The following is a 65459-nucleotide window of genomic DNA, read 5'->3' as shown; positions in this document are numbered from 1 at the left end:
GTGAGGTGTTCCGCCTGCAGACCAACACCCAGGAGGGTTACCCCAGCCCCCCACAGGCCCCACCGCCCAGAAGATCGCCAACACAGCCTGCACACCCGTGCTCCTTGGGCATGTGTGGGCCTGTGCTGGGGCTTGAACTCAGGGCGCTGGGCGCTGTCCCTGAGCCTTTTATGCTCAAGGCTAGGAGCTCCACCGCTTGAGCCACAGAGCCACCTCTACCTTTGGTGGTTGGTTCACTGGAGGGGAAGAGTCTCATGGGCTTCCCTCCGGGGCTGGATTCGAACTACAACCCTCCGATCTCAGCTTCCTGGGTGGCTGGGATGGCAGGGCGCGATTTCCAGCGTCTTCCTACACCACGCATTTTTCACATAGCGCTAGACCAATCAGGACTGCGAGGAGAGCAGCGATCTGAGGTCAGCTGGCAGCTCCCCATCTGGTCTGGACCAGGCAGCCTCTCTCCTCGGGAGGTCACATGACTCCAGGAGAGGTACACACCCCCGTCTCTGAAGCCGACGGAGACAAATGGACAAGTAGACAGGCCTGGGTGGACGACCACCCCCACACAGATATTTCCAGGATCTGTGGCGGGGGGCGGGGAGCCGAGGCACGCGGGCCGGGTGGATGCTATTTCTAGTCCCTGCTGTGAGGTGAGAACATCTCACTCACCCGGGAGAAACCCATCTTCCTCCACCAGTGTTTCTCCTTTCTCCAGCCCACCCCCAGGAAAAGGGTAAAGGTCAGTGTCTGAAGCCATCACTGACTACTGGGTATGGTGGTCAAGGGTTAGGAGAGAGGGAGCGAGTGGAAAGCGGACCGGGCCAGAGAGCGGGCCTGCGCCGGGCTGCATTCACCACCACCGACCACTGGGAGCAGACAATCACACAGATGGCCTCCCTCACAATCCACACAGATGGCCTCCCTCACAATCCACACAGATGGCCTCCTCACAATCCACACAGATAGATCACCCCTCACAATCCACACAGATAGATCACCCCCCTCACAATCCACACAGATGATAGCCTTCCTCACAATCCACACAGATAGATCACCCCCCTCACAATCCACACAGATAGATCGCCTCCCTCACAATCCACACAGATAGATCACCTCCCTCACAATCCACACAGATGATAGCCTCCCTCACAATCCACACAGATAGATCACCTCCCTCACAATCCACAAGATAGATCACCTCCCTCACAATCCACACAGATAGATCACCTCCCTCACAATCCACACAGATAGATCACCCCCCTCACAATCCACACAGATGATAGCCTTCCTCACAATCCACACAGATAGATCACCTCCCTCACAATCCACACAGATAGATCACCTCCCTCACAATCCACACAGATAGATCACCTCCCTCACAATCCACACAGATGATAGCCTCCCTCACAATCCACACAGATGATAGCCTCCCTCACAATCCACACAGATAGATCACCCCCCTCACAATCCACACAGATAGATCACCTCCCTCACAATCCACACAGATGATAGCCTCCCTCACAATCCACAAAGATAGATCACCCCCTCACAATCCACACAGATAGATCACCTCGCTACAATCCACACAGATAGATCACCTCCCTCACAATCCACACAGATCACCCCCCTCACAATCCACACAGATAGATCACCCCCCTCACAATCCACACAGATAGATCACCCCCCTCACAATCCACACAGATAGATCACCTCCCTCACAATCACACAGATCACCCCCCTCACAATCCACACAGATAGATCACCTCCCTCACAATCCACACAGATAGATCACCTCCCTCACAATCCACACAGATCACCCCCCCTCACAATCCACACAGATAGATCACCTCCCTCACAATCCACACAGATGATAGCCTCCCTCACAATCCACACAGATGATAGCCTCCCTCACAATCCACACAGATAGATCGCCCCCCTCACAATCCACACAGATAGATCACCTCCCTCACAATCCACACAGATAGATCACCTCCCTCACAATCCACACAGATAGATTGCCTCCCTCACAATCCACACAGATAGATCACCTCCCTCACAATCCACACAGATGATAGCCTCCCTCACAATCCACACAGATAGATCACCTCCCTCACAATCCACACAGATAGATCACCTCCGTCACAATCCACACAGATAGATCACCTCCCTCACAATCCACACAGATAGATCACCTCCCTCACAATCCACACAGATAGATCGCCTCCCTCACAATCCACACAGATAGATCACCTCCCTCACAATCCACACAGATGATAGCCTCCCTCACAATCCACACAGATAGATCACCTCCCTCACAATCCACACAGATGGCCCCCCTCACAATCCACACAGATAGATCACCTCCCTCACAATCCACACAGATGATAGATAGCCTTCCTCACAATCCACATAGATGATAGCCTCCATCACAATCCACACAGATAGATCGCATCCTCACAATCCACACAGATAGATCACCCCCCTCACAATCCACACAGATAGATCACCTCCCTCACAATCCACACAGATGATAGCCTCCCTCACAATCCACACAGATGATAGCCTCCCTCACAACCACACAGATAGATCGCCCCCCCTCACAATCCACACAGATAGATCACCTCCCTCACAATCCACACAGATAGATCACCTCCCTCACAATCCACACAGATAGATTGCCTCCCTCACAATCCACACAGATAGATCACCTCCCTCACAATCCACACAGATGATAGCCTCCCTCACAATCCACACAGATAGATCACTCCCTCACAATCCACACAGATAGATCACCTCCGTCACAATCCACACAGATAGATCACCTCCCTCACAATCCACACAGATAGATCACCTCCCTCACAATCCACACAGATAGATCGCCTCCCTCACAATCCACACAGATAGATCACCTCCCTCACAATTCACACAGATGATAGCCTCCCTCACAATCCACACAGATAGATCACCTCCCTCACAATCCACACAGATGGCCCCCCTCACAATCCACACAGATAGATCACCTCCCTCACAATCCACACAGATGATAGATAGCCTTCCTCACAATCCACATAGATGATAGCCTCCCTCACAATCCACACAGATAGATCGCATCCCTCACAATCCACACAGATAGATCGCCCTCCCTCACAATCCACACAGATAGATCACCTCCCTCACAATCCACACAGATGATAGCCTCCCTCACAATCCACAAAGATAGATCACCCCCTCACAATCCACACAGATAGATCACCTCCCTCACAATCCACACAGATAGATCACCTCCCTCACAATCCACACAGATAGATCACGCCCCTCACAATCCACACAGATAGATCACCCCCCTCACAATCCACACAGATGATAGCCTCCCTCACAATCCACACAGATGATAGCCTCCCTCACAATCCACACAGATAGATCACCCCCCTCACAATCCACACAGATAGATCACCTCCCTCACAATCCACACAGATGATAGCCTCCCTCACAATCCACACAGATGATAGCCTCCCTCACAATCCACACAGATAGATCGCCCCCCTCACAATCCACACAGATAGATCACCTCCCTCACAATCCACACAGATAGATCACCTCCCTCACAATCCACACAGATAGATCGCCTCCCTCACAATCCACACAGATAGATCACCCCCCTCACAATCCACACAGATGGCCCCCCTCACAATCCACACAGATGATAGCCTTCCTCACAATCCACACAGATAGATCACCTCCCTCACAATCCACACAGATAGATCACCTCCCTCACAATCCACACACATAGATCGCCTCCCTCACAATCCACACAGATAGATCACCCCCTCACAATCCACACAGATAGATCACCCCCCTCACAATCCACACAGATGATAGCCTCCCTCACAATCCACACAGATGATGGCCTCCCTCACAATCCACACAGATAGATCACCCCCCTCACAATCCACACAGATAGATCACCCCCCTCACAATCCACACAGATGATAGCCTTCCTCACAATCCACACAGATAGATCACCCCCCTCACAATCCACACAGATAGATCACCTCCCTCACAATCCACACAGATAGATCACCTCCCTCACAATCCAGATAGATCACCTCCCTCACAATCCAGATAGATCACCCCCTCACAATCCACACAGATAGATCACCCCCCTCACAATCCACACAGATAGATCACCCCCCCTCACAATCCACACAGATAGATCACCCCCCTCACAATCCACACAGATGATAGCCTTCCTCACAATCCACACAGATAGATCACCCCCCTCACAATCCACACAGATAGATCACCCCCCTCACAATCCACACAGATAGATCACCCCCTCACAATCCACACAGATGATAGCCTTCCTCACAATCCACACAGATAGATCACCCCCCTCACAATCCACACAGATAGATCACCTCCCTCACAATCCACACAGATAGATCACCTCCCTCACAATCCAGATAGATCACCTCCCTCACAATCCAGATAGATCACCCCCTCACAATCCACACAGATAGATCACCCCCCCCCTCACAATCCACACAGATAGATCACCCCCCTCACAATCCACACAGATAGATCGCCTTCCTCACAATCCACACAGATAGATCGCCTCCCTCACAATCCACACAGATAGATTGCCCCCTCACAATCCACACAGATGATAGCCTTCCTCGCAATCCACACAGATAGATCACCTCCCTCACAATCCACAGATAGATCGCCTCCCTCACAATCCACACAGATAGATCGCCTCCCTCACAATCCACACAGATAGATCGCCTCCCTCACAATCCACACAGATAGATCACCCCCCTCACAATCCACACAGATAGATCGCCTCCCTCACAATCCACACAGATAGATCACCCCCTCACAATCCACACAGATCACCCCCCTCACAATCCACACAGATCACCTCCCTCACAATCCACACAGAGAGATCACCTCCCTCACAATCCACACAGATAGATCACCTCCCTCACAATCCACACAGATAGATCACCCCCCTCACAATCCACACAGATGATAGCCTTCCTCACAATCCACACAGATAGATCACCTCCCTCACAATCCACACAGATAGATCACCTCCCTCACAATCCACACAGATAGATCACCTCCCTCACAATCCACACAGATAGATCACCTCCCTCACAATCCACACAGATAGATCACCTCCCTCACAATCCACACAGATAGATCACCGCCTCACAATCCACACAGATAGATCACCTCCCTCACAATCCACACAGATGATAGCCTCCCTCACAATCACATAGATGATAGCCTCCCTCACAATCCACACAGATAGATCGCATCCCTCACAATCCACACAGATAGATCACCTCCCTCACAATCCACACAGATGATAGCCTCCCTCACAATCCACACAGATAGATCGCCCCCCTCACAATCCACACAGATAGATCACCTCCCTCACAATCCACACAGATAGATCACCTCCCTCACAATCCACACAGATAGATCACCTCCCTCACAATCCACACAGATAGATTGCCCCCCTCACAATCCACACAGATGATAGCCTTCTTCACAATCCACACAGATAGATCACCTCCCTCACAATCCACACAGATAGATCGCCTCCCTCACAATCCACACAGATAGATCACCCCCCTCACAATCCACACAGATAGATCACCCCCCTCACAATCCACACAGATGATAGCCTCCCTCACAATCCACACAGATAGATCACCCCCTCACAATCCACACAGATGATCGCCCCCCTCACAATCCACACAGATAGATCACCTCTCTCACAATCCACACAGATAGATCACCCCCCTCACAATCCACACAGATAATTCACCTCCCTCACAATCCACACAGATAGATTGCCCCCCTCACAATCCACACAGATGATAGCCTTCCTCACAATCCACACAGATAGATCACCTCCCTCACAATCCACACAGACAGATCACCTCCCTCACAATCCACACAGATAGATCGCCTCCCTCACAATCACACAGATAGATCACCCCCCTCACAATCCACACAGACAGATCACCCCCCTCACAATCCACACAGATAGATCGCCCCCCTCACAATCCACACAGATGATAGCCTCCCTCACAATCCACACAGATGATGGCCTCCCTCACAATCCACACAGATAGATCACCCCCCCTCACAATCCACACAGATAGATCACCCCCCTCACAATTCACACAGATGATAGCCCCCCTCACAATCCACACAGATAGATCACCTCCCTCACAATCCACACAGATAGATCGCCTCCCTCACAATCCACACAGATGATAGCCCCCCTCACAATCCACACAGATGATAGCCTCCCTCACAATCCACACAGACGGCCTCCCTCACAATCCACACAGACGGCCTCCCTCACAATCCACACAGATGATAGCCTCCCTCACAATCCACACAGATAGATCACCTCCCTCACAATCCACACAGATAGATCACCCCCCTCACAATCCACACAGATAGATCACCCCCTCACAATCCACACAGATGATAGCCTTCCTCACAATCAACACAGATAGATCACCCCCCTCACAATCCACACAGATAGATCTCCTCCCTCACAATCCACACAGATAGATCACCTCCCTCACAATCCAGATAGATCACCTCCCTCACAATCCAGATAGATCACCCCCTCACAATCCACACAGATAGATCACCCCCCTCACAATCCACACAGATAGATCACCTCCCTCACAATCCACACAGATAGATCGCCTTCCTCACAATCCACACAGATCGCCTTCCTCACAATCCACACAGATCGCCTTCCTCACAATCCACACAGATCACCTCCCTCACAATCCACACAGATAGATCACCTCCCTCACAATCCACACAGATAGATCACCTCCCTCACAATCCACACAGATAGATCACCTCCCTCACAATCCACACAGATAGATCACCTCCCTCACAATCCACACAGATAGATCGCCTCCCTCACAATCCACACAGATAGATCACCCCCCTCACAATCCACACAGATAGATCACCCCCCTCACAATCCACACAGATAGATCACCCCCCTCACAATCCACAGAGATAGATCGCCTCCCTCACAATCCACACAGATAGATCACCCCCCTCACAATCCACACAGATCACCCCCCTCACAATCCACACAGATAGATCGCCTCCCTCACAATCCACACAGATAGATCACCTCCCTCACAATCCACACAGATAGATCACCCCCCTCACAATCCACACAGATGGCCTCCCTCACAATCCACACAGATAGATCACCCCCCTCACAATCCACACAGATAGATCACCCCCTCACAATCCACACAGATCGCCTTCCTCGCTCCTGGTGACCGTCACCGGGGACAATGGCGGCTCAGAGGTTTAAGCGAAGGATCAACTTTGAGTCTAAGAAAAACAACACAAAGGAACCCGGGCTGTTTGCTGTCAACTCTACCTCCGGGCGGAGCTCCCACCATTTTCTTTAAGTTTACCCTTGTGTGTGTGTGTGTGTGTGTGTGTGTGTGTGAAATCACCACCCACTGACATTTTAGGGGTCCTGACACACAATCCGGACTCAGCAAAGGTGTGTGAGGATGAGCTGGGGTCACACTTTTCCCAAGCTCCAAGGAAGTGTCTGGAGTTGGGACTTTTTCACTTTGCCTTCTACAGCCCCAGACACCCCAGGTTCCAATCAAGCCTTCGCTTCCCTTTGGGGGCTCAGGAGACTTGGGGAGGCGGGTTTGTCACCCCCCCATGACAGGCTTCCTGAAGGTAAGAAAAGCTTGCCTTCTTCAGGACAATCTTGGGGTTCAAACGACACCCCGGGTTCCTGAGGGTCCCAGAGAGCTGCGTGACCTCAGTGACCTCCAGCTGCCCCGATCTCCCTCCTTTTGGGGTCCCCCAGGTCTGCCTCCTCTTGCTACTCTCACAGCTCTTTCTCTCGTCTGTTCACGGGGTGTTGCTCCTTGGCGCTGTATAGACCCCCGGCATTCTGGCTCTTTCCCCCTGACCCCCTGAGAAGCAGGGTGCTCTGCCCCCCCGCCCCCCCCCCCCGAAACTTAGGCTCCATCCTCATGCACCAACAAGTCACCTGGAGCCGGTAACTGCATGTGCTCTGCAGGTGTGAACACTGTAGGTACTCACACACACACAAGTGTGAGCAGCCACCTGGTACAGGGTAAGAGATGTCCCTGGAGGCTGGGCCACCGTCCTCCCATCTGTGAGCAAGGTGACCTCACGGCTATGAGCCACGGAACGGAGCCCCCCAGTCTGCCGGTCTCCTCAGAAGGACTCAGGGCTCATACCGTATCAGTGATTGATGATTACTACTGTATCTATCAATTCAGTACAGGCTTTGGGCACACCTACTAGGAGAGAGCACTTTCCCAGACACTAGCGAAACACGAGTAGGGTCGTGGCGCCTCTAATGGCCAACGGGCCAAAGGCTTCGCGGGAGCCATTACTGCCCCGAGGTCGGGATTCAACCCTGACCTCCGAGTTCCTTCCTGTGTTCCTGTACTTGCTTTGCTGGGCTCCAAAGAGCCACATTTATTTCTGACAGTGAACTGCAGACGGTGATAGGATTGGTGCTTGTTATCAAAGGCATCCTTTAATTATTTTCCCCTGCCAATCGCCAGCATTTTAACCAGCGGTGTCGCTAATGAGAGTTACAACCCAATACTCCTTAGAACAAAGAAATGCACATGAGTTGTGTTGCTGATGTCTTCTCTTATTAGAGATCTAGAATGGGAGTGACTCAGTTATAAATAGAAACTACAGACATTTAGCCAAGTGTGCATTGTTTCTAGTCTTTTTTTCTTTTTTTTCTTATTCCAGCTAGGCATGATCTTTTCTTTTCTTTTTGTGCCGATCCTGGGGCTTGAACTCAGGTTTCAGGTACTACTATCCTTGAGCTTCTTTTGCTCAAGGCTAGCACTCTACCACTTAAGTCACGACATCACTTCCAGGTTTTTTTTTTTTTTCCTGAATAGTTTATTGAAGACTTTGCTGCCCAGGCTGGCTTTGAACTGTCATCCTCAGATCCGAGTAGCTAGGATTACAGGCATGAGCTTCTGGTAACTGGCATAATCTTAAGAGTCTCTTACAGCTTATTATAGGAAATTAAAAGTTTGGTTTTTTTTTTTGGCCAGTCCTGGGCCTTGGACTCAGGGCCTGAGCACTGTCCCTGGCTTCTTTTTGCTCAGGCTAGCACAGCACTCTGCCACCTGAGCCACAGCGCCACTTCTGGCCATTTTCTGTATATGTGGTGCTGGGGAATCGAACCCAGGGCTTCATGAGGAAATTAAAAGTTATAAGAAGCAGGGTACCAGTGTCTCCCACTTGCAATCCTAGCTACGCAGGAGGCTGAGCTCTGAGGACCACAGATGAAGGAAACCTGACTTTTTCTGACAGAAAAGTCTATGAGACTCTTACCTCTGAGTAACCAGAAAACATGTCAGAAGTAGAGATGTGGCTCAAGAGGTAGAGTGCAAGCCTTGAGCAGAAAAGCTAAAGAGCACCCAGGCTTGAGTTCAAGCCCCCGGTACCGCTACACAAAGAAGTTACAAGAATTCCTGGAAGAATTTAGAACTCGACAACCATTGTCCTAATGAGCTTTAGAAAGCAATAGCCTGTTTTTCTTAAGTCCAAGAAAATAGCTACAATATTGCCCAGAGAGAAGGAGAGCTAAAACATCCACTTAGTGGTAAGAATATGCCTATTTTTACGCTGTGTACTGCATTCTCTCTCTTCTTGTGGTACTGAGGTGTGAACCTGTGCCCTCAAACTTTAGCAGGCTTGTTATCACCTGAGCCATGCCTCCAGATCTATTATGCTTTATTTGCAAATAAGGCCTCACATTTTCACCAGAGGCTCGCCTTTGACCATATCCTGCAATGCACACCTTGATGAAGCTGGGATTACAGAAGTGCACCACCACGCCGGCCTCTTACCACAGTCCTCCTCCCCCCACTCCCAAGTATCTGGGATTACAGGCATGCCCCATCATGCCTGGCCAAGTACTAGGGTTTTGTACTCCTCCCTCTCACTGGTTATGTGTGCGGAGGTTCATGCTCTCCCCTAACCACCTCACAGAAAAACCAAGAACGCGCTGAATAATTAGTCAACACTTGCATCCCTTCAGGGAGGCATGGGTTGAGTCTGAAACGCACCTTGAAAAGCGTGTAAAGTTCTCCAGCTCATCAATGGTAAAGGACGTTTCCGTCACAATGGTCCGTACCTACGGAAGGGAGAAGAACAGTGAAACGGGGCCAGTGCGCAGCCTCAGGAGCCCGAAGGCCTCGTTTCCTCCTGGAGGCCCCCTCGGGTCTGCTGAGCAGGTTGTGTGCAAGCAGAACGGGATCAGGGCTGGGAAGGGCGCAGGCCCGGAGCTGATCAGAGGAGGGACTTACCACATTGCGCTTGGTGGTGTCCTCCAGGGTCTGGATCACTTTCAGCCTCTGCTTGAACCTCATCTGCTCGATCAAATCGGCCCGGATGGTTCCAATTTCTGAAAGGAGCCATGTTGGTACTTGTGAGAGAAAAGAAACACCTGCAACCGTGGTTGGCGCCGTGATTGGCGGAGACGTTCTTGACACTCAAGATACAGCGTCGCACGACCGCATTCTCCGCTGCTGTCTGAACGTCACCCAGGGACTCCAGATAAATAACCTGGAAGTCACCACGCATCTCGGCGGCCCGGTGGAATTTCAAAGTCAAATTTGGCTTCTTCCAGCTAATAGTTTATCAGAAAGAAGGAGGTTTAAATTAAACTGTGACAAGATGATGAAAAGGATGAATGTAAATTGGGTGTTGGAGTCTCATGCCAGGAAGCTGAGATCTGCCTATAATCCCAGCTACCTAGGAGGTAAAGAAGAAACAGACAGACATGAGGGTGAACATATATAACCCCCGCATTGGGAAGGTGTAAATCGGTCGACCGCAGTCCACTGATTTTCCTGTCAGGAAAATAACTAAGAGGTTACCAGCCACTCCTGTCCCTACTCAACCCTTCTCAGGCTAAACCCATGGGAACAGGTCCCCCGACCACAAAGACACGCCCGAGGCCATCGCCTCTTGCTGGAAGACGAAACCCTCTTGGGATGGGGCTGGGGGCGGGGACATCCTGGTCTGGACAGGACACTTGCAGGCTGAGACCTTGTGGTTCCCCTGGGGCGTAATTCTGTCACCGGGCGCTTTCCAGACTCACAGGGCGCGAGGTTTCACCCGGGTGGGCATCGATCGCCGAGTGGGGTCCTCATCTCTACGTACACTGTGGGCCCATCCTCCATCCACACACGGGAGGCCCGGGCCCCGGGCCCAGGACAGGAATTCCTGCTCTCCACCCCCTCCATTCCCGCGGTGACTGGGACCGCGCCTCGGCCGGGGCCTCTGCGCTCTCCCGTCTCAGCGGCCTTGGAGGACGGTGAACCGCAACCTCGCTGCGCATTTGCAACCACGTGGGGAACTCGAAACAAACCCTTAGGCTTGGGCTTCCTGCCAGACATCCGGGTTTAATTGATCTGGAATGGAGCCTGGGAATTCATATGTATTTTTTTTAATGTTGGCTTAAATTTCTTTTTTTAAAGGTCAGGCAGGCAGGACGGAGACAGCAAAGCCGATGGCAGCGGAGGAGAGCCTCCCGGGCTGACTCCGGAGCAGCGAGCGGGACTGCGACTCTCAGAAACCAGGCCTCCTCGCCGGTGTGGGCGCTCAAGCCCGCGAGCTGCTCAGCAGCTGAGGTCTGAGGGTCACGGTTCCAAGCCGGCTGGGGCCGCAAAGTCTGTGCGACTCTTGTCTCCGATCAACTACTCAGAAAAAAGCCGGGAGGGGCCACTGTGGATCAAGTGGTAGAGCCTTGAACAGAAAGCAGCTCGGGGACAGCCCCTAGGCCCCGGGTTCAAGCCCCAGGACCGGCAAAGAAATCAAAATAAAACAAAATAAACAGAAATACATAAACCAGGCATCCTGCTCAGGGACCAGGCAAGGTAGCGCTACAGCACGAGGCTGCCTTCCCAGAGGGAGAGGAAGGAACTGCGGCTGTCTCCTGACACAGGGGGCTGGACAGCCGCAGGCCCACCACGAGGCCCAGCCGGACAGGAAGCAAAGGGATGCCAGCCTCCGCCTTGTCTCTGCAGCACAGATGGCGACGTTCCAGCCCCAGCGCCAGGCTCCCCGACCTGCTGCCAAGCACAGAGCGGAGGCAGCGCGGCCCAAGCTGTATGGCTTTGGTTCCGAATTCCCTCACCAGGGAAGTCTCAAGAGATGTCTTTAGGAAAGAATCCACAGACCTCATGAAGGACTGCCTACGGCCTTATGGGTTTAGTCGTTGCTGTTCCTGAAGGAAAATGAAACCATTCACCATTTCTGATAAGAGGGCTAGGCAAAAGTTTTTCAAATGCATAGTGATATTGACCCGTGCTGAAGACAGTGAGGTGAAACTGATGTTTGTTTGTGTCTGGCTTTTGAGACCCAGTCTTGCTTTGCAGTTCAGATGGGTTTGGGGGGGCGGGGGGGGAGGGGGGGCGAGGGGGGGAGGGGGAGGTCACAGCCCAGGCTGGCCCATCAAATCTCCCAATTCTTCTGCTTCTCCTTCCCGAGTTCTGGGATTACAAATGCTGTGGCAATATATACCCAGCAGAACAGTGGCGCTCGCTCAACCCTCTGATGGTGGAAATGTAAATCTGGACAGTCTTTACAGAAACCAGACGGTGTGAGGACCACCAGCTCTGACATCATTTATATGCCTGAGCTATTGCTACAAATTCACTTCTGAAATCCCAGGAAAACAGTTGGGATGTGCTGTTTGTGTATAAGGATATCCTAGAGCTATATAATAATAGAAATTTGAAAGAAACAAAATTAAGTGGCCAAATAAAATGGCATCAGTTAAATGGGTGTTGCTGCTAACTCATTAAAAAAGCATGCTACAAAAAATATTTACTAAGGTCGTGCCTTTCGAATATTTAACGTATTAGAGAATTCTTGTGGTGTGTTTTCGAAGAAATACATGGTACAAAGAGCAGTATTTGGTGGGCTCTTATGTTTATAAGTGCATCCTGTAAAAGTAATATATAATTGATGGAAATGTAGTGAAATATTCATAGGATGCCATTTATTTTTTCTGTCAGACTTATCTACAATTTCTACAATCCTTATGTATCACTTATATGACTCCTAAATGGAATGGAACTAAACATGGTGTCTCAATGAAAATTAAAAATGTAATTACTACTCTTTCTTCCACAAAGAGTTAAAGGCACACATGTATGACTGTGTGTGTGTGTGTGTGTGTGTGTGTGTGTGTGAGAGACAGCCCTGGGACTTGAACTTAGGGCCTCGTGCCTTCAGTTGGCTTTTCACTCATGCCTGGTGCTCCACCAGCTTAAGCCATACCGGTACTTCTAGCTTTATGCTGGTTCATTAGAGATAAGAATCCCATAGTTGTTTCTGTGCAGGCTGGTTTCAAAGCTTTCTTCTCAACTCTCAGCCCCTTGAAGAGCTAGGATTACAGGTGTGAGACACGGGTACCTGGTGCCGTTTTAGCTTTTGACTGGGGGCTACTTTCTGCCTTGCCCTCCACCTCGCTATCGTTGCTTCAGCATGCTGCCGGAACCCCTAGAACCCCAAAATGCTCGGAGAAAGCGTGGCGGGCTCAGTAGGCATCCAGTGTCATTTCTATACGTCTATGGAGCTAAGTATTGAGAACTACGAGAGGAGACAGGTGCCCGACGTTCATGACTGTAATTGTAGTTTTAAGGAGGCCAAGATTGGGAGGACTGCAATTCAAAGCCAGTCCCGGCATAGATGTTTGCAAGCTCTCAACTTGGAGCTGGGCACAGCCATGACCGTCAGTTCTCACAGGGTGCAAGTCAGCAGGTAAAGCGACGGCTTGGTATTTTTATCCCCTGTCAAACAGAGTCCTCCATGCAACGGTGCTAGGAGGTGGGCCTCGGGAGTGGAAGGGAGGTCCGGAGGGCTCTGACTTCGGATTCTTTCTTCGGATGTGTAAGCACTTGGGCTTTCTCCTCCCAATGGTAAAACACAGGCCTTCAAGGCGCCATCTTGGAAGCAGAAAGACAGGGGGCCTCCCTCTGTGCATGCCCCGAGTTTCCCCACCATTGCATAAGAATGGCGCACGGCGGCTCAGACAGGCTGGCAATGTTCCCACAGGTGGGGCCGCCAGTGAAGCTGAACTCTCGGCCACCTCCGGGGCGGGAGGGGGGCGGAGAGGGAAGACCCACCTCGTAGGACGTGCCGATGAGCCTGAAGATGTCCACGGCGGGGTAGGGGCTCCACGTCGTCGCTGAGCAGGGAATGCAGGTGCGGGATGGGCGGCAGCGTGCTGTCCTTGTTGGTCACGCTGTCCAAATACCTGGGGGAAGACGAACCGGGGGGGGGGGGGGGTCACTGGAGATGGACCATTCCCGCTGTGCACTCTACACTCGAGAATGAAGGACCTCCAGGGGCTCGGCGCTTACCTGCCCAGCACCGTCATGGCCTCGCCATCATCCTTGCAGCCCAGTAGTTTGTCCACGTTGGCGTCCAGCACGGCCAGGGCCAGCTGGAAGATGACCTTGATTCCTTCATAGAAGAAACAATCCACCACCACCACGGCGCTCTCGAAGGGCATCACGCTAAGGAAGAGGGTGAGGAACCAGGACAGCGAGATGGTGGAGATGACGCCCAGGTCCTGCATGCAGTCGTACAGCTGCGGCACGTAGTCTCGGGCCAGCTCCTCGAAGACGCCCTGGTCCACCAGTGCACCTGCGCGGGCCACACGCAACCACAGCGGCTTAGCCCCCGCCCTCGGGACGGAGGGGCGGGCCGGGGGGAGGCTGGCCTGCTCTAGAACCTTCTCCCTGCTGAGACACAGTCACCACCCCACATACCCACGACTCTGGTGTTGTAGTAATCGGGCAGCATGCGCTCGCACAAAGCCACCAGCAGCCAGAAGGCCTCCTCCTCTTTGGCATAAAGCAGCAGCACAGAAGTGACGATATTCATGGCCTAGGGGACCGAGAGAGAATGCCGTCGAGTTGAAATACAGACCGGCTTCGACCTCAGGGATCACTCAGGGGTTCTGATCTGTGCTGGCAACTTCGTAGGCCACGTGGCTCTCTCTGTGCTGGGTGCTGACGGCGGCTTTGAAGCCCCCTGTTGTGGGTGGATGACTGCGGAGATGCCTTCTGGGCAGCCGCTCAGCCCCAACATGCACAGGTAGAGTCCTTGCTTCCAAAGCCCCAGCCAGTGGGCTCACACCTCTCCCTCATCTTAATCCTTAACTCAGTGAGGTAAAGATTTCCCGTTTAACCTTCCAGAAATGTTTTCTATAACCAAGTACACGGGGCTCCAGGCTCTCCGCAGAGAACAAAGACAGCTTTCACTGTTGAGGCGGCCCCCCGGGTATCCCAGTCTGGGTAATGGTGACCCTAGTGAGTAACGGCGATTTAGACTCTAAAGCAGCCTTACTTTATTAAAAGATATTATTGGGTAACTCAGAACTACTACTTTAAGAGGCCTCTTAATTAAAATAGGAGGATCAAAAAGTAAATATGAATTCTGTTCTACTACAAGTAGCTCCGTATTTCTCCTGACCTTCTAGAAAGCAATAATGGTCCCGTCAGATTTCTGCCATATAAGTTATTAAAGAAAAGAAAATGAGACCAAACAAGGTACCTTGTTCTAATAGAGCCTTTCTTAAAAGTCTTAATCCCTAAGGAAAATCATTATTATTAAAATTCCAATTGAGAATGAACCTGCTGCCTCTAGTTTGTGATTATGGTCACAGTCAGGTCCTTGGGCATTCAGTCAAGACAGGGGTTTCAAGGCTCCCCTGTGTGACAAGCCTAGACTAGGTGTCAGGGGGCAGGGCCACCCAGGCGACAAGCCTCACGGGGCTTAATGCTGGCACCCAACAGAAAAAAAAAGAGGGAAGGGTTAATTAACTGATCTGGGGGGCATGATTAGATTCAATACTATCAAAAAGATAAAACGATAGGGTACCGGGAGGAGTGTGTGTTCGTGTGTGTACCGTGCACGTGTGGGAGTGTGTGTGCACATGTGGAAGTGCGGCTGTGCGTGCGTGTTGTATTATGTGTGTGCGTGTGTTCGTGTGCATGTGTGCGTGTGTGTTGAGGTAGGACTTCAGCTTCCGTTGGAAGGTCAAGGAAGGCCTCTCAGAGGTCACACTGCCTTGCGGTTTTCCAAACTGTCCAATGCAAGAACTGATTTGTAGGTAGTTGTAGAAGTTCTCCACCCAGGGAGATTTTGCCTCTCTGGGGTCATCAAGGTCTAGAGAGGATTGCAAGCCACACAGGCTATCGAAGGGTTATCCTGAGGTTATCTGGAGCGTGGGGGCAGGGCTAGCACCATAGGCCCTCAAAGCACAGGCCAGGCCCCTTGAGAACCTCGCCCACAATGCCGATGCCACCGTCTAATGAGACAGAAGAAGCTTTCATTCTCTTCGGGCATAAACTCCACGTGACGCTTACCTGACAGTACCCGATGTTGGGGTTGCGGAACGCGTACGCCGTGAGAACTCTCCTCAGAGCGGCGATCCCCATTTCATTCTGGAAAGCGGGGTGCTCGGGAAGGGAGCGGTGTAAGTCCCTCTCGATCTCCTCGGTGGCAAGATTGTATTTCCCCATGGACTTTTCCACGAGGTCCTCGTAGTAGCCGGGATGGGTGGCCTTTTCATTAATGGCACCTGGGAGAGACACAACAGATTCAACATTCAAACGTTTTCACGTAGAATGTAACTATGAATAACTCCTCCTCGGAGTCAGGAAGATGAAACGAACTTTCGCATTTGCTGCCAGGGATGGGAATCTGGTTGTCGAGGTGACCAGCACATCCAACACAAGGACCACAAGGGAAGACTGTAGACTAATGATCGGCCTGGGCTTGATTTGTAATTACGGATAATTTGACTCAGATTTGGGCTCCTAAATGAGGACGCTTGGATGGTTGACTGGGGAAAATGAAAAGCAAGATGAGTAAGTGACTAGAAATTAAATCAGGTCCACACGAAATAGGTAAAAAGTTTGTTTGTTTTTTCAGATTTGTCCCTCTCCCCCTTCATAATTATGGGCAACTTTCCCATTCATATATACTTTTAGAGAAGAGCCGCCAAGGTTTTAAGGATTTCTGCTAATCCTAGCAGTTATTTTTTTCAATGTTAATATCATTTTTAAATTTTATTTAAAAATGATACTCGTGTTAGACTATTATTTTGGATCCAAATGAAAGTATCCACTTAAGCTTATTTAGAATGTTTACATTTTAGACTTCTAGTCAGGGAGTTCAGGTGATTTGTATGTTGAAGTCAAGCCAGTGAAATCCAGAGGAATGCTCTGCTTTAGAAGATAAAAGGCCCTTGGTGTACACTGGCTGTTCTGGAATGGCCAGAAGTAGTGGCAGGTGAAATGTTAAGACGGAGAATTCCAGAAATAAGTAATTCACATGTTTTAAGTAACTATTACAGTATATTGCTAATAGTGTTTTATTGTGAGTTGTTTGTTAACATCTTATGGTACCTACTTTATCATAGTATTTACGTATGTTTAAGCAAAACTTTCTGGGTACCAGTAGCTCATGCCTGTAATCCTAGCTACTCTGGCTGAGATCTGAGGGTCATGGTTTGGAGCCAGCTCAGGGAAGGAGAGTCTGTAAGACTATATAGTCTCCAATTAACCAACAACAAGCCGGAAGTGGAACTGTGGCTTCAGTGGTAGAGCTCTAGCCTTGAGCTGAAGAGCTACATGACAGTGCCCTGAGTTCAAGACCCAATACCACCCAATATGTGAAGGGTTCGGTACCATCTGTGTTTTCAGGCACCTGAAGTGTGGGAATGGATCCTCCAAGGTAAGGAGGAACTGCTGTCTAAGTGTTCAAGGTGTAACACAGGCAGCCGCCTCCGCAGCTCCAGAGTTGACCAAAGACCTCAAACCCAAAAGGAACCATCAAGGGCAAGGTTCTGCGTGAGTCCTCCATGTCCTTGCATCTCCCCGGTCTGATGGAGGCTCCGACAATGGGCCCCGGGCCACGCTCAATGAGGGCGGCATAGCCAGGGAAAATAAGCTTCCCCGCACATAAAGCCCTGCGCGGTCTCACTCCAGACTCTGACCCCACACAGCCTCACTGGAGACTTCCGCACTCGGGTCCCGAAGCGGAAGCTCTGACTGCTGGGAAGAGCCCGGATGCACGGTGGCGGCGGTGGTGGAGGGAGGGAGGGAGGCAGATGGTGGCCCCGTGGCCCCCGGGGGCTGGACAGACCTGACAGCAACAGCCACAGCTCTCCGCGCATGCTCTCCGGGATGCCCTTCAGCACCAGCTCCCGGGTTTTCTCCGTGCGGTACATGCAGATCCCCTGCCCGTACTCCGCAAAGTGAATCTTCCAGGCCTGCTCCTTCAGAAACTCTTTGGCCTGCAAGACAGTGAAACACCACTCTGTCCACAAGTCCCGGCAGGATGGAGAGCGCGGCGGCGGAAGGCGAGGACCGTCTCCCTGGGGGAGGAGGGAGGGCGAGGCTCCAGGCAGAGCTCGTGCGAGCACGGGATTCAGATTTCACACGCTTGCCTGGGTCATGTGAGATGCTTACTGGAGATGAGGCAGTCAAAGGCCAAGTGGATTTGTGGTTTATGTCCACAGCCCTAGACGAGAGTGAAATAATGCTTTTGAAGCACGGGCTGAGAACTCTTGTCCTTACCTGTTGATTGATTTCCCAAGTAGTTAAAATCCCCCCAAAGACAAAAAAAAAAAAAAGGTCACCTACACCCCCTTGTAATGCCTGTCGCTTTCCATCAAGTAACTCTAAAACACCTATGGCCTATGGAGATAAAAATTACTTCCCCAAGCTGGGGCTGGCGGCTCACGCCTGTAATCCTAGCTACTCAGCAGGCTGAGATCCGAGGATTGCGGTTCAAAGCCGGCCCACGCTGAACAGTGTGGGAGGTCCTCATCTCCAGCTGACCACCAGAAAACCAGAAGCAGCCGCTGTGGCTCAAAGTGATAAGAGTACTACCCTGGAGCAAAAGAGCCCAGGGACAGCGCCCGGTCCCTGAGTTCAAGCCACATGACTGACAAAGAAAAAAAAAAAGAATTACTTCCCCTTTTCTTAAGGAAATACATCTCCACCAGGAAAAGTTTCGTAACCATTCATGGGTTTATGACTATTTAAACACTGTCATAGCGGGGCCCTGGAGACTCATGTCTACCTGTGATCCTAGCTACTCAGGGAGCTGAGATCTGAGGATCGCGAGCTGAGGTTTGAGGATCACGGCTAGAGAAGTCCATGGGGCTCTTATCTCTATTTAACCAGTAAAATAAAAATAAATTAAAAAAAAATCCAGAAGTGGAGATACGGCTCCAAGGGTAGAATGTCAGCCTGGGGCAGAAAAAAGTAAAATAAATCAACAGAGGAGCGAATATCTTGCCCTCACGGGCGTTGGTTCTGACACAGGGAAGGCCGGGGGGTGGGGGGGGGTGGGGGTGGGGGTGGGGGGAGCCAGCGGCGCGCACCAGCTTGGGGTTGAACTCCTCGGGGGACCGGCGCCGGTACATGGTCATCAGCGTCTGCGTGGCGGTGGGCACGCTGTTGCCGTTGAGGTTGAAGGGGCGCTCGCCGTCGGTGTCGGAGCTGCTGCTTCTCTGGGGGCTGCAGGACACGAGGCTGCTCGGCCGCGAGTACACCTGCGGGCACAGAAGAGGGGGGGCCGGCTGGAAGAATCGGGGCGCTAGGGCTCGGGCCGTCCGGAGCGACGCCCCGTGGCTCCCGCTATGGGGGTAACCGGGAGAAGCCAGCGATCACTGTCAGAGACGATTCGGCAGTGGCACGGGCCGCACGCCGTGGCGCTGATGGTCAGACTGGATCTGCTTTGTGTTTGAGACGCCACACAGTGGATGGCCGCCCGTCTCTCTGATTGACGTACAGGCGACGCTGCCACTGCTGAATCGGGACCTCTGGGGACCGTCCGGCTGCTCTGGTTTCTGCTGCCTCCCCGAGCAGGCGGACGGACAGTCGCCCTGGCTCACTACCCCTACGCAGGCTTTAACTGGGGTGACCTGCCCTGCCGGGTCGGCAAGCCGTGTCCCTTCTCGGTGCTCCCAGGATCGATGCCCGCATCGATTGGGTTTCAACCCAGACCTAATGTGAATTTCACCACTGAGAAAACTCAACATCGCGGTGCCGGATTTGAGATTAGAGACTCGCCGGTGTGGCTGTAGGGACGGGAGTCATCTGCTAGAGAGTCAGGACAAGTCATTTAACGATCCCTTCCACTCTGAGACGGAGGCTCGGGTCACAGGGAGGATCCTGACCGTGCCTTTGGCTCTCTGGTTTCAAATGCACGCTCCCCGGGATTTAAACGGGATTGTGTGGGCACACCGCTCCGGGTCTCAGGGAAATGAATGGCGTATGCTCACTCAGCTGCAAAACTGGACAACCAACCCAAAGGACGAAGGGAGAGAGGAAGTCTCTCAGGAAGAGACTAAGACACCGTCGCCACCGCCTGTCCGGCGTCTTCGGCGCACCTCGTCATCGGAACTGTAGTAGCTCCCCACAAACTCTCTGTCTAAGTAAATCCTGGACGTGGTCTGCTGCAGGAAATCCGAGATCCTCTGCACTAAGAAGTCCCTGTCCTTCAAGTTGGCGAAGAGGAAGGTCATCCTGTTCCGGGTGCTGATGGACAGAGGGCTCGGGAGGACACTGGAGCTGTCGGCCTTTTCCACGATCGTCACCTGAGACGCGCGAGAGAAACAGAGCGCGCGTGTCAGGAAGGGCCAACGCGCGGCAACCGTGCGCTCTTCCCTCCGAGGGACGGCCCGTGTTTGACTCAGCCAGAAAGAGACTCCTCGACTCGGTTCCCGTACAATAAGACAGCTCACAACAAACCAAGCAGGACTGTGGGCCAGAAATTACAATTACCTGGTGGGTTTTTTTTGTTTCCCTAATCAGTGGTTCTACACGGTGGTGGCTTTGCCCCCAGTTTCAGTCCTGCAGGAATTCTGCAACATCTGGATGTGTTTGGGGCTGTCACTATTACAGTCAGGGTGACATCCATGGAGTAGCACAGGCCAGGAGGCTAGATGTCCTACAGGGTGCTGGGCAGTCCCCGGACAACAGCCCTGGCCCCAAATGTGGATAGCGCCCAGACCCGGAAATCACGATAGGCGTTCTTTGATTTTCCTTAACGTTTCATGGCGCCATAGAAGACTCTGAGCTGCTACCTCACCCAGAAACACAGAAAAACATTCACAGTGCTGGTTCCTTTAACTAAGCTTACTGTTGGCGTGGTTTTCAAAATCCCACCCATCTGTCCATTGCTTCACTTACACGCCAGGGGTTTTCATCCAGAGTTTTCAGAGTTTTCCTGAGCAGACATGATGTGAGCTGCACGCCTAACTGCAACCCTATCTGTCCTAGCAGACTCTGTGCGCGTGCGTGCGTGTGTGTGTCAATGTGTGTGTGTGTGTGTACCAGTGCACCAACTGACGTCTATTACAGTGGGAGAAAAGAAGCAAAGTAGCATCTGTTCTGAACTGGAGACAGATAGGGATGCTTTATAAATAGGATTTTCATCCACGGAAGCAGCAAGGACCAACGCATTAGAACCATTTTCTCGCTTCCTCAAAGCAAGCCTTACACAGAACCCCCCGCTGTCTCCTTGGTTGTCGCTCAGAGCCGGCACTCTACCACGGAAGCCACACTTCCAGTCCAGTTATTTTTTTCCCTTTTGGTTAATTAGAGTTGGAATCATGTAGATTTTTTTTTTCTGCCAGGCTGGCCCTGAACCGTGATCTTCGGACCTCAGCCTCCCGACTAGCGAATACAGGCGTGAGCCACCAGCACCCCGTTTAACAGGCTACATTCTAAACGAGATGGCCACATACTGGCCTTCTCCCCATTTATCCTGAGAGACGACGGGCGGGTCCCAGCCCTACTAGGAGAACACGGCGAGCAGAAAGACGACCTGGGAATAGGAATCTGCTGGCCCTCCACCCCCCCCCCCCGCGGGCTCCCTGACGTGGACGCAGAGGCCCCCCCCCCTTCTACAGGCAGCCGAGCAGGGGTCCCTCCTGCGTGGCTTGTCGTGGCCTTTCCTCTTAGGTGGCGGGACACACAGTTCTCTCTCCAAAGCGCTCGTCCCTGACCTTACACCTCATAATCCCTGAGGACTGACAAGGGTGAGGGGTCCACAGTCTGCAGCCACCGCTGAGGGGACAAAAGAAAGGGCTGCAGGGGTTCACTTCGGAACGGCCCACGCTCCCTGACGCTCAAACGCCAACCCGTTCCCTTCTGGGTAAAAAAAAAACCATGCCCAAGCCAGGCACTGGCTGCCTTCACTACCCAAGGAGGCTGAGATCTGAGGGTTATGGTTATAGACCCCGAGTTCGAGCCTCAGGACTGGCACAAAACAATCCATCAAAATAACAACAGGAACTTCCCACCCCCCCCCCCCCACCTGCCCCAACCATATTCCACAGAGGAAAATGTTGTGAGCGGAACATGGCTGCTGCCCGAGGTCACGGGAGGCTCACCTCCCGGAGTGGGATGATGAGGCTGCACAGGTTTTCCTCCTTGCTGGTGAAGCAGATGTAGTTGGTGGAGACGAACATCTGGCCCAGAATATGCCTTTTGTTAAACGGCGTCCACAGGGTGCAGTCGGTGTGGCCATCTAGCTTCTCGTCCTTGGGCAGCCGGAACAGGGCGCGGTACCGCTCGCTCTTGGCCCGGGCATCGAGGTCACTGGAAGGCAGTGACTAGGATTTACCCACACAAGAAACATCGCGACAGCTTCTAAGGACTGCGGCAGCAGAGGGGCCTGACCCCACCATCCCTTCTTGATCTTTCTAGTCTCTCCTCTCTCTCTCCCCTTAATTTACACTGGTGTTGTAACAACCTGATAATCTGAAAGCACAGTGAAATAATTTTACATGTATTTAGGGCTGTTAGGTAGCTACTTTCCAAGTAATATCTGTAAAGGTTATGGTTAAGGACATTCCTGGTAAAACAACAAAACCAAACAACAACAACAACAACAAAAACATTCCCAAAGCCAGGCACTGGTGGCTCACGCCTGCAATTCTAACTGCTCCGGAAGCTAAGACCTAAGGACGTGGTTCAAAGCCAGCCCGGGCGGAAGATCTGTGGGACTCCTATCTCCAGTGAACCACCAGAAAACCAGAAGTGGTGTTGTGGCTCAAAGTGGTAGCGTTCTAGCCTTGAGCCTAAAGGAGCTCAGGGACAGCGCTCAGGTCCTGAGTTCAAGCCCCGTGACTGACAAAACAAAAAAAACACCAACGAGGGCTGGGGATATGGCCTAGTGGCAAGAGTGCTTGCCTTGCATACATGAAGCCCTGGGTTCGAGTCCTCAGCACCACATATATATATACCAGAGCCACTCGGGGACCTCACAAACGCAGGCAGACACCCCAACTGGCCAGACGTCCCCCTGAACAAGACGCCGCGTCTGGGGCCCTCACCGTTTGAGCGCGGACACTTTCTTGGGAGACTTCTTCTTCAGCTTGGGCAGGGAGCGGTCCTGCTCGAAGCCCTCGTTGTCGAGGAGCTGCCGCATGGCGATGTTGGCCAGCTGCTCCATGAGCTTGAAGGTCTCGTTGATGTTGAGGAACACGGAGAAGAAGTGCTCGCTGGACCGCGTGCTCACTTTGATCACGTCGGGCAGCAGCAGCGTGGCGTTCTTCTCCAGCTGCGTGATGTCCACCCACCGTACCACCAGCTTGGCTGAGCGCAGGGACGGGGCTGGTGAGGACCTGCCTCCGAAAGACCTTTCCGGATCCCCAGTCCCACCCAACGCCTCCCACGGCTCCACTGGACTTTTCCGCTCCAGGCCGGCTCCCTAGCTCTTAGGCCACACCCCGCCTCCCGGCTTTTGGATGGTTAGTCGGAGATCAGAGTCTCATCAGACTAGACAGCTCTCCGAGTGGCTTCAACCACAGTCCTCAGGCCTCAGCCTCCTGAGTAGCTAGGATTACAGATAACAGGCGTGCTTCACCAGTACTTGGGTAAGTGAATCTTAATAACCTTCCTTAATGATCAGTTTCTTTACAAAAGCTGAATTAAATGCACTTGTTAAAGCATGGCTGCGGCGTACCCCACGTGGTTACTGTGTATGATTTTGGTACCCTGGATGTTGTATATATGCCTACCAGATCTAGGGAAGGGGAAGAAAAATGAGGGTGTAAGATAGCATAAGAAAGGTATTCACCGTCTTATTATGTAACTATACCCTTTGCGCAACACCTTGTCAATAAAATTTAATTTAAAGAAAGGTAGCGCGGACTCAGCCACTTACAACGTACGGTTGGCTGTTTTGGTCTGGTTTAGGAATGCAGGGAAGGCCCAGGAAGACTTCACGAAGCCCCTCGGGGCAATTCCGGGTGACTCACCTTCTCTCCCCATCAGGAAAGAATAGAAGCACAGGTGGTTGATGCTGAGGTACATCCAGCCCTGCCGGGGGACCTTCCCCTTCCAGTAGCTACAAGAGTAATAGTTGACAAGTTTCTCCTCCTCAGGCATCCCAAACAGCCGGTGGAACTTCACGATGGCTTCCTTAAACTTCTCCGTGTCATCGTCTTCCTTCACGTCGTTGATTTTGTTGTATTCTGCAATGATGCCCTAGTCGGGGATAAAATGCAAGCAGATCACAACCCGTGTTAATATGACTCAAGCTGTGCCTACTGGAAAGCAAGCAAGAAGCTCTGAGGCCAGCGATGTGTAAAGGACACCATGAGCAGCCAGGGGCGGGGGGCTCGGGCCTGTAATCCTAGCTCCTCAGGACGCTGAGACCCGAGGGTCGTGGGTCAAAGCCAATCCTGACAGAAAAGTCTTTGAAACCCTTATCTCCAACTAACCACTAACAAGCCAGGGGCGATCAAAGGAAAAACCAGAAGTAGATCAAGTGGCAGAGGGCCAGCCTTGAGTGAAAAAACTAAGGGATAGTGCCTGGGCTTTGAGTTCAAACCCTACCACTGGCACACACACACACACACACACACACACACACACACACACACACAATCCATGTAGGTTCTTATCTGTGCCTGTCCAAGATCCTAGATCATGACTCTTTTGGATCCAACCAACCCTGCCCCCTTTGTTCGAGAAAGGACCACAGCCTTGCCAGCCCGTGAGGCGCGCTTGGGCCCTGACCATGTCATCTCTGAACTTTCCTACCTTTGTGCCTGAGATCCTGCCACTTTGCCAACTTAGTATCTAGAAGGAGACTCTTTTCTGAGTTCTACCAAGCCCCAAAGTCTGGTTTCACCCATGCGCACCAACTTGCGAACCTTCTCCTAAGAAGGGCCTCTTTTCTCCTCACCCAGCGTGGCTGAGTCTCTGCATTATGTCTCAACACCGTTGGCCGCATCTTCTTCCCCCGCCACACCTTCCTGTTGCTGCCGGCCGTTTGGGAACACGAGAGCGGCAGAATCAGTCTTCCCCAGCCCGCGTCATAATTGACTTCTACTTAAACGTAAAAATACAAGCAGCAGCGGGAAGGGCCCGTCGGAGTTGCTGTTCACATCACCGGGTGATGAGACTTCAATCTACTCTCGTAGCCGGAGACCACGCCGAGGCCCCTACACAGTCCATCAATCACGGCAGCCGTCTCCTGCTTGGCCTCCCACCAAGATCCCTTCCACACGCACGCGGATTCTGTGTGGCACCTTTCTAAAACAGAGATCCGAGGACGGCATTCCCACTCACAGCTCCCACGGAGCGCCGGCTGGTCCTCTCCATCGAACCGCGCCCACCTCTACCTGCCCCACTCAGCAGCCTGAACGAGAGCATCTGTCCTTCCGTGCTCTCTTCATTTCTGTGTTGGTGGAAAATGCCGTTGACATGCCCTTCTACCACCAAGCAAGTTCCAGAAAACATGACTCTGTGTCTGTGTGTGTGGTGCTAGTCCTGGGGCTCGAACTCGGGTCTTTCTAGTCTTCACTGTGATTTTTTTTCTCATGCTCTACCACTTGGGTCACAGCCGTGCTTCTGGCTTTCTTGCGGGTTAACCGGAGATGCGCGTGTCTCAGATCTGTCTGCCCAGGCTGGCTTCCCATCGAGGTTCTCAGATCTCAGCCTCCAGAGTAGCTGGAACCGCAGGCCTGAGCCGTGGGTGCTTGGCTCAGGAGAGCATCTTGAACATGTTTCACCAGTATCTAGCGCCCACAAGGCATTCTTAAAAGGAACTAGGTTGTCTTTCCAAATGACTATGTCTCTAAAGGGCCGCGCTTCACCTCGTGTTGTACGATGATTCAGAGTCGGGGATTTCCAGCCGTGAAACGGTGAGGAGTTGGCAATTCTTAGGAAGCGAAGTTGAAAGTTGCTGTCCTGCTCCGTCACGCCAGAGGAGGGCAGCGTGGGTGCCAGGGGAAGACAAATGCACGCGCACACACCTATGCACTCACACACACGCGCATACACACACGTACACAGACACACAAGCATACATCCATACACAAACACACGAACGTATACACACACCTACACACATACATGCAGACACAGACACATACAAGCATACATACATACACACAAACACATGTACATATATCCACACACCTACACGCAGAGAACTACATAGGAATGCACAGAAGAAACACGGCGAAAGCGCGTTAATGCACGGTAAGCAGTGGGATCCCCAGTGTTCTTAGTGACCAGTGTCCTGAAGGAGCCCCGAGTCCCTGGCCAGGGCCGACCCTGGCCCACCGAACCAGATCAGCAGCAGAGTGCTAACCTGGAGGCAAAGGAGGGAGGTTGTGAGGAGTAATGTGTAACCAACGAACTGATCCCCCCCGACCTTGGGTGTTAGCGGACGCACACTTAGGCTCACACTCTCTCACACTCTCGTCCAACAGCCCGCTCAATACCACGTGCGCAGAACGCGCGTTTAACGACAGAAGAAAGTGATGCGGGGCCCGATTTTCGTTTTCTTCGAGTGATTCTGGAATCTGAACCCTGGGCTTCTTGTCTGGTAGGCAGGCGCTCGGCTGCTCTCGCCATGCTCCCGAGCCCGGTTCGTTCCGGCTACTTTCGAGAGAGGGCCTTGCTTTGGGCTCTGGCTCGGGCCACGGTACCAGCACACGTGGGTTTTTCTGTCTAGGTGGGGCTCGGTGTGACTGAACCGGCCTGGAACCACAGCCCTCCCCGATCCAGAGCCGTTCGATTTACAAGCGTCGGCCACTGCCCCCGCTCGGAACCTGCGATTCTACCCTGGACGCGCCGGTGGCGTCAGCTTAAGCCTGCTCTGCCAACACCCCCACCTTGAGGAAAAGCTCGGGTCCAGAACGACACACCTTAGCTTCCGTCACCCAGCAGCCGGGACACAGGCTGAGGCAACAAAGGGGCGGAACGCGGCCTCCCTCGGGGCTCCGCGGACCCCCCCCCCCCCCCCAGGCAACCGCGCTCGCGAGTACGGGAGAAGCAACACATCCGGCTAAGTTGGCGTGTCATAGTCACTTAAATACCCACCAGGACACGGACCCGTAACGTACAGAGGAAGCCGAGAAAATACGTTCAGCTTCATAATCAGCCCCAGATAGGAAACTGAAACCCCCTGAATATTGACAAGCCCGAAAGGGGATATTATATATATAACTTGTGGAAAAAAGGGGTCCACACAAAAGCCGTCCCTGTACCTTTTGTTTGCATCAGTGCCCTGCTTAATTAGAGGCGTAGGCCTCTAGAAGGAGAACAGTAAAGACAATTAATTATAGAATCACTCTCAGCTACTGAAGTCACAACTAAAGTTACACACTCCTATAGACAATGCTGGCCGAGGCGGAAAAAAGGCAAAGCACCAAATTATACGTACAGGGGGCGATTGCTATCATCGATATGCAGAGACATCCAGAAAGATGTACAGTATTTGGGTTATGATTGCTTCAACCACGGATTATTACAATTATGACGAATCGAAGTTAAGCGCAGCTCCAAACAACCTGTTGGTCTCCTAATTATCCAGCAATCCGTAAAGGCAGGAACTGTTTATCCGTACACGAATAAAATGCTCTCCCCATAACTGCATTAATAGCAATTCCTGTTTCCTAACTGGTTTCAGGAGAATGAAACCTGACATTTTGGGTGTAATGCAAGCGGTGCAAAAAAAAGGCTCTGGGCCATTACTGTTCATTCATTCATTCATTCATTCACTCCTAAGCTTCAGTTACTTTCTACAGATCTTTCTTTGGGACAGCAGCAGTTGAAGCAGGACCTCGAGTGGCAAGGAGAATATTCCATGAGCGCTGTTGGGAAGCGGCTCCCTGTCACCCAGCCCCCGCCCTCCATCCTCCCCCCTTCCCCCTCCCCCCCCCCCCCCCCCCCCCCCGCCGCCCAATGGAATTATCACCCCTGGAACTGTCCACTTCCATATACGCATGTGAGGCCTTATGGGAAAGAATGAAGCGCCGATGGGAAACGAGCAGAGGTGTGTCTCGTTTCCCCACCCCGCCCCCCCCAGAAGGAACAGAAAGGCCCAGCTGGGTAACAAGGGCGTTGACTTGCTCTGGGGACTTGGGAGAGGAACACAGGGGCAGACATGCAAAAGGAAGGGCTTTTTTTTTTTTTTTTTGGACTTGTGGAAGCAGGCTCCTTTCTTCCACAGCCAGAACTTTAAGTTAGCAGTGCTGGGGAGGAAAAAGAATCTAACACAGACAGTAACCTGACAAGCGGGGCCGGGCAGGTACAAGACGGGCTGGGAGCGAGCCATCGTGTACAGGTCACCAGGAGTACAGGATGGACGAGATGCTTCCTGGGGCTAAGGAATGCGAATGACCGCTGTTGTGGGTGTTGTTGGTAGACTGTCCCTATGCCTAGGAACCAGGCACCGAGGTGTAGGGGAGGAACGCCCTCTCCACGGGGTAAATGAACACACACGAAGGGCTGTCAGCCGGCAGGGAGAGGTGCCGACGCGGCTCCCCCCGGTTCTTGCTGGGTGGTGCTTCAGTGCTCTGGGCTTCCTGGAAATTGGAACTCTGTCCCTGGGGGTCCTGGGAGTTCGCGTGCACTTACCTGTATTTTCCCTCTCACAAACGTAGTGATGTCGTTCTCGTTTTCAAAGATGGAGAGCGTCTGCAGGAGGTTCTGCTCGAGCCATTCCCAGTGCTCGGTGATTTCCTTCCTGGAGCCACCTAGACGGAGGGAGAGACGCGGTCATCGTGAACGCCAGGCGTCCTGCCGAGGGGCGTGAGAAACCAGGCTGCCTTCGCCCAAGAGGGGTGCCACCCCGGAGAGGCCCGAGCCCTTGCAAGAGCTCTGGCGGCACCCGGAGGAGAGAGCCAGGCAGGAAAGCGCCGGGAAACCCCAAGGGTCCTGCTTGACTCGAGGCTGACGGTGTCCAGAACTTCCAGGACCGGGGCTCAGCCCCACACCGTCTCCCGCCCATCTCAGACGTGCACCTCACAGGGTGACACAGGTCCCGTGGGGACCCGGCTGTGACCGTGACCGTGTGAGAGCTGAGGAAACCGCCCCCGGCTGTTACGGCCACCTCCAGCCTGGCTGGCATTACAGCAGGCACCACCACGCCCCTGCCTTCGGTTATGAATGGGACGTGAAAATGGAGCCTGGCTGGGGAGCAGCTGGCTCGTGACCTGGTCACCACGAAGCCTGCACCCCGTGGCTGCCTTCCTGCCAGCGAGAAAGACCTCAGTCTGCAATCCACGATGCTCCTGCGGATGCCGGGGAAGCCTGGCGGGTGTCTGGGGAGGCGATCACGAGCAATGCCAAGCTCGCTTCCTCCGTCCTTCAACACGAACGACTAAAAACCGCCCGTGAGGGGTGCTGATGAGGCTGGGGGCGGCCGGCCGACGGCGGGGAGCTCGGCCTTGGGGCTCCGTCCCCGGCCTGGCAAAATCCATCAACCGACAACATGGAGAAGCGATGTCGGATGACTTCCGAGAGTTGGCTTAATCTCTCTCAAATTCTCTACACGAGAGGCTGGGATATGGCCTAATGGTAGAGCGCTTGCCTAGCATGCATGAAGCCCTGGGTTCGATTCCTCAGCACCACATAGACAGAAAAAGCCAGAAGGGGCGCTGTGGCGCAAGTGGTAGAGTACTAGCCTTGAGCAAAAAGAAGCTCGACGACAGTGCTCAGACCCTGAGTCCAAGCCCCCCGACTGGCCAAAAAAAAAAAAAATTCTCTCCATGAAAATGGACCTAGAGCTGGGTGCCGTGGCTGACCCCTGGAATCCCAGCGACTTGTGACGTGGTCTTTGGGGGAGACTGCCGTTTGACATCAGGTTGGGCAAACAGCTCACGAAGCCCCCCAGATCAAGAAACAAGCTGGGCACGGTGACACACACTTGTCAGCCTGTCTACTCGGGAGGTGTAAGTTGAGGACTGTGGTCCAAGGCTGGTGGTCCAGGGAGAAACGTGCGAAACCCTACGTGAGAAACAACTCCAAAGCAAGCACGGGAGGGAGCCATTAGTCCAGGGGACACGCACGTGGCTAGCACGGGCAAGGCCTTGAGCTCAAACCTCACTGAGGACAACGCAATAAGAGGAGGACGAAGAGGAGGGAGAGGAAGAAGAGGAGGGAGAGGAAGAGGAGGAGGAAGAGGAGGAGGAAGAGGAGGAGGAGGAGGAGGCGGAGAAGGAGAACCACCACCACCACAAGAGGAAGAAATAAGACGGAGGCAAGCGAAAACACCAGCTCAGCGCCACAGAAGGCACAAGGCAGCGCGTGTGCGGACACGTTGCCGTGGAAAGCAGGAAAGGCGACTTGAAGTACGCACGACAGGAGTCGCTCGGGAGCGCGTGCCGGACAACGCCGAAAGGTTTTTAAACGACACAATTGAAACAGAAATTGGAAATTTTCTTTAAAAAAAAAGAAAAAGTGAGCCCTCCCTTGGCCGCAAAGAGGTCCCCTCCGGGGCGAGCCGGACTGTGGGGGGGGGCCTCCCCCCCCCCCACCCCTCGGTGCCATCTGTGCTGGCTGGCAGTGTCACGCGGCCGGGCCTCACGACACCAGCCCCCCGCCACCCCCCAGCTCTGCCTCGGCCCACCTCGATCACAAACGACGGCCTGGCTAACGTGTGCTCACAGGGGCCCCCCCCATGAAATACAACCTGATGATATGAAATGTGTGTAGCGTTTCCGTCTTTATTCTTTTCGCTTATTGATATATTCTGCTTCTCACAATGAACGTTTTGTTTCTTCTAGGCTGGTGCATTCCTAAGGAGTCGAGAGCCATCCTCGAGATGGACAGACACAGAAAGAAGCAGGAAAAATTCCCACCGACTTGCACTTATTACTTTCTCCCAAGGAAAGCAACTCAATTACCTAGCATTTTCTGGGCACTGTAGAGAAACAGCAAGAGCAGAACAATGAGAAGTCTGTAATTAGGGCCGGGAATATGGCCTACTGGTAAAGTGCTCGCCTCATATACATGAAGCCCTGGGTTCGATTCCTCAACACCACATAGATAGAAAACGGCCAGAAGTGGCGCTGTGGCTCAAGTGGCAGAGTGCTAGCCTTGAGGAAAAGGAAGCCAGGGACAGTGCTCAGGCCCTGAGTCCAAGGCCCAGGCCTGGCCAAAAAAAAAAAAAAAAAAAAAGCCAGCATAGCTTTGTTTAAACAGCCTGGGACGGGGTGGAGGGAACTGGGAACGAGTAGCTAGAAGAGAAGGTGAACTGGGAGAAACACACGCTGCCTCCGAGTCCTCCTAGAGTAAGAGACGGGACGAGGCAATGATATCTACCATCTAGCTTCCAGTTTGGGAAGAGAATGGCCAGAGAGATTCGGGAATGGTAAAGAAAAGGAAAGCTCAACCACTGGGCGGTCATATCGAGGCCCTGCTCAGGGCTGTGTTACCCTTGAGACGTCCATCAAGCAGTGTGGGCGGTGATCCCCATGGTGGCAGCAAACACACGAACCCCAAAGATGCCTGGTGTCACGTGACCCCGATCTAAGGCCAGTCCCTCAACTGGGATTTACAGATAAGATTCCCACTGTCTACAGCGGATGGTTTACATCAACACATGAATAACAATTACTGAATTAAAGCCTCTTTAACTCATATACACTGAGGATCTATCAGGCCTGTGACACAGGACAAGTTTTTATAGTCCTATGAACTCTACAGAGCAATGAGACTTACCTAAGTTTTTAACTAAAGTTCCCCTTTCAGCAAACCTTTCTTAGAATTAACAAGCTTTCAACATGATTTCTTACAAAAAGAAAAAACACCTGACTTTATGGAAAAAAAAACACTAACATTAAAAACAGAAAGGTCAACATATTGAGGAAATCTTTTTTTTTTTTTAAGGCAGTAGCTTCCGCTCTTAAAATCTTTTCAAGAAAGAGAGCTAGTCATTTGGATTGTAAACACGTATCGGAAATCATTAAGAATGAACAATTAATGGGCGAATGGGACTTAGCAAGGACTGCCGCTTCCGCAAAAAAATTCTGGCGTTGTCTTGATGAGCAATCCATATACGTGAAAGCTAAAACCATTCTAGGTTTATTAGAATGAGATCATACAGTTGAGCAGGTATTATTTATAGGAAAAATAAAAGCACAACTCCTTTGGGAGATACATTATGCTATCAACACTTAGAGCCTACTGTTACTTTTGCCTGGGTAGATGAATGAAGAATATCCCAGCTTTAGGGCTGGGACTATGGCCTAGTGGTAAAGTGCTTGCCTCGTATACATGAGGCCCTGGGTTCGATTCCCCAGCACCACATATATAGAAAACGGCCAGAAGTGGTGCTGTGGCTCAAGTGGCAGAGTGCTAGCCTTGAGCAAAAAGAAGCCAGGGACAGTGCTCAGGCCCTGAGTCCATGCTCTAGGACTGGCAACAAAAACCAAAACAAAAAATAAACAGAAGCAGAATATAAAAAAAGAAAAAAAAACAATATCCCAGCTTTGTAATTCTGGGTTTTACCCCAGACGAATATTTGTAGGAAGAACTGCTTGGCAGAATGGCGAAGCCCCAGAAACAGCACAATAAATGTCAAGCAATGAACCAGAAAGGTGATGGTGATGGAGGACGAAGGAATGTCACCAAGGCACGAGCCGGTGCCATCCGCTGACCTGGCAGGCCCAGGAGCCAAGAGGGTGGAGAGAGATCCTGGTCTCGGGGAACCCCGGACGTGGTGGGGTGGTGGGAGGCAAGATGGAGACGGAGGCACCCTTCCCATGCCCCCTCGAGCCACGTGCTGTGTTCCAGGCCCCCGGGAGTGCCATTGATCTTTGTTTTTGCATCCTTCCTGACGGGCCACAGTGTCCGCTTTCTCACTCTTCTAGACTCACGGATGTCAGCCTAGACTCACGTTTCATCCTGCATCCGGCGCGATGATCCATGGCTATGGAGTGTGTGCCAATCCATCACCACCGCCGGCTGTGAGATGCTCCGCCTTCCAGATCCCCCTTGTAGAGAACGAACCGGAAAGACGGCGGGAACGCTGCACTGGAATGCACGCTGGCCCTACCCTCTTGTTAACAGTGCCGGCTTCCCTCTTTATCATTCGCCCCCTGCCTGCTGCTCAGTCCCCAGCCTTCACTCCTCGGGGATCCTAAAAGCCTCAAGCTACACGTTCTTCACCCAGAATCCGGAAATGAAAATGAATTCAGAATTGTTTGCCCATGGGGTGGTTGCCTCATAGCCAGAATACTTGTAAAGAGACACGGCTTACCGTGATAAAGTTTCCGGTATTACCAAATCCTTGAGGGAGTAGAACTAGGTCACCTGAGCCTTCCAGAAGCCTGAAATCACACCCAGCCACTTTCCTCATTAGCACAGAAGGCCTGCCTAGAATCCTGCACTCAGCCAGACACTCCGCGGCGTCACAGACCTGCCCAGCAGGCGTGCATGGGTAGCGGGCTGTAAATGACACCGTCCTTGTGCCCTTGTGAAACTCGTGGGTTTCTCAAGAGCTGCGACCACATCTAATTGTCTCCATACCTTTGGATGCCAGCACCATGCTTGCTTATCCGACAGAGACCATTTAGAAGCTGAATAAAGTCAACTGAAAGCGTTCCCGAAAGGCCAAAAAGCAGGGACAAGTTGAGCAGCGGATCCTAACCCAGGTCGTAAGCTAAACTTGGATGAGTCTATACTGACATGAGTGATTGACCCGGGGGTGGAGAGACAAAGGTAGGGGACGAGAATCCCCAGTGCACTAGGAAGATTAATCCATCCTGAAAGCAAGGCAGAGCAACACCCCATTGCCTAGAGAGGACCAGAGCCCAGGGACCTTCTTCCAAAGCAGACTCTGAGGGGAGGAGGGGACGTGACTTGGAGGCGTCACGTGTGGGCCCGCTGTGGCCCACGGTGTGGACAACAGGAACATGTCACCGTGTCTCCCCAATCCCCCTCACAAAGCCCATCACCCTGGGGGGACGAAGGGAAACGCCAGACAAAGCCAGTGGACAAACACCTCGCGCTTCACCTCACCGGAGTCCCCGAAAACTGCCCGGGTCTCCCCAAGCAAGGCAGCTCGGCAAACCGTCGCAGGCACGGGGCACGGCAGAGGGTTTGACCACCGCCTGTAACGTGGTGTCCCAGACAGGAAAGGGGCACGAGGGTGACCAAAGACATGCGAAGACGCGCTGCACCTCCATCCACAATGGTGGGTGAGTGCGCGTTCACGCACCGTCACGAAGGTTCCGAGGAAACCGGGCGGGCCGTCCCCGACCATTCACGCCGACTTTCCTTCGTTTTAGCGGTAATGGGGTTCGGACTCAGGGCCCAGGACTGACTGCCATTTCACCAAGTACTGGAACTTACCACAGGCGATGGTCCAGTAGACGAGGGAGTCGGGAGTCTGGTACAGGATTCGGTAAGGGGCCACTCGAGCACTGGAGTCCAAGACCACGTCAAGAGTGCCCACCAGGAGACCTGGGGATACAGGGAGAACAGGGAAAGACCACGTCAGGAGTGCCCACCAGACCTATACACAATGGAATACTACATAGCAATTAGGAATGGTGAAGTATTGTTATTCGCAGGGAAATGGTCAGAACTCGAACAAATAATGTGGAGCGAGACAAGCCTAGAACACAGAAAACAAAGGGGCATGATGTCCCTGATATATGACTGTTAAGGAGTGGGGAGGGGGAGACAGTAGAGACCAGGTCTGTGAAACCAAAAACTGCTTGTCAAATGGTATTTCCCACAGGATTGGGTCAGTGACCCAACATTATGTAACTAAAACCAAACAACTACTCAACATATAAAGGTCAAAAATAGACCTCTCAGTGGAATACAACAGCTCAAAAGCTATTTATGTACGGTCATATAAGACTACTGTTGACATATTGTCTAATGTTGACATTACATTTATAGCCCCAGGCGAATTTTCTTTGGCGTAGGCCACGTGGCTACTGTACATGTTCTTGATACATTGTGTATTGTATATATGTCTACCTGACCTAGGGAAGGGAAAGAAAAACAGGACGTAAGATATCACAAGAAATGTACACACTGCCCTACTATGTAACTGTACCCCTTGTGCACAACACCTTGTCAAAAATTGTTTAATTAATAAATAAATTTTTTTAAAAAAGAGTGCCCACCAGGAGACCTGGGGATACAGGGAGAACAGGGAAAGACCACGTCAAGAGTGCCCCATGCAGAGTCCTGCCCACGGCAGGAGTTGGAAACCGCAAGTGCTGCGAAAAATACCACCTCCCTTTCCCCGCCACCCGACTCCCCAACTCTTCCTCTCTCTCTTTCTCTAATCCAGATGTGGAACTCAAGAGCACCCGCCTCAACCTGCCGAGCGCGGGGGTCACAGGAGCGTACCCCCTCATCCCGCTATCTCCCAGGGCCTCCTGGCGCGTTGATTCGTAACAATATACTGAAATTTACACGGGTCACGGTGTTGCCCTACTGGGCTTCATAGGCACAATACCACCCCCCCCCCGCCCCCCAGCCCTGGGGGTCCTGGGTGTGACCAGGAGCCAGGCCAGGGGCAGTCAGTTCATGTTTAGAAAAGCTCGGGTTCTGGGCCTGGCGCTGCAGGGCCCGCTGTGCGGCGTGGACGGACGGCCCCTTCCCTCTCTCAGCGGCAATAGCACGGGCCTTGCTGGACGAGGGTTATGAGTCAGGAGGCCTAAGTCAGGCAGACCCCGGGGAAGTCCTAAGATTGTCCTTGGTTTTTGTCCAAGGGCACAGCATCCATTTACCTCGCCTCCAAACCACAGTGACCATTAGTTGACCCAAACGTATCCTAACACACAAAGAAACGTACTTTGCTACAGTAGAAGTGGATTCATTTGCTCTGGCCTATATGAACTATATTACAAATAAAGTGTCTGGCAGTTACAGCTCTACCAACAGGACAAATTTCCACCCAATGCCACATGCATGTGAATTTTTCTTTTCTTTTGCTCGCTTTATCGCGGCTCATATTTTCAATGAAGTCATCTAATTACTTGGATGATTCACAGGGAGAAGTGGACTTGAAGGGGCAAAGCAGGAAGCAAGCTAGCTGACGACGCGTGTTAGCTAGAAATCAAATCCAGGTTAAGGAGAAAGGCTAGCTGAAAAAATACGCATTCCTAAGGGAAAATGAGTGTTAGTGACAGTTCTTTCTTCTTGGGCCGAAAGAAATCAAATGCCCACACCGCTGCACGTGTCCTCGTGTGTTGGTTCTCGGGAACGTGCGAGGGAAACGCATTCATCCAGGATTGGTCCCTGTGGTTTGACAAGCTTCTAAAGGAGTCATGACAGAGACTGTCCAAGGACAGCAAATGCCCTGGGGCAGCAGGGGACGAGGAGGTCCGAGAGCTGTCACAGACTCCCGAGCCTCAGTTTCTCCATCCTTACGGGTTCACGGGTTGGTACTCCATGACACAAGAGACGGAAGATCCCTGGGAAGGTTCAATCCAAGCCACATACCTTAAGGACCACAAATGGCCCTCATCACAATCCACCTCCACCACCATTATTCTAATTGGTCATAGGCCGAGCTCTGTCCAGGCGTGCATCAGGCCCTATGTCTTAAGGATAATCAGCGCAAAACAGGGCTGGAGGTGTTGCTCCGTGTTAGGACAATCGCCTAGTGAGAGCAAGCCCCGAGTTCCAGTGCCAGTACCGCCTAATAAAACTCCCAGGAAAGAGAAAATACTCCTGCTCTATCCATCCTCTACCTACACCCAACACTAGAGGATGGACAATCTCCCGAAGCCTTTCTAAATTCTAGGGGGGGAAAAATGGTTTTAAAGCAGCCCTCAGGATTTTCTTTAGAAGTCTTCTTATGCACAGCTCTGGAATAGTTGTCAAAACACTGAACCTTCCCTCCTTCTCCACACAAAGCGCTGTTTGAACAGCTGTTCCAGTCAGCTGTTCCTGGTGTTAAACAATCTTTGAGCGCCTGAGAGAACTCAACCAAATTATGGCCCCCGAAATAACTCTTGTTTTCTGCATCCACCTATTCCATTAGCTCGGCAGCATCCTGCAGGGCAAAAATGCTGATTTCAAGGAGACTCGGAAAGCACTCTGCAAAGCGCCTCTCCCCGGGTGGGTGGCTATGGGCACTGCTGGGTGCGTCGAGCCCACCTCGCCCTCCACACGCTGGGGCACCGGCTGGGCTGCGGGCGGGCTGGAGGCCCCGGGGCTGCAGGAAGAGCCTCACCAGCCCTCTGAGGCAGGTTTGTGTCCGGAGGCGTGGGGACAGAGAAGAGGACTCAGGAAACCCAAAGCCATGTGCTGCGACCTTGGTTAACTTCATGTTAAGAGGGACCTCTGGTCTCTCCCCGGTTCCTTCCGCCACAAAACCAGTCGAGGTGAGGCTGAAGCGTCAACGGTACAGTTAGCAGAGCCCAGCAAAGGGAAGATCTGAGGGGCGAAACTCAACCGGCGTCGCGCTGTACATAGACTATGTCGGGGTGCCTAATCTCAGTCGCCGTTCCTGAGTGAGCGGCGGAGTGGGGACCGTTTTAAACCCTATGCTTTAAACAGCATCCGGCGGGAGCAGGGGGACTCTAGGATAGTCATTTTCTCAGGAGCCTATTGATTAGAATCTTGCGGATTCGCCCTTTCGAAGCGCCCGCCCAATTCAATCTTACGACAGCTGGTTGACGGGAAACAACTGTTTTCACTACGCACAGGAAAGTCACACAGTTATCTTTCCCACCGCAGGTGAGGTGACACCAGCGCTCAGGTGTCATGTGTTTGTCTCGGGGGGACACTGGCTTCGGTGGCGTGGGTCGGGTCTGGTGCGGACCCCTCGCTTCTTACAACGCGGGAAGCAGGCTTGGGGGGGGCAGCGTGACATCGTGCAGAGAGAAAGAGCTGGGGGGGGGGGGGCGGCGCTCACGCACGTGCAAGACCCCCCCGAGAGTGCAAGCGCAGTAAGAGGAGAACCAGGTTGTGCCTTTCAGGTTTTCTACACCAGGAGACCGAGCACGGGTTGGTTTCTAAGGAAACAAATGGAGGGGAAGGAAGGCTGGGATCCGGAGAGCATTTGATCTGCGGCGACAGCCAGTTAGCTCCCATCTCCAGAGCCCCGCGACGGGAAAGAGAGGGGAGGGAAGGGGAGGGGAGGGGAGGGGAGGGGAGGGAAGGGAAGGTCTTGCAGGAGCTGCTCCAATTCTCCAGGCAGGCCAAGCTCTTAAAGCCACACACCCCTCTCCTGCAGAAGGCAGGCGGGACGCGCTCCAACACCTCCCAGCACTCTCTACCTTACTCGGTTCCCCCGTCAGAACCCGCTGATGTGTACAATCCCGTGCTAAATGAGAATTGGGTCCCTCGGTCTGAAACTTCTTGAGAATTCCAGGGTGCTTTCCACAGGACACTGAAGCCAGCGAGGGAGGCTGGAAGCTCAGGCCGTCTCCCTGAGCACAGGGGATGCCCCAAGGGAGTGTGTGCGTGCTTGAACTCGGGGCCTCCTGCTCCCCCTTAGGTTTTTCCACCCACAGCTGGTGCTCGACCCCTTGGAGCCTGACCTCCACTTCCGGCTTTTTGCTACCTAAACTTTCCCACCTAGGACGCCTCTGAACTGAGATTCTGAGGTCTCCTGCTCAACGGGGATGGCAACACGTAAGCCGCTGGCGTCTGGCACGTGTTTTAATCTTGGAGTTCGTTTTAAATCCTGGCAGAGGAAGTCCATGAGTGTTAAAAAAATGGTGTGGATTCATAGACACAGCTCTGTATTGCTTAACCACACGTGTGGACGTTGGGTGTTTTAAAAACGTGCTCATCTCAACTCAAAAGCTATACGAAATTAAATGGATCAAGTTAGTTCTGCCCCCTTCATCAATAAATGTCTGTTTATTCAATCCATAAGCTCTCTTGGCATCTATAACCAAAGCAGACGTGTATAAATTAAGTGCTCACAGTTACTTAAGAGACACCTAGGAGGATTAACTCTTAATACTAGCTAAATTTGGGGAATTACAATTGCTACAGGAGAAACCATAGACCTTTCTGATTATTAGGATTGTAAATCTAAAGTATTTATCGTACTGCTGGGACTGTGTAAAACCTTGTGTTCATAATCATGCACGATCTTATGCATTATAATAAAGCAATAAAAAAAAGAAATAATGGGTTTAGGGCTGGGAATGTGGCCTAGTGGTAGAGTGCTTGCCTTGCACACACGAAGCCCTGGGTTCCATTCCTCAGCACCACATATATATAGAAAAAGCCAGAAGTGGCGCTGTGGCTCAAGAAGTAGAGTGCTAGCCTTGAGCAAAAAAAAAAAAAAAAAAGCCAGGGACAGTGTTAAGGCCCTGAGTTCAAGGCTCAAGACTGGCAAAAAAAAAAAAAAATAGGGAAAGAAAAAGAAAAAGAAAAGAAAAGAAAGAAAAGAAGGAAGGAAGAAAGAAAAGAAATAGTGGGTTTAGAAAACATTATAGCGGAAATCCTACCATGGAAGTTTATAAATGATGGAACTACCCAATCATCTCTTGCTGCTTTGTCTGTAAAGCCACTGGCTGTGTAAGAATGGGTGACTCTTAGCACCACGGAGGGCGGGGGCTACCGGAGGGGGCCAAGGGTAACATCCGGGCATGTTTTCCTGGGGCTGCCTTTGAGCACAGATGACAATTAGGGAAATCGCAGAGCTCAGAGGTGGCCGGTTGGGAAATCCCGAGACGGGCCAGTCTGGGCCCTTCCGGACGCTGAGCGGAGAAACGTAAGCAGGAACCGCCGCGTGTGTCCAGAAGCAGCGCGGCCTGGGAGGGTTCCGCCAGCCGGCAGGCTGATGGGACAAACGCAGACACCGAAGCGAATCCAGACAGGAGGTAAAGGTCCAGGGAGCCAGCCATCCGCACGAAGGGAAAGGAGCAGCTCAAACGTGGACAGCGCCGGCCGGCAGCCCTGGGAGAGCTGGATGGAGTGCAAGGCGAGAGCAGCTTCCGCCCTGGGGCCTCGCTTCCCGCCCGCCTCGGGGCTGGGGGCCGCGTCCACGGACCTTGACCTTGATAACCAAATCCAAGTCCTTGGGTTCAAGACAGCTCCGGTCTCTGCTCCTTGTCACACGCGATGCCCAACTCAAGTGTGTTCCCTTCCACACTACAGCCTGCCAAGTGTTCCAGGACAAGGCGCCCAGCATTTAATAACGGGCTTTCCAGCCCTGCAGCCAATATTCCCCCAACAGACAAAAACAGTGGCTACAGAAGTGTAATTAACACTCGCGCTGTGTGCAGGGGTGGGGGGGGGGGGAAGGGCGCGGCGGGCCGGGCCTGACGATGGGAGTCTTCCTTCTGGCTAGGAGGTGGCCACCCCATCCAGCCGTCCGTCCCGGAGGAACCCCAGCCCTTCCCTAGCCTCCAGCAGCCCGCACAAGGCTGAGGGACGCCCCACACAGAGACGTCAGGCTGCGATGTTCAGTGAGCGCCACCAGCACCAAAGGTCCAGAGAAAGCTCTGAAAAGGAACCCGGGCAGAGAAGACCTGAGGATACAGAGATCCTGGCACCGGCATGCAGGGAAAAGCAGGCAAGCAAGCAAGCAAGAAGGCCCAGGTGCTTTGTCTTTGCAAAGCCCCGTAGACATTTTTACTTTGTGCCTAGAGTCATTGTGTGTTTCCAGCACGGACCATTGAGCTCCGATGTAGGTGAGTCCCTTGTGGAATACGTTAGTTCCAATGCAGATTTCCTTAGAAGTCGTCTTCCAAGGATGACCTAGAAACAGCTTGGTAATAACTCTTCAGCTCGAAGGAAAGATCACCAGCAATATCAAAAGCAATAGACTGGCTTGGGGAAGCATTTCTGGCAATGTGGTTTCACAATCATTTCCAAGGAACTTTTGTTTTTTTTCCTTAACTATAACCCTGTCACCAACATGGAACAGCCTGACACCTCCAGTACGATACTGACACTATGCATGACCAGCACCTGCCATCAACCACAGATGAGCGACACACACACACACACACACACACACACACACACACACACACACACACACACCACAGTCATCCCTAAATGTTTATCTAGACATTGGTTCTAGGACTCTCCAAAAACACCAAAGTCCACAGATGCTCACCCATCTTATATGTAATTGTGCAACACTTAGATGGAGGCTGCGTATAGTCTTTTTTTTTTTTTTTTCCAGTCATGGGGCTTGAACCCTGGGGCTGGGCGCTGTTCTGAGCTCTTCAGCTCAAGGCTAGAGCTCTACCACGTGAGCCACAGCACCACTTCCAGTTTTCTGGTGGTTAATTGGAAATAAGAGTCTCACAGGCTTTCCTGCCCCGGCCGGCTCTGAATCACGATCCTCAGATCTCAGCCTCCAGAGTAGCTGGTGTTACAGGCGTGAATCACCAGAGCCTGGCTTGTACATTCTTTTTATAAAGGGCAATCACATGCCTGCTTTTCAACCATTATGCTCTGTGAATGAACATGAGCGTCACCTTCTTCCTGGGGTTGTTGTGGCACCGTGAATAAGTGTTAGGTTCCACAGAGAATCAATGTGTCCCCGGAACAGAAAAACCAGACAAGATGCTACCCACCTTTCCTTCTTGGCATTTGTATTGAGAAGGACGACAGAGAGACAGAGACAAAAATGGATGGAGGTATTAAAGGCCCAAATTGCTTATTCTTTGTCATTTTGGTTTGTTTAGAGGGCCTCCTGGGTAGTCCTTGAAGGCTGATGGCCGCCCTCAACCCAGCCAGGCTCTATAGGACTTCACATGGGCACTGAAAAACCGAACATAACAGTCAAGAAGATGGTAGAAACCCTGAGGCCTCTGGGAGGGCGGGGGTCAGGAATGGTCTGACACACACATTCTACTTCCACTGCTGGTTTTCCTTAATACTCATTGGCTTAGTTACAACAGGGAGGAAAATGAAATTTAAATATTCTCTATACGCTAAGCAAACAAGCATTTAACTTGGCCCTTAAAACAACATAAAAATATCAGCAGCAACCACAGCCATCCTGATCCCTTTAAACAAATTTCTTTTTTTAAAGTTTTGTGCTAGTTCTGGGGCTGGAATTCAGGGCTGGGGTGCTTGTTCCTTAGCTTTTTTGCTCAAGGCTGGTGCTCTACCACTTGAGCCACAGCTCCACTTCTGGCTTTAGCTGGTTAACTGTAGATAACAAGCTCAAGGACTTTCCTGACTGTCCTGGATTTGAATCATGACCCTCAGATCTCAGCTGCTTGAGTAGCTAGGATTACAGGTGTGAGCAAAAGGCACCCACTTCATTTTCTTATTTGATTCTCACTACATTCTAGGACATACAGCATTATCTCTGGGGGCCAGAAAAAGGTGTGAAAGTTAGATCACAAATAAAGGGCTCATGTTCCAAATGTGTAAACAGTTCTTGATGTTAAGGAAAAGTACAACCAGCAAATACCAAAGTGGGCGGGCAAGAGAAATAACAAGAATTAACAAAAATGGAAATATAAATAGCTCACACATATGAAAAAAAAATGTTCAACGTCACTGAAAAGAAAAATGCAAATTACAAACAACTGAGATACCATTTTCTGTGTCAGAATGGCACAAATCCAAGTGTGGTAACACATGCTGTTTAGTAAGACTGGAAAGCCAAGCACTCCTCACACATTTGTGAGCCGAAAACCGGGTGAAATCCACAGGGAAGGCCCTGGGGAAAACCCCAGTGTACACACCCAACACCTTCCAATCAGGACTCCACGTGACATAACACTACCCAAATGACACGTTATATACAAGGTTACTTCTCTTCTTCATTTTGTGCTGGGACTGGGGCTCTAACTTACTGCCTCACTCTCCTGCTTAGCTTTTTCACTCAAGGCTAAAGCTCTACCCTTTGGAACCATGTCTCCAACTGCAGCTCTTTGCTGGTTATTTGGAAATAAGACCCTCTCCGATTTGCCTTGTCTGAGCTGGCTTCAACTGAGACCCTCAGATTTCAGCTTCCTGAGTAGCTAGGATTTGTAGGCATGAATTCCTTATGCCAGGTAGAGGTTACTTCTTGCAGTGTGAGTGTTATTGCAAAAGTCTGAAAAACCTAACAAACATCTGTTAACAGGGGGGAATTTAAGTAAATGAAGACAATGTCATATAACAGAAAACCACACAGCCATAATAAAGTAAAACAGTGGCATTTTATGTTTTGATACAAGAAGATGTAGTGTTCATTTAAAAAAATGATGCAGAAAAAATAATCTTTGTGGATAGAGTTGGGGTAGAATAGAACCACACTGATTATCTGCTGTCATGTGTAGAGAGAAACTGGCTGAGCACAGACATGAACTAGGGAGGTGGCTTTATTCTGTTATGTGAAACCTTAAATGTATATTTAGTTGGTTTTTTTGTTTTGTTTTGTTTTGGCCAGTCCTGGGTCTTGGACTCAGGGCCTGAGCACTGTCCCTGGCTTCTTTTTGCTCAAGGCTAGTACTCTGTCACTGGAGTGACAGCACCACTTGTGGCCATTTTCTATATATGTGGTACTGGAGAATCAAACCCAGGGCTTCAGGTATACGAGGCGAGCACTCTTGCCACTAGGCCATATCCCCAGCCCCTGAATGTATGGGGGGGGGGAAGGGGGAGAGAGAGAGAAGTTAACCAATTAATAGCATTTATTATGAACTTATGGCAAATGAAGACTGCGTGGCAGACAAAAATCCAAAAGGGAGGAAGAGTAAGAATTAAGGCCAGGAAGGGAAGTAAAACAGAGCCTCCAGGACCTCCTGCAGGCCCCAGAACACCACCAAAAACACGTGTTCGCATCCTTGTGTTTAGTTTTCATTCCAGAAAGTAGGCTTGGGCTTTCTCTGAAGTGGCTACCAGGGATGAGCTGACAGCTTTGTGAGCACTGCTGTCTCTCCCATTTGAAGTTGTCTGGATTTGAGGGCGAGCTTGCTTCTTTCCCCCCCTCTGTTGGATTCTGGTCTACATTCCTGACGGATGATCAGCGCGGTATCTGACGTGTGTGTAAAGTGCACATCACTGACACCCCACTCACTTTCAGGTACTTGCTCTTACTTTAGCCTTGGCAATTGGCCAGGTACCAGAATGTCTCTATACTGCACCTGCAGATGCTTCGAGATAAATATACATGGAAACTCAACACTGAGTTTCCTCCTGAACCAGGGCTTTAAAGAGCATCTTCTGCAGAGAAAGATTTTAATCAGTAAAGGGTAGTAATCCTGGTTCGGCACAATTAAAGAGAGAGGCTAGAGACGCTATAGAAAGACCAAGTGCTCCGTCTACCAGTGTGCGTCATTTTAACAGGCTCTGATGTTAATAATTCATCCTTCACGTATTCATCCCATCAAACAGATGTTGGGTGGTTATCACAGAAAGACACTGAGGATGCAAAACATGGTTGCATCTTCCCCGCACTGCAGAGTGAACTCGGTTCATTAAGACTCTGAACAGCTGTTCAGTAGATCAGTTTCTTGGGTTTTGTTGAGATTTAATGAAAAGAGGCTTTGAAATGTGCACTGAGGTCTACGAGCCCCGTGGAAGATGCTATGGGGGCTGACGTGGGACTATGTCCTGAGACTATGTCCACATTCTCATTGTAGACGGTTCGAGATGACGTCATCGCCATCTGATGGAGGTTTGAGCCTGGAGCAGGCACAGAGGAGGCCGGGGCTACCCCCAGCTGTGGGCAATGATTCTAAGAATTCGAGGTGAGGGTAAACCCAGGAGACACAGGGTCAGACTCTCAGAGGCCTCAAAAATAGGCCAAGGACAGAGTCTTCCACCGGGGCAGTGAATAGAGAGGCTTTGATGACCTTTCACCTGTGAGGAGGCTCTGAACAGCTAGCCAGTGCTCCGGGCGTACCTTCGAGTCTAAGTTCCTTCTATGTTCAGTTTTATTAGGATGTTAATAGTACTGGTCATTTGTTTTCCAGGCTGGGGGCTTGAACTCAGGGCCTGGGTGCTGTTCCGGAGCCTCTTCGCGAGCAAGACTTGCGCTCTACCGCTTGAGCCACAGCGCCACTTCCTAGAATGTTAATAGTACTAACAAAATAGCAATGCAAGGCTTATTCTGGGTTGTCACACTCGCTACCTTTTGGCTGCCTTCGGACACCCAATTTGAGTGTTTGGTTTGGCACTACAGACGCGTGGTTGTGTTTGTTCCATTGTAGTTGTAATGAGCCATTGGGAAATGGCAGAGGCAGCTTGGATACGCAAAGGATAGGTTGGGGTCAGAGAATGACAGATATTTGACAGCACGTGGAACCAGGGTCTCCTGAACTTGACTAGAGAAGATGGTGGTAATTACACTGCACAACAGAAAGCATGGTGCCGAAGCCCAGAGAATTTGGGCCATGTGAATGCCACCGTACAATATTCCTAATCCAGGTGATAATTTATGTCGGCAACACGGTTTCGTCTTTCCACAAGAAATGAATGTGGCCGTGGCAGACTTCAACTGGCCTTCTAGTTTTGCTGTGTGTAGCCTGCGGAATGTAGTCTGGTTTGACAGTTGCACAGAAGCTTGGATCATGAAGAAGTGGTGTTTGGATTTGTGTGTTGCTCATTAACATCATTTCAGGCAACCGTTTGGTGAGCGTGTTTCTACTTCCAAGGTCCCGTAGTTCAAATTTGGGGAAATACCCGAGAAAAGAAGCATGGGCAAAGAAGGACCCTCGGCTGTTCTGGACAGGAGAGCTCAGCCTCCACATTTGAGGGGGATTCGAAGATTTTTCAACAAAGAGAACCTTTGATATAGTCACAATTTGTTTTAAATTTTTATATAGTGTTTTGAAGGGCTGGAGCGCAGCTCCATGGTAGCACGCTTGCCTAGTATGGGCAAAGCCCTCGGGCTCACATTATATACGGTTTGAGTAGTAGTAGTAGTACAGCCAATTGGTTCAAACATCCAAATACATTACAGGGCAAACAGAGCAAAATTTCACCCAACCATACCTAGGTCCAATCCTGCTTAGCTTCCAAAATCAGATGGCGTTGGGCCTATTTGTAGTATGGCTACAGATGAAGGAGGAAGATCCCTAAGTTCTCAGACAAGTAATGTGGGAAAGACAGACTAGCTAATCTGTTGTGTTGTTTTTGTTTTCAGAAATACGACGCACGGTTTGCATACATGTTCACAGTTTAAAGAGATTTCACTAATGCTGGGAGAGAGGGAGGAGCCAGGATCCCTTTACCCCCCGATTTCATAGGCAATCTCCCAAGGACCCAACGTCCGTCCACCTGGACCTACTTCTTAAAGATTCCACCACTTTCCAAACTTTCCAGCACCAAAGACTTCAGTACGTGGGCCTCTGGGGGGACATTTAAGACCAAGCTACAGCATCCCGTTTTGTCTCCTGCCTTCAGCCTTTGATTCCCACGCCGATAAAGCACTGACTTCAGCCCTTCACATACTGAAGTCTACATCGAAGTATCACGAGCAGCTATTCCTGTCCCCCTATTACAGCAACTGTGGCCTCCCCGCTAGCCTCAGGTCTTTCACTGGGGACCTGATCAGCAAAACTCCTCTACTTCAGCTGTTCGACTCAGGGCAAATCAGACAACTTCCAAAGACACCTTGACAAACAGAAAGACTCTGATAGCCGAGTGCCAGGGGCTCATGCCTGTGATTCTCACTCAGGAGGCTGGGATCTGAAGATGGAAGCCAGCTTGGGCTGGAACATCCTTGAGACTTTCTTTTTTTTCAATCAGCCACCAAAGGAGCTGTGGCTCAAGCGGTAGCGTGCTAGTCTTGAGCAGAAAAGCTCAGAAACAGTGCCCAGGCACTGAGATCAAGCCCCACAGCCAGCACTTAAAACAAAACCAAAATTAAGAATCTAATGGCCATGCCCATATCATGCCTGTCTGCCAGCCAATGCCACCGTGTTGCATATCTGACCCTCACGCATGCAATAAAGCACCACTGATGCACAGAAGTGGCATAGCTCTGACTCCACAGGTAATGGATGTGAGCAATGAATACTTTCCACCCCAAATGGGGGTACAAACAGACCTGCTTACGACTGGAACAACCATGGGCCTCCCCCAAACGTGCAAAGAGCCCCGTACGGTTCCAAGCAACTCGACAGTCCCTGCATATTATCAACGAACCTGTTTAACAACCCCTGCCACGTATCCAAAGATGGCCGGCTACGTTCTCACTCGACACCGCAAGCCATCGCATCTGGCATCTCCGGTTCCACAGGTGCATGAGGGAAAGCAATCAGGAAGAGACATGGCCGCCGCCTCACACACTGGCTGCCCAGGCTCCGGCTGGGCGCTCTCCTCCACCGTCACGTCGGTGCGGTCTACAGGGATGGTGTGTCCATCAAGTGAGCGGCCACACGGGGCGGGGCTCTCACGAAATGCCCGGCTAATGACGCGTGTGATTAGGGCTAGTCATTATTATGGGAGTCTCACTGACAAAATGGGATTCACTACTCCAAAAAAAAAAACCCCAACAAGTCTGGAACCATCAAAATGACTGATTCACAAAAGGGCAAATGTTTTCCAATCTGGCGCCTGTCTCAACGAACATTGGCTAAAAGCCCGAGCGACTCCACAGTAAAAATCAAAACACACATACCCAACTCCACCCCTGTCCCCACCCCCCCTCCAATAACCCCCAAACATCAAACAGCCAGGCATGGTACACACCTGTAATCCCAGCAGGGGTTTGGAGGCTGAGACAAGAGAATCGTGAGTTCAAAACCGGCTTGGGCTGTACAGCAAGATTCTGTCTCAAGAAAATAATGACAATACAATCCAACCAAAGAACAAGAAAGAAAAAGCTCACCAAATAGTTGGAGAGTACCTAATGTGTTCAGGTTCATTGCTAATTTTATATTCATAGAAGTCCCAAGAAATACATATTTTTCTCACTTTATAACTCTGGGAAAGCTAAAGCTGTGCAGTTTGGTCTCAAAGCCAGATCTCCTTTATTCTCCACTCCTCTCTGTTTCCCCAACATACTGCAGCTACTTGCTTTTCTTTCTTTTTCTTTTACTTTTCTTTGTACCAGTGCTGGTGCTTGAACTCAGAGCCTCACACTTTCGCTTGCTTTTTCACCCCAAGGCTAGTGTTCTACCATACCTCCTCTTCAGGCTTACTGGAGATAAGAGAGGCCCAGACAGACGTTGCTGCCTTTGAACCACCATCGATCCTTAGCTCTCGGCCTCCTGAGTAGCTAGCATAACACGTGTGAGTCACCAGAACCCGTTCTTCAGGCCTGTGTTCATCATCCTCATCTCATAGGTAACAAGACCAGTGGCAGGGAGGCTCAATTCATTTCAACTCAAGCGAGCTTGAAAACGAGACGCTCATTTGGGATTAAAAAGACAGGTAGTGGGCTCCGGCTGGGGGAGACTGAGCTTCCCGTGGCAAAACTCAGACACGAACACCTTCTCCTCCGTGCATGATGCTCTGGATGGCATCGTCTCAGGCCGGAGCGCTAAACACGAGTCCACACTCGTTAACCACTAGGCTTCTGTCCCTCGGGCCAGTTCCAGGAGAAATACAAACCCAACAGAGTACCGATAAATGTGTAAGTAACGTGTAATACGGAATGGACCGTGATTCTAGAGGGAAGTGGTTTAGAGGTGCAGGGGGGATGGTACCTTTAACCTCGCACTGACTTCTGGGACAGCGAGTCTCCCTGGGCAGCTAGCCGTCAGTCCTCCTAGCAGACCTGTCACAGGTATTGCCGGGAAAGCCAGACGCGAAGAGCTTTCTCCGTACAGATGCAAATGTATGCAAAGCTGCGCCTATCGTTCTGCCTTGATCGACCTTCAGATACTAATGTAAGATCTCCCAAGAAGGATCAGGGCACTTCTGGGAAATCATGCCCTCTTTCTCAATTAGAACATGGTTACTGTTTAATTGCTCAACGGCTGAGATGTCCAGGTCTCATTTCACAGCATCTGAAATCAGTACACCAGCCACGCGCTTACCAACCAGTTAAAACCAGTTCACAAACAGAACTCACATGGTTCAAGAGCCTCCCTTGGCAGGAGAGGCAGCAACTGGCCGGCCTATGCTTCGCTGCCAGCAGGAAACCAGGTTTTCTGTGGCAAGTGTGATTCTTTGAGTCAGGAACGTGTAAGGGCTAATCTCAGAGACAGTGGATGAATAACACTCCTAATGATACAGCCCAGCCAGCAGCATACATTTATTTGTAAATTATAGTCACTTGCGTAAGGATGAATCAATACAGTGCTTGCATTAGTAAATTATAATCACCTGTATCAGTCAGGTGACACCCCACCCCCCACCCTACAGTGCAACTGTAAGTGTAACGAGTCGCCCCTCACAACTACCTCCAGTTTCCCAGGTCCCCCATCTCTCCTGGGGTCCCCCCACTCAGGGGAGCCGAGTGTGTCTGTGTTTATCACCTGGAGCTCTACGTACTTCAAAATAATTCCAGACAAGGAGGAGCTTGGTTTGAAGCCAGCTTGGACCGAAGAGTATGCAAGATGGCCTCTCCGATTAGCCAGCAAAAAAAAAGCCAGACGGAAGGCATGGCTCAAGTGGTAGAGGACCAGTTGTGAGCAAGTAAGCCACTTGATAGAATGAGGCCCTGAATTCAAGCCATAATATGAATGCACGTGCACACACGCACGCACACACACGCACGCACACACACACACACACACTACAACCACTGCCGGAAAAAAAAATCATAATCATTGTTCACTGTGGCCAACCATATCTCTACTAGCTATAAATCATGTCTCTATCGAGGACAGAGAAATAAAGGGTATATTTCAGCATACTTGGGAAAGGTCTTTTGCGTGCAATAAGAACATTCCTAAGTGTTTAATAATTCGGAAAACCGACCTTCACAACAGAGGTAGCACCCTACAGTACTACAGCTCTCCTGCGGTCTCTCCGTCTTCATTCCCTTTCCAGATGATTATTTGATTTTCAAATACCAGGCGTTATTAAATATCCTGGTTCTAATCCTTCCTTTATTTAGCTGGTGTCAGGCCCAGGCTTGTCCAAGGAAACCAAATATTTCCAGTGAAATCTCTCAAGGGATTTTTTTTTTCTAGATCCTTCTGTTTGGAGAGGTTTGCAAGTCTGACACCGTTCGATGCCTGCTCATTTCAACCAACGATAGCATACCCCATCATTCAACTAGGCGGCATTCCCTTCTCGCTGACGGACGGACGCACACTTGCTTCTCCGGAGCCCGAGTCCGCCGGCTTGTACCTGGGCAGGCTAGAGGAACGGCCTGCAGACCACCGGCAGGTGGCGAGCGCTCCACTTCCTGCTTTGACTGTCACCAGGAAATCCTAACGAAGGACATGGAGTGGAAAGGAACGGGCCATCTGGGGACAGGCCTAGGCCTTCCGTTTGGCCCTAGGTGTGCGATATACAGAGAATGCACTTTTCTATTTCCAAAGAAAGAATCATTCGCTTTTATCTAGATTCATAAATAACGCAGTTGTCTTGGCAACTTACTATCTCAAATAGTTACTATCACCAATGTTTTTTTTCTCCTTTTCTCCCACCTTCATCCCTCCCTATTTCCTCCCTCCTCCCGAAGGACTGTCTGTCCCTGTATGTGGAGCTGTTATTGGCTGCAGGCTTCTGGGGGGCAGGGGGGGGTTGGGGCCTTGCTGCTGTCACCGTTGCTTTGTTGGTTGAATATACAAGGAAACATGATCAAAGAGAGCCCCTTCTGAGAACAGAGTCCTGCCTGCTCACCCACCAGAGCTGACCAGTGCTTCTTGCTTTCAGAAGAGCTTCCAGTGCCTTTCTTGACCCTCAAGATAAACCTGAGGAACCCCCCCACCACACTTTCCAGAGGCAGCATTTTCTTTGAGAAACAGTCTCAAAGACGTTAAGCAGCACAGTCACACAGAGCGGGGACTGCAGGACCGAGCTCCTTCCACTCCACAAAGATGGCGGTTCACATGACCGCCGGCACAAGCGGTCAAACCATGGCACCGCAACCGGAATCCGCAGCAAGCGATACCCAGGACACTTGACGGAGCGCTGTCATAAGTGATGTCAAGTAGGCACATGTGTTCTCGCCAGCCTTCCTCTTGTGTTTGCACAATACCCCTAGGGTCCTTTTCAAAGAAGATTGTCCCCTAGGAGATGGACCGCCTTTACTATGCGTCTTGTAAGTTCTGCCCCCCCCACGCCCCCTACCGTAGCATTGCAGGTCTAAAATGAGGATCTAATTGACTTAAGTCAAGGATAAAAACAACCCTGGGCATCTATAAAAATCCTATGCCCGTGTAAATTTAAGATGCCAGTACATCCTCAGCACCACGGGAAGGAGAATCTGCGCGTGGACCCGGGTTGTTCTGAAAGCTGCGCTAGTGTGGCTTGCACAGGGCTCTGCACAACTGCTGAACCCCAGGAGGATTTCAGACGTTAGCAACCACTGCTTGGATACCCTCCCCACTCCCCACGCTTCGAAAATGAGATTGTGCATCGACAACACTATCTTGAAACTAAATTTTATACCACATAGAAGACTGGAAAATGTATTACATTTCCAGAAATAATGTATTTTATAATTTTCATTGGAGCAACGGTATTTAAAGGTCAGAAAACGAGATTAATGGGAGCGATTTGATGATATGTGTGTCCAGTTTGTTTTCCGTTAAAAACTAGTTTCTCGACCATGACAGATATTAACAATTCGTTGGTACTACTGAGTTTCCTTCATAAAGAAGAAGCATTGGTTTGGGAACAGCCCAGTGGTAGAACACCTGCCTTGCAAACAAGTACAAGGAAATGGCTCAATGTCCAACGCCAAATAAAGAAATGAATAATGGTATCCAAGTGTAAGAGGCTCATGCCTGTAATCCACCACTCTGGACGCCGAGGTAGAGGGATTCCAAGTTCCAGGGCAACCTAGGCTACAAAGAGAGGGCCCCACTGCAAGAAATACAAAGGAAACGGAGGTGTGGCTCAGGTGGTAGAGTACCAGCTACGAGCGAAACAGCTAAGTGAAAGTTCAAGGTGCTAAGTTCAAGTCCCGGTGCCTATACAGAAAAAAGAAAGAAAGGAAGAAAGGGTGTTAAAGGCAAGTAAGCCACTAAAAACAGAACAAAACAAAAGCAAACAGGACGAGATAATCAGAGTTCACCTTTGTTTAAAGTGTAAGCAGAGATCAGCCCTTTAGTTCTCTCTCACCTTCGCTCTAGCAAATTCTGCCAGGCAAGTTTTAGGGAGATGGGACCCAGAAGGCAGGCGCGGGGCAGGCCCTGTGCACAGATCACCTCCTGAGATATTCTCCTGGCTTCGTGCTCCTTGCACCCAAATGCTGGGAAGAGTCACCTTCGCCCAGATGCCAGTGTTTAATGGGATCTCTGCAGTGGAGAGCCAGGAGAAAGCGGACGGGAGGCGGTTGCAGCGGCCACGCGCTGGGCGGTGAACTGATACTGGCGGGCCAGGAGGTGTCAGAAACCCAGTCAAAGCCAAAGCTGGCGCTGGGGGCTCACACCTGTAATCCTAGCTCCTCGGGAGGCTGAGATCTGAGAACCCCAGTGCAAAGCCAGCCTGGGCAGGAAAGTCTTTTACCTCTAATGAACACCCAAAGAGCAAGTAAAAATCGAAAAAGAAAAAAAAAAAGACAACAACAATAACAACATTGCTATCTCCCCACCCCCACCCCCAGTCAGGGAGATCACTGATTGTGTAGTTACCAAACACAAATGTTTCCTACTTCTGGAGGTCTTCACGGGTGTAAAAAGTGACATTCCTGGCCAGGTCAGCATTCTAGCTCAGATGAAACCGCCCGCTTCCTTGCTCCCTGGTCTATAATCATACGACTTTATTCTAAATGCTTGGAAGTTCGTCTCCGATGCTGGATCACTAGGTTAGCAATGCCCAGCCAGACAAACGTGCCTCTTCTCTCTGACATCTCCGTGAAGTTCACGCTCCAAACACCGTGGTATTCAAACACATTTCTAACATAACAACATTCTTTTAAAGTTGACATTTCAAAGCGTGCTGAAATCTAACAGCATATGAAGGAAACCACACTTCGGATTTTGCACAAAATGCAAAACCAGCTCCATCTTTGGTTATGTCCTCTAACTATAAAGTTTCAAGAAATAATATAGAAGCAATCCTTAAATCCTTACAGTAGAGAAAGACACTGCATAGGACATGCCAAACATCTTATATAAAAGATTTGGATATTATTATTATTATATTATTTTAAATCCTCTGTTCTCAGTGTGGGGCTGAACAGGCAAGCTGGAGAATGAAGATCCCACCACACATTTCACTAACGAGGGACGCACCCACGCTACAAAGCAACCTCACATTGGGGTATTCCTACGCTACCCGCACAGAGGCTAAACTCACTGATGCTAACGACGCCGGGCCACTCCCACCTGCTGTGGTGGGGTCTGGTACAACCACATCCGAAACCGCTGGAGATTACCCACTCACGCTGTCCTCACAGAGAGGGCCCAATAGAACCGCGCGGTCCAGGCACCATGAATCAATCCCCTGCGTAGCCTGAATAGCCACCGCCCCCACCGTGCCCCAGATGACAATCCGAAAGTCACCAAGGAAACGGAGAAGACACAGTAGGCCGGTACACACCAACCAGCAAGTCCGGAAGTATTCTCTACCCCACACGGAAGCGCAGCTAAAGAATCCACACACAGCAAACGCACTCAACGATTCCATCTCATTCCTGTGTCCAACAAAACAAAAATATCAAAGCCAAAATACTGTGTTAGGAATATGTTCTGTGTGTGTGTGTGTGTGTGGTGTGTGTGTGTGTGTGTGTGTGTGTGTAGGACTGAAAGCAAAACCGAGGAAGCGTTGACGGACTATCAACCAGGACAGCTTTTACCCCTGGAGGAGGGAGTGGAGAAACTGGCTGAGCCCCCAGGGGCCCTTGGGAGGGCGCTCATACTGTCTGATCATTAAAAATCTTCGTGTGGGTTGCAAAGTGTTCAATCGGCACCTCATTGTCTGCGGTACCCTTATCGGTGTGTGTGAAACCTCGGTGACAAGGGGTTAAACGAATCAAATGCATTATAACAGAATGCTCCATGGCCCCCGTCCCCAACATTGTTTCCAATCCAGAACAGAACGGCTTACTTCTTTCTGCACTGTTTGCATTGTTCCGCACAGCTTCCGACAGAGCCACCCCCCACACACACACACGGGGCACCAGGAACCAGACACAGGGCTGACCTGGGAGACAGGTTTCCCCTGTGTGTCTGTCACCATCCACGAGCTGACTGCACCTGGCCTGCCTTGGTCCACCTAGGATAGAAGAATCCTGAGCTCTTCTGGGCAATCCCACACTTGTCCTTTCTCCTCTCTCACGACCCATCGAGCTCTTCCTTTGCTTCTCAGTCACTTGCCATTTACTCGGTCAGCTTTCCTTGGCCCCCACGGCAACCCCTAGCCCTATGGGGGGGGGGGGCTAACAGCGCGTTTCTCTCCCCAGGAGGTCTGCACTGGTCATTTCAGTGGGCTGCACCTCCCAGATCCGTCTATGGGAGGTGGGTCTTGAGGGACCACCTGACCAGGGCCCCTGCCCACCTAGCTTCCTCCCGGTCTGTGGGTAATGGCAGAAGCTGGGAGGGCAGGAGAAGAGAAGCCGGGGAGCATGCATGTGCACCCCTGGTGCTGTGGAAACTCCACAGGTGGCCGCAGCTTCCGGCCCAGGCTCCTCCTTCTTGGCTCCGCCCTTCTTGGATCCCAGTAACCTCACTGTGATTTTCAGGCCCAGGCTAGCCACATCTCCTTGCCGCTCTGACTTTCCGTACTCTGAGAATGCAGCCTCCATCTTTCTAAGTGGTCTTTTCTCTAAAGCCTTCGTGTGCACTACCTAGGTAGGGTTTTTGAAGGGACCCAGTAGCTCTGTGCTCATTGAGGTGACCATTTCATCCACCTGTGAGCTTCATGACAGTGGCACTTTAAAAGTCACCGACAAATCCTTATTAACGATTTGTCAAGTTAGTAAGCAAATCAAGTGATCTCTCATTAGGCTTGGGATATACTTAAACACAGCACGAAGCTTTCTAAAGTGTTCCTGCCACGTTTGACGTGGTAGAAATCTACCAGACCAAATATTTTACCTCTGTTGGTTGAAAATAGCTTTAGTTGGTAGGAATATTTGCACTCGGGGAGATAATTCCAAATGTTCTAGAAATAACAGCGGCAATTGCTGTGGTATAATTTTACCCCTCTTATAAGTCATCAATGACATGGATTCTAAGGTGGGCTAGAGTCAGACTCTGAATCAATAGGAACCAAACAATAGAAATGTGAAATAGGAAAAGGGGGCTCCAGAGCCCTGCTATGTCTACCTCCTACTGCAGAGAGAGCGACAGAGACAGATAGAGAGACAGAGACACACACAGACAGACACAGAGAGACAGAGACACACAGAGAGAGAGACAGACACACAGAGAAAGAGAGAGAAAGACAGACCCACACACACAGAGACAGACACACACAGAGGGAGAAGGAGAGAGAGAGAGAGAGAGAGAGAGAGAGAGAGAGAGAGAGAATGAGGATGAAACACTTAGTAGTTTCCAGTATCAGAGGTTAACGCCAACAGGAAATGACTGTCACGCACGGTGGTGACACTCTGTACTTTATACATTGTACTAGGTCTCAAGAAGGCTGAACTAGATTGATTCCCAATAGTGGAAATACACGTTGCCCATGGGCTATGGCTAGATAACTCATAAGAGAAAAAGGAACAGGCAAATTCTGTACAGATTTCCCTTCTATGGTAGGAACGTGTAAAAACCAAAAAAAATCGGATTAACAACAGGTCAGCCAAGGCACTACTAACAGAACCTTTGTAACCTGTCAGTCTATTCCGCACCATGCGACCCTGGGTTTCCAATCTTGAGAAAACTAGTTTATACACATGATCACAATGAAACGCACCTCGTATCAGGAATCAGGGCTCCTGGGGGGCTGACACGGCGAGTCCCCCCCCCCCCCCCCCCCGCGGTCAGGTCCCAAGCCCTCCTCCTCCTCCTCCTCCTCCCCTCTTCGCTGCGCTTGTTTCTTTGTTAAGCTATCTCCCCTAACTTTTCCTCCGGAAGGAACACCTAGCTCTTCCCGACGGTGCTCCTCCGGAGTGGCCGGGGGTGGGGAAGGGAGGGGAGGGGGAGGTCCGATTGCCCTCCCCGGCTGTGGGTTCAACACCGTCCTCGGGGCGCGCGGGCGGCCGCTGGGCTCGCGGGGAAGCTCTTTCCAATACGGTGCTACTGGAGATCGGGGGTCCGAGGGTGGATGTTTTTCTGATCGGGAGTGACAGGGCATCCCGGCTCCGGTGGCTTGATGAATAAAGGTCCGAGACGTAACCGGGGGGCCGGTGAAAGCAGTGACCCGGTGGATCCTGTTTACCGGCCGAAGCGGCTGGGAGGCGCGCGGGGCTCGCGGTCCACCCCCCCCCCCCCGGGGGCCGCCCGGGGGTCCCAGCTCCCCGCCTGGTTCCTTCCCCGCCGCGTCGGGCACGGCCACCCCGGCTCCTCCGGGAACAAAAGGCCCGGTGCCCGGTGCCCGGCCCGGTCAGCGGGGGCGCGGGGCGCGGCCCTCCGCCTCCCGCCCGGTCCCCGGGTCTCCGCGCTCGCCGGCCGGCGGGGAGGGCGCGCGCCATGGCGCACGGGGCTCCCGCGCCCCCACCCCGCACCCCGCACCCGTCCCCGTCCCCGTGCGCAGCGCCCACCGCGCCCGGCGCCCGGCGGGGTCCGGCCCAGCCCCGGCGAGGCCGCCCCGGGGTCCCCCTCCCCGCCGCCCCCCGCTTACCTGCCAGGCCGCCGCCGCCGCCGCCGTCGCCCGCGTGGCCCTTCCTCCGCTGCAGGATGAAGTAGGGGTTCGCCCTCTCGGTGACCCACAGCGCGTTGGCCAGCAGCACCTCCTCGGGGTTCACCCACATGGCCGCGGCCGCACAAAGGGGCCGCGCGCGGGCCCGATCCCCCGGGCGGGCGGGCGGACGGCGGGCGGACGGGCGCGCACTCCCTCCGCGCCCGGGCGCACGCGCTCCCCGGGCCCCCCCACCCCGCCCCGCCCCGCCCCGCGCCCCCCGGGCCGCTTCACCGGGCGCCCCGGGCCGCCGCCGTGGAGGCGGGGACGGCGGGGACGGCGGGGCGCGGCGCGGGCGCGGCCGCAGCATCCTCGGCCCCCGGCGGGTCCCGGGCTCCCCGGCTGCAAGGGCGCGCGGGACGCGGCGGAGCGGATGACGACAGCGCGGCTCACCGGAGCCGGCCCGGCTGCCCCCGGGAGGGAGGGCGCGGGCGGGGGGGCGCGGGAGGGGAGGGGGGAGGCGGGCGGGGAGGGCTGGCGGCGGACGCCCCTCCTCTTCCCGGCAGCCCGAGGTGGGAGGCGGCCGCCGGTGCTCCCCGCGTCCCCGGGGCCGGCGGTGCGCGCGGCCGGCCCCGCCCCTCGCCCGGGCCCTTGTCAGCCGGCGGCCCCGCCGAGCGCATGACGTCACCCCGGCCCCCCCCGCCCTCTCCCCCCCCTCCCCGCTCACCCCGGGGAGGGAGCCGAGCGCCGGGCCCCGCGCACCCACGCCGCGGCCCGGCCCGCCTGGTGGGGCGCCCGGGGCGCGCGCGGGGCGGGGCGGCGCCCACGGCTGACCGACCCGGCCGGGCACGGTTCTCAGCCACCGTCCTTGGGGTCGCAGTCGCTGGCCCGGGAGATGGGGGGGCGGGGCGGGGGACCCCCACCCCTGTCAGAGGGGACCGCGGGGGTCCTGGTCTAAGTACGCGTCTGATCCTTAGGCGTCACCCGGGCTCGGGTATTTGGGGATAACGGCCACTCGCGCCATCTAACCGGGATGCCACCGCACCTGGGGGCACCCGGCCCTGAACGCTTTCCAAGGAACCCAAGGCTCCCTTTGCCTCACCCTACAGATCATCTCATGATTCAGGAGCCGGGGCCTTAATGTTGGGTTCCTCCTGTCTCATCCGGCCGAGTAGCTGGGATTACAGGTGTGCGCCACCGCGCCACCCAGCTGATGATGGGCTTGTTTAGGAAACAGTAGGCTTTGGGGATGTTTTGCCCCAAGGCTGTACATTAAAAAAAAACACAACCTGAAACCACAGCACCTGAGCCTTCCATCACCAAATCTGCAAATAAATAACCAAGATATATAAACCACAATATGTGAAATTGACAGCGTATGTGCATCACTTTGATATTGTTGGAGTGCTTTCGCAGATAGTCTTTCACTGTATAAACCCCGGGGGTGGGGTGGGTGCCTCTACAGAATGCTGCGATACTGTCCTTTGAGAGTTTTATTTTGCCGTCGTGGGCCTTGAACTCAGGACTGGACACTGTCCGTGAGCTCTTTTTGCTCGAGGCTAGCACTCTACCACTTCGAGCCACAGCGCCCACTTGCAGCTTTCCGGTGGTTAATTGGAGAGAAGAGTCTCATGGACTATTCTGCCTGGGCTGGCTTTGAACTGCAAGCCTCAGATCTCAGACTCTTGAGATAGCCAGGATGACAGGCGTTGAGTTACCAGTAGAAACTGGCCAACTCGAGGGCTCTTCACCTGCTCACACTGGTGGCTTGACACCAAATTCTCCACACTGGCTCTGCACGGTAAATTTAGCTCAGCCCCTTTTGATCCATTCACACCCAAATACTGTTTTCTTGTACGGTTCGTGCATTTGCTCATCCATTCATCCATTCAAAATAAAATAAGTAAGTGCCTATTACATTCTAAGTTTTGAGGACAAAAAAAAAAAAAAGGGAGGGGGAGCTATAAAGGAAGGTCTCCAAGCTTCTGAAGACTTAACAACATTCATGTCATAGATTTACTAAAGTTTGCTTTCAGAATAAGACTGGACAGAAGACACATGTTAAAAACTAGTCATTGTGTACTTTCCTAGAAGAATTAGAGGATGTTTTCCCCCAACATAAAGACTATGTTATAACAAATTGTGACAACTTTTAATCCAAGGGAATTGGAAATTATGAGGAGTGTATGGTGATTTGCTGATTCCGTACTGCTAACTACTCAGTTCATACAAATGCGGGTTTATTTTCTTTTGAGGAAGGAAGAAAGGAAGGAAGAGTGAAAGAAGGAAGGAAAGAGTGAGCCACATACCATGACTCAAGCTTCTAATCCTAGCTTCTCAGGAGTCTGAGACCTGGAGGTTCATGGTTCAAAGCTGGCCTGGCAGAAAAGTCCAACAGACTCCATCTCTAAAATAAGCAGCAAATATCCAGAATCTGGCACTTCACAAATTCTTGCTAAAAAGCTCACTTTTGTTAGAAAGTCAGCTATTGTGAGTGTTGTCCTTTACTTGGTCTTCAGCTACTAAACTAACTGGACAATGTCCAACGCCCAACGCTTCCCATATTTATACAAGCCAGGCAAAGAACAAAAGCAGGAAGTTGTCAATGTGGTTTACAGTTCTAGTTTCTGAGGATGACAAAATAGCCTTCCCATTCCTCTTAGCTAGACAGTTGGTTTGTTTCACATTTATGTAGTTCTTTTACCAAGGACTCATTTTCCACTTCCTTTCTCATTGAAACAAAAAAAAAAAAAACATGAGTCTTTGATTTCTATTTCCCACATAGACAGCAGGAAATGTTTCTTTTTGTTTTTCTATTTCTCCCCGTTTTAACCTAGTTATACTAAAATAAATCCCGGCTAAATCTTAAACACACACACACACACACACACACACACACACACACACACACACAGAGAGCCAGGCATGGACGCCTATGGCTGTAATCCCAGCTACACGCTGGAGTCTCCAAATGCTTCCATCAGGCACTGACCACCGTCTTTCCTTTCACAGGACAGGTTGTCTCAGGGATGTCTTCCACTTTCATACAGTTCAGATCTACATAGAAATTTCATCATAGTATTGGTCCCCAAGGGAGGGGACCACAATGTAACGGGGTCCGAGGGGGGGATCCCCCATCCCCCAAGAGTCCACCACTCAGAGACGGTCTCAAGTAAAAAAGACGGATTTATTGGGGAAGTAAAAAGTATACTGACCGGCCAGGGTCACAGCCCAGACTCGGGAGCTGGGACCACGTGCCCCGGTCCACGCTCAGGGTCGGGTTATAAAGGCAAACACCACATGGTCGAGCCTGCCACACACAGGTGGCCAATGAGGTCACAACACTTACAGAGCACTCCAGGTCACACACAGGTGGCCAATGGAGTTACAGTCTGCCTCATGGCAACTCTTTGAACCAACCTATCATGTTAGTTAGACTTGGCGCACAGATTTGGGGGCTCACATGATGAAGGCGGATACACCTACTTAGGGGAGGGCACAGGTTGAACTGAAGAGTTAAAGTAAACCCCATTTTCAGGCAGCCCCCGTTTTGTTGTCTGTTTAAACTATGAGTAACCCAGGCACCAATTATCCCGGCTAGCAGGACAAGCTTATTAGGGCCCAGCTGGTCAGGAAACTCCCTGCTTAACTCTAACCGCCTGGGAATGCTTAACTCTAACCGCCCCGGAATGCCTTGAGCCCTGAGCCAATCAGATTTGTACCCGTGTCCTAATCTTGCTTGAACACCTGATTGCTGTAACTTTGGTTTTTTGCCTTTAAAGCTCTGTGAAATTGCAGCTGGGGGCTTCCTCCTAACCTTCGCTGTGTCGGTGGGTAGGACGAGGCCCGAGCTGCAGCCTGCCTGAATAAAGCCTTGCTTTTGCATTTCGGAACGTCTTGCTCTCAGTGGTCTTCTTGGGGGTCTTCTTGCAACTTGGCATAACAGAACCTTGAATGTTCCACGACTCAGGTGGTCAAGCAGTTTACACAATCTTATCACAGCGAAGGGAAACATCCTGGTTAGGGCGGGGGAGATCTTAGGGAAGATGGAGTCGGCTTCTGCTCTCTTTCACTAATCTGAGATGGAGTCAATCTGACGCCCCTCAACAGCCAATGATGGCGCTGGCCAGATCTGACCCCCATATTACAAATTGAACTGGTGAAATTTTGGCTTTTGTTTCTTTTGTCACTTGCCATCCTCTAGGATGTGAAATGTAATCTTCCATAAAAAGGGAATGTGTTAGATCACAACGGATTTCTATTTCAATGAAAATTACAGTTTGCTTTTTTTAATGGCAATGACTCAGTCAGATTGACGTCCTGTCCAGAATGGAACTTTCGGAAAGAAAACTTCTTTCTTCCTTTACACAGAGCCAAGCCCACTCACCCAAGAACGCCAAGGGAGAGGCGCACACTGAACCCAGAAATAAACATTCCTCACGTGCTCTCTGCTCTACAGACCCGGGTCCTCAGATTGTGACACAGTCTCAAGGAGGAAGCATATTGAAACCAGCCCCATGGTGCAGGCCTGTAATCCTCGCTAGAGGAGGAAAGAAGAGATCTGGAGAGCCGTGGGTTGAGCCCAGCCCCGGCACAAAGAAGTCTGAGGGACCCCTTCTTCAACCAGTGGTTGGAGTCGTCCTCGGTGACACGAAAGAAACACGGGTGGGAAGATTGCAATGCCGCGGGAGCCAGCACAAAGCAAGCCTCCACCTCAGAAACCCTCGCTCTCTCCCGGTTTTCCCCTCCCATCCACACCCGCAAGCCCTATAGATCATTTCAGCAGCGTGTCCAGTGAACCACTGCTGTATTTGTTCACCTTTTGTCCTGCCATTCCTGTGCCTCCCCTTACCTTCCCAAAGACAGATAAACAAACCAAAGACCAAAAGAAAAGGCAAGAAAAGCAGCAACAAAGAATAGCCCTCTTGTTTCCATTTCCTGGAGTTCATGTGGTAAGTACTGTTTTGTATGATCCGATGCACCTAGGCGTCGAGCCTCTGTGTTCCTCTCCTAAGTGCATCCTCCTTTGGTCTCACCGTGTGCAGAGAGAAATTTTACAACTTCCTTTTATCCACAACACTATTATGATGTTTTATCTATATACACTCTTCTCTCACACACACATTCCTCATTATTAATATTAGCTGTATACTAATTATATGATGTACCTCCTTGGTTAACTCATTTGCCAGCATGATTTACATGTTTACCGCATCATAGAAAAATCTATGATGAACGTGTATAACTACATATCTTGTACATTTATCTATTTTCCTAGACTAGACAAAGACAAGCAGAAATTCTGGCCCAACTGGAACATATCTTTTTAATGCTTTTGATACACATTGCCGGATGACGTTCCAGAAAGCCATACCAATTTTTTCTCTCAAAAAAGGAACGGCACTGAATTCCACAAGCTCATCTAATATAATCCGTGAAAATGTCTGTCACTGTTTTGGGGGTGCAACATAATAATACAATTCTTCCTTTTTGTTTTTTTTTGCCAGTCCTGGGGCTTGGACTCAGGGCCTGAGCACTGTCCCTGGCTTCTTTTTGCTCAAGGCTAGCACTCTACCACTTGAGCCACAGCACCCCTTCTGGCTTTTTGTATATATGTGGTGCTGAGGAATCGAACCCAGGACTTCATGTTTACAAGGCAAGCACTCTACCACTAGGCCATATTCCCAGCCCCCAATTCTCCACTTTTATGACTGTTTAAGACTCTCCATGGACACCATGATACTTTTTCCTCAGATGAAAGTCATTTTTGGAAGGCACATGATAAAGAAGTGATGGTTGTTGTGAGAGTGGACTCTTAGCTCATCAAATAATCAACATCGAAGCCTACACTGGCTTTCATCTCTTTTATGATATCTTCTCAAAAGTGAGGTTTTCTATGACTCAATTTGTTTCTGAGAGGAATAAATTAAAAATTGCATCAGACTGTATCTCATAAGAAAATATTTTCTCTGGTAATTTTTGAGAATTTGGACATTTGTAAGGGTGATAGTTTTCAGCATCTTCCTGAAATGACGCATTTCCTATTTTGTATAAAAGATCAGACTTCTAATAAAACGAAGAACTGAGAAATGCAAATGCTGCTTCTCAAAGTGGAGGCTCCTGGTCCCACCCTCGGTGTGTGGTTTAGGGCTAAAACCCAGGGCAAGCTTTCATCAAGCAACCTCCTCCACCCCCCTCCTCCCCCCTCCCCCCTCCCTCCCCCCCTCTCCCTCCTCCACCCCCTCCTCCCCCTCCCCCTCCCCCTCTTCCCCTCCCCCCTCCTCCCCCTCCTCCTCCTCCCTCCTCCTCCCTCCTCCTCCTCCCTCTTCCTCCTCCTCCCCCTCCCCCCCTCCTCCTCCCCCTCCCCCCTCCTCCTCCTCCTCCTCCTTCCCCTCCTTCTTCTTCCAGTCCTTGGGCTTGAACTCAGGGCTTAGCACTGTCGCTGAGCTTCTCTGTGCTCAAGGCTAGCTAGCACTCTACCACTTGAGACACAGCGCCATGCCAGCCTTTTTCTGAGTAGTTTACTGGAGGTAATAAGAGTCTCATGGACTTCTTGCCCGGGCTGGCTTCAGTCACGACCCTCAGATCTCAGCCTCCTGAGTAGCTAGGATGACAGGCGTGAGCCCCCCGCAGCTGGCTTAAGAAACACACTCTTGTCTCTAGAGAATAAAAAAAGTACCCCCGCCTGCCCATGCTGGCGTGCTCTTGTCTCTGGACGCCTCCCAGGGCACCTGCAGGAGGAGAAGATAGGACAGTGGTTGGGCAGGCCGAGGGCCGGGGGAGGGGGGGGATTGCTATCAGATGAGTGTGAAGTTAAGGGGTACACACTGATGAGGGACTCCTTCTTGAAGAACAAAGGAATCTTTTTATTGGTAACTCCTATCAAAGAACTTTTTACTCTTGTAACCATTACCTTAGATAATCAACTTGTGACTCTGGGCTCTTTGCTTGGAGGTCTCAAACCATGGTTGGCTGGCCCTGTTATTTTGTGACTGATAACGAGCAGTTATGGGGGTGTGGGTCAGGTGACCCACAAATCTGCTCACCTCTGTGGCCTTGATGCAAGAAGGAGGAAGGGACTGGCTCCAGTATTCCCTAGGAGGACACAACGACCCCAGACTCTTGGTCTCCCCTGTTCTCGGGCCTCCCCTATAGGAGTGCACCTCCTAGTTGGAAGAGAAGGAAGAGGCGGAGGAGGTGGAGGTGGAGGAGGTGGAGGAGGAGGAGGAGGAGGAGGAGGAGGAGGAGGAGGAGGAGGAGGAGGTGGGAGGAGGAGGAGGAGGAGGAGGAGGAGGAGGAAGGGGTAAGCTTGAGCAGCTATGAGTGTGGAGAAATGAATAAGAAAGGAAAGATGGTCTTTCTGGATGATATTTGGATTTTTTTTTAATTCTGTAAGATATCTGAGTAAAGAATGAGGTTTGGAGGTTGAGGCGTGGCTCAGTTGTGTAGAGCACTGGCCAATGAGCCAAAGTGTCAGGTATTGGGTTTGAGTTCTAGCCTCACACCTTAAAAAACACACACACACACACACAGTTTATTTTTTAGCTATTTTTTCCATTTAAGGTGCATTTCTTACATATGATACCAGTACTGAGCTATGTGGATTCAGATATGTCATTCATTGTTCAACAGCTATTTATCAATATTCATTAGGTGCATCAACCAGCTTTCCATTTCTGTGACAAAAATGCCTACCATCATCTCCTTAGAAGGAGGACGTTTGATTTTGGCTTACAATTCCAGAGGTGTCCGTCAGTCCAGCGTGACCCGGTCACTTCATTTTGGGGGCCTGTGCTAAGGGAGCTGGGCTAGGGCAAAACCGCTCACCCCGCAGTGTCTAGAGAGCCATGCGGAGAGAGGAAGTGGCCAGGGCTCTCACATCCCTTCCAAAACACCTCCCCAGTGACCCAACTCACTGGGCCCCAGACCCCGGACATGATACCACTCCCACGCTACCCACGAGGAGACGCTTCACAGCTGAGCTGTGGCAGCCAGGATAGGCTCTGAGTATAGGAAGGCGATAAGATGGTTGCCCCATTCTCCAGAGATAGAAGAATCTACAATGGAGGCAGATACATGGATGGAGATAGAGAGAAAGAAAGCTCTATCTATCTATCTATCTATCTATCTATCTATCTATGAGTGGGATGGAATGTTCCAGGTAGGAAGAGATACCAGATATAAGGCCTTACCACAGATCCGCCCTTGGACACTATGGTGGCAAAGTGTGTTCAGGGTTCCTGGGAAGGGTAAGGCAAGGGGTTGGGGTGGGGAGCTCATTACACCTCCACAGGGGGGGTCCTGAAACCTGGGAGGGCAAGAGTAGAAGACAGAAGAAAGACAAGGGAAGGGCGAAGAAGGAACCACATGCTATCTTCCTCC

The 65459-nt window shown here is 51.5% G+C and overlaps 1 protein-coding gene across 1 annotated transcript; it reads right to left on the bottom strand.

Moving 5' to 3' along the window:
• Positions 1 to 10160: 10160 nt before the first annotated feature.
• Positions 10161 to 57241, bottom strand: LOC125344994 (TBC1 domain family member 9-like; the record flags this gene model as incomplete). Its single annotated transcript, XM_048337251.1, is given in 17 exon segments — positions 10161 to 10183; positions 10186 to 10228; positions 10401 to 10498; positions 14228 to 14282; positions 14284 to 14362; positions 14469 to 14754; positions 14880 to 14997; positions 16482 to 16696; positions 18265 to 18415; positions 19511 to 19681; positions 20522 to 20728; positions 22529 to 22736; positions 23474 to 23735; positions 24401 to 24629; positions 29019 to 29137; positions 34740 to 34850; positions 57081 to 57241. Coding segments are annotated over 17 exon segments (2505 nt in total), but the record flags the coding sequence as incomplete, so codon positions are not given.
• Between the last annotated feature and the right edge of the window lie 8218 nt (positions 57242 to 65459).

This window comes from Perognathus longimembris, unplaced genomic scaffold (genome assembly GCF_023159225.1).
Source record: "Perognathus longimembris pacificus isolate PPM17 unplaced genomic scaffold, ASM2315922v1 HiC_scaffold_5071, whole genome shotgun sequence".
NCBI classification, from domain to species: domain Eukaryota; kingdom Metazoa; phylum Chordata; class Mammalia; order Rodentia; family Heteromyidae; genus Perognathus; species Perognathus longimembris.
Note: the sequence above shows the minus strand (reverse complement) of the source record. Positions and strands in the feature narration are given on the sequence as shown.